The sequence below is a fragment of the Aphis gossypii genome, chromosome X (genome assembly GCF_020184175.1).
Source record: "Aphis gossypii isolate Hap1 chromosome X, ASM2018417v2, whole genome shotgun sequence".
Taxonomy (NCBI): Eukaryota; Metazoa; Arthropoda; class Insecta; order Hemiptera; family Aphididae; genus Aphis; species Aphis gossypii.
Window position 1 is genome coordinate 15,028,192 of NC_065533.1, and position 58,867 is coordinate 15,087,058.

Here is a 58,867-nt window from a genome sequence, read left to right on the forward strand (position 1 = left end):
TTATTAACGATACAGTGGCTACGAGATTGTTTCGTTGATTTCGCAGTTCGAACCATTCGTTCGTTTATCGAAATCGTATCCTTGATCGTTTATAAACGTTCAATTATAATACGAAATATTATAACTAGGAATGAATATAGTTTTTTAATTATGTAAATATTAAATGTATTTATTGAATCGTAATCTATCACTATATTATATTATGACAAACATTGCATACAGGACATAGGTTTATGCAGGAATGGTGAAATAATGTTTTTCTTTTAAATTGTATTTAATTTGTATGCTTGCATTCATTTATGTTATTATTTGTATGTTGCAAATAAAGTAATATGTCTACTCATCTATAATAAGACATTATTTTATAGTCTTTAGGGCATTACATTCTAGTTCATGATCCTACTTATAATAATATCGTATAGTTAAAGCCGTTAAAGGTGAGCGAGTTAATAAAAATATATTAAGTAGAGCGACTATAAGGCGGGGGCCGCGGCAGAACCCCGGGGAACCTCAACTCAAAATTTCAAAATTTAGAAAAAATATATTTTACAATAATAATATGCCCTACCAACCGTATTACAAGAAACATCCAAATACTAGAAATATCTTTTGTAGTGTCAGTATGGCAGTGCAGCTACTACAGCTATTTATTATTATAAATGTATAACTGCGAGAACGTGAGGTACCTAGTTTTATGGCCTGCTGTTGAATAATAATATAATTATACACATTTATGTATAATTCTAGTATGCCACTGATATAAAAACTCTGTATATCGATTTTGCTGCTGTGGGTTTCGATTAAAAAAAAGGAACCACGTTTGAACGCTTTAACCGCAGGCCACATATAATCGAAAAAACACGACAATCCGTCGAATAAAAAACTGTTGAGTACAATGGTGTACTGTGTACTTGAAGGATTTTACAATAATTTGATTCGTTTAAATCATCAATTTTTCAGAGTTCTAGATATATATTTAGAATTTTAATTCTACTAGGCTCACAAAAATTTAACATAAAACGTATAATAAAATATAAATATGTAATAAATTATTACAGTTATTAATAATAAGTTATTAGATTCTGTAATGATGAGCAATTTTATTATCAATATATGTTATTTTTTGTGTATGTGTTTCTCGGCATCACTTTTAAACTTTAGAAGTAGGTACCTAATGAAAATGTTATCTTTAACTTTGAGGTTAGTTTAAACTAAAAAAATTGGATTTAGTTGACATTTTTAAGGGGAGGGGACTTAAAAATAATAGAATTCATAGTACTTTCAAAAAAAAAAAAATAATAATAATAAAATAAGAGAAAATAAAACTTTCAAGCGAAACCAATATCCAACAAAATTGATTTGGATTTTTGTTGTAATACTTCAAAAGTTAATAACTGTAAAAATGTGAACTTTTCATCAAATATAATACATGTATATTAGTATTTTTTTATGTACGTAATTTAATTATGAAATTATAAATCTATACAATTTTAAAATGTAGTACAATATTTCTCGTGAATATTTTTTTTTCGGATATTCGAACCACATACACTTTTTATGAGTAATTGTAATTGAAATTTGTATATGCAACTGTATGTTCAAATTTCAAGCGTATAGGTATTAACAATTTGTTCTCTGAACGATTATCATTAATTTGTTATTATTTAAAAATATTAGTTATAAAAAATTGAACATTTTCCCTGTTATTTAAATTATGATTTTCTGTATACAGAACAATTTTAAAAATATTTAAATAAATTCTAGCTATTTAGACCACGAATTTATTCTCTCTATTTTACGGTACGCTGTTAATAACTAGAGCTTAAGTTTTAAACTGTATACTCCTTTTTTGTGTGAGGTAAAAATCAAATGTTTATACATAAATTTGTTTTATGTCATTCTGATTCCAAATAAATCATTCTTTTTTTTTTTTCGTTGCATTTTAATATGTTTACTGTATGTTATAATAATAATAAAAATTGAGTTTAATTAATAAAAAATGTAAAAATACCTAAAAATTTTATAATATGACAGTATATGTTCAGTTTTCAATTTAACTGCTAAAATGAAGCATGCACCGATTACTTCAGTGGATGTAAAGCGTTCATTTTCAATGTATATATACATTTTGTTTGATAATAATCGGTTTTACAACTGAAAATCTAGCTAAATATATGGTCGTTAATTATTTTTATAATTAATTTTTTTTTTTTGTTCAATTTTATTCCTAGTATAAGTTATTTTTTTATCGTGCTTTTTTTTAAAAAATGAATAAGATTTTTTGTTATTTATTATGTTTTAAAATCTGAACCATATTTATTACAAATAGGTTCTAATATTATACAAAATTATATTACTACTTTACAATAGTAGCAAAATAAATGGCGAGTTACGCTGTTACACTAAAACTATGTAAACTTACGTATGCTCTTTACTGACAAAACGTCGGTGTAAAGGTAATAGGTAATGCACATTGCAGTAATAACGTCAGCTCAATTGTTAGCCAACAGGACCAGTTCTACATATATGCATCGAAGCCCAATTTATCGCGATCAAACAATAATAATTCACACTCACTACACACATGTATGAAAAAATGTGCGTAACAACTGTGTGTAATAACCTGATTTCGGTGGTTCGACGATAATATGATAACTATTTCGATAAGATATCGCCCTGGAGGCACACGTCTCGACGCCGGGGTCGCGCAATTCTGAATAATATCATGACTATCTATACGTACTCGGCCCCACCCACCAAACACCCCTCGACCATGGACAATGAGGGCCAAGCCAGACGAACTGCTAGTATATAAACCCGACTACCAGCACCAGAACTTTACATTCAGTCAAAACGTTCAGTGACTTCAACGCACTCAACAACCAAAAAAAACCTTATTTATTCGCCATGGCAATCCAAGTAAGTACACACGTTACTATAATTATTTTTTCCTTTATCAACCTACAACCTTAAATCTAAAAACAAATATTTTTTCGCACATAGAACAATAATATAATTATATTAAAATATTGGAATAAATCCATTACGATATAGATACAGCGGTTTAGATCATTCAACATTTTCGCAACATGTCCTTTTAAAGTTTAGATTATTATATTACATGATTTCTATTAATTGCATTAAATTACAATCATTTCGCATTTCAACGGGTTTCAAATCGTATTCGAGTTTTATTTTAATTCATTCGTTGAATGGAAATTCTGCCTATGGTAATAATATTTATCACCCCAAACAAACACGAAATTATTTAATAATTAACAAATCTACAAGGATATAGGTAACGACCCGACTTGCAATTCTGAGAAGCTAACGCACATTGGCAGGTTACAATCGTTCAAATAAAAATCGTTTATTATCGTACACCTAACAGAATGATAGCTATAGCCAATTTAGATTATAGTCACGTCAGTCATATCGGACATTCCGTTGCACTTAATAATAATTACGATCCGGTCGACGACACGCGTAGGCTCTGAGAAAGTATAATATTATATAATATAGTTCATCTAATTACATTGTAGGTCGGAAGTCGTCGAATCCATATAACGACCTTGATTCTACTAAAGCAATAAGACTTCGTTACTGCAGCCACAGCGTTGAATTAATTGTACCATATATACCCACGCAGTACGCGCTAACTATAAAAAGCCTCGTTTTTCCGTTTTTTCATTTACACAGTTAACACTAAAAAATCTCGATAGACCCCCCCCGTATAGGATGGAGTATAAACTGATGCTGTGATTCAATATTAAACCTAAACATCGTCAATACTGTCCGAATGAACTAAAATAAACTATATATATATAAGACATGAGTACCTACACGTCCTGCAATGATACGCATACGAGGCACATAGCTTATAAAACCACAAATTTTATAGTAACTTATACCTTGATCATTACTTTATTGTTCTATTTTTTCATTTCAGACCGTCGCCGTCTTCGCCTGCGTGCTCGCCGCCGCATTCGCCGCCCCTCCAGCATACCCGGCTCCGGCTGCTTACCCAGCACCAGCCGCCGCCTACCCAGCACCCGCCTACTCGGCACCCGCTTACTCGGCACCCAAGTCTTACGCCCCAGAACCAGCCTACGCCCCAGCCCCATACAACTTCGAATACAGCGTCCACGATGACGCCACATACGACATCAAGAGCCAATCCGAATACAGCGACGGTAACGGATACGTCAAAGGATCCTACAGCCTGGTCGAACCCGATGGTACCAAGAGAATCGTCGAATACACCGCTGACGACTACAACGGTTTCGTCGCCGAAGTGAAGAAAGAAGGCACACCGTCTTACAGCTCCGCCCCGGCCTACAAGCCCGCTTACAAGGCCCCAGCCTACCCAGCTGCCCCAGCCTACCCATCGGCCCCGGCTTACCCATCAGCCGCCCCAGCCTACAAGCCAGCTTACTCCGCACCGGCTTACTCCGCCCCGGCTTACTCCGCACCGGCTTACACCACACCAGCTTACCCAGCTGCCCCAGCCTACCCAGCTGCCCCAGCCTACCCCGCTGCCCCAGCTTACGGATACTCCACCCCCGCCCCAGCCTACAAATCGTACGCTGCCCCAGCATACAAACAATACTAATTTATTATGAATATTAGAAATAAATAATTTATTGTATTTTTGTGTAAATAAAATTTCAAATTGTCAAACACCAAAATATGTTTAAAAACTGTTTTTATTTTTTATTTGGAATATTTTACTTGATCATGTTGGATTATTCGGTGTCTTAGACACATTTAAATTAGATTCACTGATAAAATATATATCTGGACCTGAGTGAAGTGAAACCACATACACGATAGCGTTGGCTATACAGTATACACTATACAGTGATTGCTAACGCAGTGTATGCTATATACTATGGTGTATCAGAATACTTGAAAAGATTATTTTCTTTTATTGTATTCTAATAAAAAGTTTAACGTTGGTGCCCACTGAGATTCGAAGTGGATTCGTCAGCAGGTATCGATGAAATTGCACTATATAAGAGTTAGTGTAAAAAATTGATTGCAACACCTCAAAAATCATCGTCTTTATATCCCTCGGAATAAGCGTCTGTGTAGAAAGAGCCGCTCACCTGGTGTGGGTATAAAGTTGATGTGATAGCCATAGGTATAAGTAAAAGAAAATGCGTCATTCTAATTATAAGCCCAGGTGAAAGAAAACCACTCTACAGTCATCTATTACATTAATTGAGTTATAGGTGCGGTTTGTTCGCTTTTGACTCACCGTGAGTTTCGAGTCTAATATAGCCTCGGACTGTGGTTATTGATATATTATTATTTATTATATAATATAATATAAGTACAGGTAAGTATATCAGATATATGGTCATTAATCGTTTTATTTAAAATAAAAATATATATTTAGTTTCATGGAGTACGTAAGTTAATAAAGTATTCTATTTTTCAATCGAACAGCAATTATTCACTACGCTACCAGACAAAATTAATAATAAACGGCTAACATCTATCACTAGAAAATTAGATATTAATACCTACGAACATATAATTAAAGTGACATTGACATACATATTATAAATATTTCATCATAGTGAACAGCATTTCAATATTAATTATCAGAGCCTACTACGCGTCATTCTGTAGTCAATATAATTAATAAATTAGTGTAACCCACATAACCGTACAGTCATACCTAAAAAAGTTAACGTTTTCTTATTATTTACTATGATAGAAAAAGAAATAAACGTTTTTCATCTGTAAATCATTATACTCATGTCTAGTTAAAAATATAATTGAATTGCAATAATAACGGTGTACCAAAAATAAATATTATGAAACTGCAGTTTAGGTACATGCCGCTCCGTCTATCCAACATGTCTGTTTATGGTACATTTTTTTATAGTTACCCTAATCTGAAATATCTTTATTGAAAGGACGACGCTGAATTGCACGATTTTTTCATCGTTTCATATTAATAGTAATTGTCATTATGACAATAAAGCTGTAAGCAATATTAATTTAACTACCAACATACCCTTATACATTAAAGTACATTTGTATGGCACAAATAGTTTCAAATTTAATTTTAATTTTTTAAAATATGATATAAAATACAATAAAATTATACAAATTATAAATTTCAAATATTATCTACATTAACGTCAAAAATAGCTGACATAAATAAATATAGGTAATGCTTTATATATTATTAATTAAATAATTAATACAATCTACATACTATCGTTCTGCAGTTCATAAAGTAATAAATTAATAAAACAATTGTATCTAAAACAAAAACAAAAAACTTTAAGTAAGTATTAATAAAAATAAATAAATACAATATAGGTAAATTCAATAATTTCGATATATTATATAAACATACATATTATATAAAAATATTAAATAGGTTATTAAATTATGATTTTATACATAGTAAAATATATAGTATATAATATGTAAACTATCTGAATAAAAAATATTACTAAATGAAAAAAAAATCGATGAATTAGAAGTTTGATTTTATTCATCCAAATAGGTAACTTAACTTAATTTATATAAATATAATGAAAATTATCTAACGAAATGAAGTATTATTAACAATTGTAAATACACATAGAGTCAACGGATAGAATCTGGACTTTTTTTAATAGACTTAATCGCTGGAGTCGCCTACTTGGTGCTTACCTATGTAATTAAATTTACTTTATATAAAGTTATTTTTAATTACCTATTACTTATATTATAGATACCTATATTATATAATAATATAGATTGTTGTATTTTTTGTAAATAAAACTATCACTTATGCAAATTGTTTTTATTCCAATTTGAATTATAAAAATATGACGTAATGTAGAGTTGAGTAAACAGTTAAGTTGTGCCATACCTGAACTCGAAAGAGAGCAAGAAGTCAAAATCATTCACATCTCTAAATCATTTCTGATTGTAAAATAACTACCTATTATTACATTCAACTTATTATCATATTAGTTTATATACTAAGCACCTTCAGATGTAATCATATTTACTTTTATATTTTTCAAAATATAATCAAACTTCTCTCATTGCACTTATTTAAATAACTTTAGTTAGCTTGAAGTTTGTTTACTTATACTTTATGTTTAAAATTAAATTTAGACAGTCAATTTTAGTTTGTGTCAGTTATGATTCACAGCCGATTTTTTATTTATTTTTTTATAAACAAAAGTACCTACTTCTAATACTAAGCTATCATTGATCTTTAAAAAAAAAATTTAAACTACATATAATTTTAAAAAAATGATTCCGCCGACACCGTCTACTACTTAAAATTTCATAATTTAAATATATCTTAAATTATCTTTCTTAACTATGACTTATTGTCTTTGATTTCTTAACTTAATTATAATTTTTAATTATTAAAAGTTTGTTTTGGATATTAAATAGTACATTTATGCTATTTTTAAAATATCAAAAAAATATTATTTTGTACGTTTGTATTTAAAAACAATAAAGAATTTAAAAAATATATATATAACCTATATATTTGATAAGTAATTAAATAGATTAATATAACAAACAAGAAGAAAACATTAAATAATATCGAAGTTATTAATACAAATTAAGATTTTGATAAGAATTTAAACCTACTTAAAAATGTTTATTTTTTTTATTTCTGTGTATATTATATTATATGTAATAATAGGTACAACGTACTACACTACAATAATAAAGCTCTAACTGAAATTGAACACTAGAAATAAGATACTCTAAATAAGATTTCATATGAAAATGTACAGTAACTTTATGATCATATTATGTGATTATTTAGATATTTTTTATTTTATGAATTATGATAATTTTGAAAGTAACCACTAACTATAGTAATGTAAATTCTAACATACCGGTTACCAAAATAATATAATTATATAATCTAATAAGGGAGAAAACAAAATGCAATGTCACATTGCTTAATAAAACTACAAGAAAAAGAAGATTATTTTATTATTTTGTGATATTTCAACGACTCGTACATCAATATTTCTTATGACTTATAAAATAATTATTAAATAAAATTGTTTCTTGACCAATGTTTTATTAATAGATTACTTACTTAGATAGAGAAAAAATTGCTTGACGTAGAAATACATATCCAATAATCACAAGCTTTAATTATGCAATATCTTCCTGGCATCTCAGTACATGATAGATATTATCAGAAAAATGAATTTCAATCTAAGAATTATGAGCATTGCATAAAGTGCATAAATTAGTGACAGTAACCGTTCATGCCATCAATTTATTCTAAAAATATCTACAGTACAATTCTGCTATAATTACTTTCTCATTTTCATTTTGTAACAACAAATTTGAACTTAAACAATATGCTTTTAACTAACATTATTATTATGTTTAATTCAATATTCTATATAAATTAAATGTATGTATAATTATGAATATTGAGAAAAATTATTTCATGAAATAATAACTATTTTATATTTTAGACATGACAAATTGAAATTGACAATAAAATTAAGATATATTTCAAACTAATTATTTTTATTATTAATAACTTTGATGAAAACATATTATTTAATAATAGTAATATTAAATTTTAAAAACGGTTTATCACGAAGGTGGTCTAATTAGTTATTATACCCTGACTAAGAAATACATCCAAGTACATCTGAAATGTTATGTTTTTCTTACTTCATAACATATCTTTAATCTGACCTAAAACAACAACTACCTACTTGTATCATGTTGTAGATCTGTTAATGTATTTTTGAAAACTTGCTTCTAATTATTATGAATATTGTAATGAAATTCACATCATAATAATATTCTTGGAAGTTCCCAAGGTTCATGATAAAAGTGTAGTACCTATAATATTTTAAACTATTTAGTAAGTGTAATATTTTAAGAATTTAATAATAATTCCTAAACTTGAGAAAATCTCTTGTTTCTAAAAATATACCTAATATGAAATATATTTGTATTTATATTATAATAAGAAAAAAATATACTCTCTATAGTCTATATTGCTAAATCTTATTATAATATGAATTTGTAAGGTTTAGTACGTAACAAATTATCAAACTGCAAATATAACTACTGAGAGTTACAATATAACTGTATTAGAATTAAAATTGTTAAATTAAATTAAAAATTGTTATTTTACCAACATTTATTCTTTGATTGTAATAATAAATATTTTTAATCTTTAACTGATTCAGACTCATTTATAGATCACAATTTAACCAGGGAACACAGATCAAAAACATGGTCTCCATTATTTAGAATAATAATAAGTTATACAATATAATATTGTCGTAATAATTTGCAATGTTTGTATTAATACGTGATAATGTAACATAAATTAAGTTCAGGTTGAATATTAATTTTTTGGATCAAACTGATGACTAAAATACTAAAATTTAAAATATATTATGACAGTTTATTACAATAATTTTTTTTTTAAATAATTAATTATTTAAGATTTGCAAGACTAGGTACCAAAAATCAAATTATAGGAATGAATAGTATAGAGCAGTAGTTCTTGACCGGTGTTACTTAATATAAGTGTTCCGACAAAATTTTTAAACCAATAGAAAAAATTTTATTTAGTATTTCTATTTTCATTTTCTTAACATTTTGACATTTAAAACAAAACACAATGATATAAGTAAGACGTTTTACTGACATATTTGCAAACTGTTTTATGTTATACATTTGTTGTTTAATATATTAAACGATTAATAATTAATAAAATTACTGTTTTATTTTACGGCTGTGTTCCGTAAAAACCTCATAAAATGTTAAGTGTTCCGTCATTCGAAAAAGATTAAGAACCACTGGTATAGAGTATAGACTATAGAATCATGTTTTCATTATGTCCAGTAATTAAATAATAACTTTAAGTCTAAATTAAGTACAATCCTTAATATTTTCTCATTATTATGTGCATTTAATACATACTTAATGTGGTTAAAACACTAATTTACTGAACATTCTCCAGTGAGAAGTAACAGCTGAATAACATATTTATGTTTATTGACTCGACAACTTTGCTACCTACTCACAACTGCGTTCGAAACGTAATTTATTTAAATGAGATTAAACCTATATGGCTACCTATATCGTTATATCGTTAGACGTCGATAAACGAGATGATATCGTCAATTAGATATTAATATTGTAAATACGTTAGTACCTAGTTAGAAGTTACTTCGTAATTTTTAGCAAAACATAGACGTCCAGAGACGTTGAATGTCGAAATATTCGAAATAATAACTATATGCAATAACAATATAATATAATAATAAATAATATTCGATTTTTAATAATACCAGTTATTGATATCTACGATTTCATATTACTATGTTACTAACTGCATTATAGTGCACGCCACGATATGCATAATAATGATCATTATCACCAGTGCAGTAGGTAACGAAAATATCCATATTATGATGCTGTAGTGTAAACATATTGTATTATCTTCAAAATTGCAATAATATGACTGCAGTAAATTATGATGGTGTCGCGAAAGAAATTATATTGATGTACATGGTTTATTATGTTATGATAATTTGATAGATAATACACGAATACGTCATACATATGATATTTTGTCATTTTTTGACATGTACTGCATATTTCTGTATTTTACCATTTTTTATTGCATATATACGTTTTTTAAAACACAATATGTAATATTTTGCTAATTTTAGTTAAAATAACGTAAGATTTACAGTTATATTTTTAGTTTGTGTAATATGACGAAGTCGTTTTCTTTTTTCTTTCGAAAATCTAAAATAAACATTCGTACCTAGTACAAATGTACAATGTAATGCGAATGCTTTTGGTATGTTTAGTCACATAATTTATTTAATACAAATATTTTTAATATTAATTTTTCAAATACGTTCAAATAACTTCAAAAAATAAAATATAAAAAATAATATCATTTTATGTAAACACCTATATAAAATATAATGTAAATAAAATACTTTTTAATCGATTTATTTTTGTATATTTTTTAATTTAAAGGGCATATTCCTACAAAATAAGAGCATAAATGCATATTTTTGAGTGCATATTCCTTAGGTTTTTAGAGCATATAAATCCGGGCCCTAATTATTACTATATGCAAATATTTCTGATTTAATAAAAAAAAAAGTATTATTCGACAGGGGTCTACTATTGTTTAATATCCGTTGTGGGCCCGGGGCCATGGCCCCCTCTGGCCCCCCTTAATCCGGGCTTGTATCTACAGCAAATAAAAACTTTTTTAAACCATAAATTCCAAATGTCCAGTATAATATTAATTTAAGAAATATGTATTGTAAATCACCTAAGTATAAATAATTTTGTTATTTATTTTAAATTTGTATTTAAAATATTTCTTAACTATGAATATTAGCCGAAAAATTGGTATTGCGTTGGATACATTCTTCTTCTTTTTCAAATGACAATGAAAAAACGTTTGCTGAGATTTAAAAAGTAATGAAAGTCAATGTTTCAACTGTTTCAAACTTTATAACCGCTGTTGTACAAATGTACAATCACATTACAATATTAAACATGGGCGACTTTCCATTAATATAAATACCGGTGTGGATCAATCGTCAGATACACGATACACCTGTGTGGTGTGATATCACTGTCCAAGTGGAGTGTAAATGAATTAATCAGATGGAAAATGCTATTAAATGCATAATAATATAAAGATAAACTATCTATTTTAAGTTGTGCTTATAATCCAAATGGTACACGTCATTCGTACGTAATATTGATTATTGGCTACGAACACGGACGACTCAAGCGTACTGGACTCGGCTCCTAGGACAAACATTTTGCAAATTGTTCGCTCCAGCGTTGAGTCCTATACTCCTATCTATATTATTCAGATCACAGTATCCAAACGGTGGTGTGTTTAAAAGTATAGTATAGATAGGATAACAAAACTTTCAACACCTCTGGCCATTAAAACTATTATTGATATTATATAAATAAGCAACAACTTAATCATTTCGAATATTACGATAACCAAAACTAAATTGTTCATAAAAAAAAATACACCTCTAGCAATATACTCACGGGTACCTATATTAAAGATTAGGTACAAATAAAAAAAAAAACCATACGCCATGTACAACACATATTTCTGTACTATACCTCTACACACTTGTAATTTTATAGTGTGATGTGTAAATTCTTATACAAGAACAATTTCAAATTATATAGGTAGCATAGTTTATTGCTTATTACTTATTAGCGTACCCGCGTTCTCACTTTATTCATTTTTAAAACTGGCAACTTAAACTGTGGTTAAAATTTGTTAACTTTTTTCTACTTGATTATATAATATAAAATCAACGATTTTAAATTAAAAAACAACTTCAATATAAATATAATATTTATGTCACGATATTTTATATGAACTTTAAAATAACAGAGCAATGAAAAATAAAAAGCCACAGAAAAAAATTCCACAATGAAATATGTTTTAATCATACATAACTGGTGCTATTTCTTAATTCTTATGTATAGGAAATCATCATTTCCCAATTTCTCAAAAGTACCTTTTAGGTAACTTCTCTATACAATTTGTTTCGAACTCGGCTGTCGTGGCTACTGGCTACCACCCAGTTTACCACAGTATAAAACTGGTTTCGACGGGTAAACCGATATCTGTATATAGTGTATACAGTATGGTCACGTAGGTATACAATAAACCCACCTATGAGTATCGCGAATAAGCCGAGTAAAAGTACCCATTTGGTGTTTCGCAACGCACTATACCTATATCCGTTATTGGCGTTATTATTTATTTCAAATATCGTTGTGTTTTATTAGCATTGCTTTATAATCGTTGATAAGTATCCATTAATAAATAATAATATCGACGACATTAGTCGTCTGAACCGAATCATTTGTCAGTCTGACATTTTGACTATAGATATCTATTAAAAAATAAAATGAAGGACGCGTGAACCGTTTTGGTCATTTTGGCATTTTCAATAGAGCACAACATATTTTGGATAGTTATTGTTATCGCAATAATTGCTGTACAATATTTTGGGTACTTGAGGATCGTGCAAATGTGCCACCCGCCACAGTAGCAGGAAACGTGACTGAATAATTCTTTCCACTATTATAGATAATAAGATAAATAGACAATTATTTTTAATGACTTTCTTAGCATATTGTCGTAGACACAATTAATTGATAAAATAATTGTTATTAACAAACATTACATACATTTTTCAATGTCAAACTCCAATCACAACCAAATAATGTTCTAGTTTCACGTCTATATACATTCTACACGATAAACCAGTCTCTTGTTTAAAACGGTTGTTGCGTAAATATCTCCACCAACATAAACCATTAATGAAATAATTAAATTACTTTATAAATCTTTGGATCTAAAAAAGAAGGATACATTTTGATAAAATTTCATTATAAAAATCATAGCAAAGTTAATATAGTATAATATGCATTATACAATATTATACCTACTATATAGGTTTATTAGGATTTATTGGCTACAAACTAATTAAGATTGCTACCTCAAAAAATTATTAAAAACATAATATCTAAATTTAGGAGTATAACAGTACTGATTATTGCGAGTATTAAATTTTGATAAAAATTAACAAACTTCCAAAAATGCAAAAAATAAATAAATAAACATATAAGTACATTTTATACTTATGAAATTATTATAGATACTTGTAGTATACACTAAAAAAATAAATTATATAAAATCAATACTTAAGCAAGGATCTACCTCAAGTACATAATGAAAAATAGTATACATTTATGATTATCGTCTACGGGATTTATTTTAGAAATTATTGTTGTTGTTTTGTTTTATTTTTTATTTTTTATTTTATTTTTTGTTTTTTTTAATTCAATAAAAATGTTTAAAACTTTAAAATGCTTTTAATGGAAAATTGTTAATACTGAACAGTGTTATTTGCGTTAAATAAACAAATATTCAAATAGATCAATTTGAATGTTTTAAAGTAAATTAGAACGATAGAAACTATAATTATAAATTATAATTATGGTTTCTGTCTTATAATTATATAATCACAGTTACTTATTGATATTTTGATACACCTATATTTATGTATTATATAATATTATAATACCTTCTATAAAATATATTCCAAAACTGATAAATTTTTTAGATAAATTCTGATTAAATACCAACTATTTTTAAATTTCTTAAACCAAATAATATATAATGATTTAAAGTAAAAAGTTTTTTTTAATTTAAATTGCATCAAAAATGTTTCATGACTATTTTTAAGAACTGTGATCTTTAAATTACAATGACATTTATATAGAATTACGACTATATTATTTATGGATTTAATTGGATATATCGTCATGTATCCATCATGTACTGATATATATATATTTATGATGATCAGGCAATAAGCTTAGATTTATTTTAAGTACGTTTCGTTAATTTTATGAATTCGAATGCAAGGTTACGGGTAGGTATCAGTAATACGCCCCGCTATGCTTCTATATCGTTGTGAATGGTCGCTTACCACCAGACATCGAGTCATAGCCGGCGGCTGTAAACTCTACGCTCGGATAAGCGTATATATAAAGCAGATCGCCGTCGACAAACTTTACACTCAGTCAACGTTCAGTGAATCAAACACACTCAACAACCAAAAAAATAACTTATTTATTTACCATGGCAATCCAAGTAAGTGTATTCAACGCTCTTGTATATTACTCTTACGTATATAATAAGTTATATTATTTTTTTTAAATTATTATAATATGTACGTTTTATCGTTCGATAATAAAAACCAATCGTTTCGAAACTTTTTAAACTTTATCGAGCTTATAACGCGTCAAATGATATGCCTATAAATACAACTTTAGTTTTAACACATTGTTATTGGTTCTATTTTACATTTTATCTACCGTATTTTATATTTTACTTTTTAATATCATTCAAAAATTTGATGTACAATTTTTTTAGTGAATACTTTTAATTTAAATAATGCAGTTCACGACAAATAACGTTTCTTTTCATTTTCGATACTGTTCATGTTTAATTTAAAATACCAAAGCATACGGTCACTAATGTCATGTTCATAGGACATTTAAGTACGAGTCTTATAATACGATTAACCCGTTCTCGAATAATCATTCATGTAAGTCAATACGGAATAAGGATTTTTGAAAAACCCAGTCATGAATACATTTGTTCGGTGGATAATGGCAATAGAATTCAGCCCTTCGGGTCGAGTGCTCGATGCTTATAAATTACAGGGCGGTTGCCGATCTACGAGAAAGCGTTTCAATTAATTAACGTGATAGTCATTTTATCGTTAGATAATATAATATAATAGAACGTCATCTAACCTTGTCCTCTAAATTGTGTAACTATAACAATATTAAATCGATTTTTCATAACTACAGATAAGGTTAAAATAATAATAATATCGCGTTATACATCAATCATTGTTCTTGGACTGGTTCTAGGAGATGGTATATATATTATACCACAGTAAGTACACTATAAAATCGACCATTGCCGGTGCGTTGATTTGATAAGACCAAAAAAAATATGTACGCAATATTTTAACAGAACCAGATAATAATAAACCTAAGAATAATATCTAAGAATGTGACACGGCGTCACTTGAAATTATCTAATAATGTCATAATATCATTAACTTGTGCCATTCTCCTGTTGCAGACCGTCGCCGTCTTCGCCTGCGTGCTCGCCGCCGCATTCGCCGCCCCTCCAGCATACCCGGCTCCGGCTGCTTACCCAGCACCAGCCGCCGCCTACCCAGCACCCGCCTACTCGGCACCCGCTTACTCGGCACCCAAGTCTTACGCCCCAGAACCAGCCTACGCCCCAGCCCCATACAACTTCGAATACAGCGTCCACGATGACGCCACATACGACATCAAGAGCCAATCCGAATACAGCGACGGTAACGGATACGTCAAAGGATCCTACAGCCTGGTCGAACCCGATGGTACCAAGAGAATCGTCGAATACACCGCTGACGACTACAACGGTTTCGTCGCCGAAGTGAAGAAAGAAGGCACACCGTCTTACAGCTCCGCCCCGGCCTACAAGCCCGCTTACAAGGCCCCAGCCTACCCAGCTGCCCCAGCCTACCCATCGGCCCCGGCTTACCCATCAGCCGCCCCAGCCTACAAGCCAGCTTACTCCGCACCGGCTTACTCCGCCCCGGCTTACTCCGCACCGGCTTACACCACACCAGCTTACCCAGCTGCCCCAGCCTACCCAGCTGCCCCAGCCTACCCCGCTGCCCCAGCTTACGGATACTCCACCCCCGCCCCAGCCTACAAATCGTACGCTGCCCCAGCATACAAACAATACTAATTTATTATGAATATTAGAAATAAATAATTTATTGTATTTTTGTGTAAATAAAATTTCAAATTGTCAATACGATGTTTTGTTTTTTTTTCTTTTTTTTGGTTAGTCTCGCCATCATAATATTGATATGTGAAATCTGAATTTTTGGTCTTTAAACTATATTTTATGAATTTAAAATTTAAGTTTTTAGATTTTCGTGAACTATAGTAAAAATGGATGTAATAGCTGATAATCTAATAACATTGTCTATATCACGGTCGTAACAACATATGCACGTTAAAGCATTATAGAATTATTATTACATTATCGCCAGTTTTTTTATAGACTTACAATCACAATACATTAACAACATTAGATATGTACAGTGTACACTGACTAAATTATGTATTGCATTTTTTTTTTTGTTTATGCACATTGACAAGATTGGTACCAGTTCTAGTAAAAATAAAAAAAAGTTGAATAGAAATTATACTAGAATAATATTGCTTTTGATATTTCACATCAATATATCAAAGATATACACTTATCTCGCACTATATTCAGATGTATATTTTGATTCTATTTTAAATTCTGAGCGCAGTAAAAAATATATTGATTTAACAATGACATGCGTTTTTCGAAAAGGTAGGTTACATTGAAACTTGAAATGTAGCCTATTTCACAGTATTTAATTTTTTTAATTCATTTATACATACATATATATAATATATAATATACATATTATTTTAAACGAATGTTAATTATGTTTTAAAAACCATCTATGATGTGGATTCTGAATAGCTGTTATCATTTATTTTTTCTATTTAATAGCCTTAAAAGTATCTACGTTAATTTAACGGATTATTGTCGGTAATACTCAGTAGCTGGATGCCTTTCCAAGAGAATGAACTTCACATTATTTTTATGGTGTATTATGATAATTTATAAGACAAATAAATTCCAATATCATCATAAATATATGGTGCGTATTATTGTGGTACCTACTACTTATATAAATGGTATTGATGTCGATCAAATAAGGAGTAAAGTTTAGGCAATTAAATGTACATATGATTTTCACACGCGTGAACCGTGCATGAATTTAAATGTGTAAATTGACATTAATGTTAGTTAGTTAGCTATAATATTACACTTATAGTTTGTTATCGGCGGCTCATAGTCCGTTATTGTGTATTTGTATGAGTGACTTTGTATATAATAAATATTTATTAGTCCGTACTTAATTGTTCCATAAAATTTCTATAGATTTCTATAGATAATGTTATTATTATTAACAATCGGAAATCACAGTTAGCTACTCGTTATCTCTGTCTTTCCACAACCAAGAAATTAGTAGAAGTAGTAGTAGTAGTAATAGTAAGAAGAAATTCATTAAAACTTCTATTTTTATAATTGAGTTTTGAAAATTTAATATAAGATTCCTTATAAGTATTTAATACTGAAAATATAAAATAGACATATAAAGGCAATTTTTTTTCATAAAAAAATTCAGTTCAAATTTCGACTAAATGACTTATTTAAATATTAAAGGATAAATAATGATGTTAATTATTTTGTCATAATTTAAAAACATTATTCGTGGATCTTAAAACTTTTATTTATATTATTATAAATTTTACTATACACAATGACTTTTTTAATTGTTTTTAACTGTTTATATAAATAACCATATTAATGACTGAAAATTGGTGAAATTTTATATAATTGTTATTTATTACAAGAAACTGTACCTAGGTTTAACTTAAAATTTTAAAACAGATGACCATTTTTTAATCTTTTAATATGCTAATTGTCATGTATTACTATCACGTACTAGTTACATAAATTTATATCGTTATTCGTTATCATATGAAATTATACGATAAACGGCTATTATAATTAATTTTAACTGATAAATGGGTACCTACAACGCTGTATCGTCAATTCAAGTTATTTTATATAATATGCTAAATTATTGATATACGTAATACTGGTGATGTGCCACATGCCGTGATACTAACGTACGCATGGTAAGGAAATTTATGCACACGCATACGCAAAAGTCAGTGATCGAATCACAATTTAGATTTTAGATGAAATGTTTATATAAAAAAAACTCTCATCCTTTATAAAATAATCGGATTTCGTTAATTTTTATTTAATTTAAATGATAAGAATTTATTGCAGATCGATTCAAAACCTGAATTAGTATTTTACTTTGAACAGTGTTGGAAAAATACGTTTCAAAATAATAAATTTACATAATTTAAATGCATATTAATTCAGCTTCAATAATATTAATTTTGAAAAATCGGCCTCTGATCTGACCTCAAAAATAGTATCTTCTTTTAAATAAAAGAATAAATTATCAAATCCGACTATTCTACAGAAATTGTTCAGAGAATTTTTCATGTAAGTCATGTTTTTATATGAAAAATAATACAATAATACAATAATCAAGGCTAGGATTCTTATGCAATAAAAAATTGTAAAATATGCATTTTAATTTTTAAAAGATACACACCCAAATATGGTTATAAAAATATATTTATTTCAAGAAATACATCAGTGATTAGCTGATTGTCATATAATATTTACCTATAATTGAGATTAAAAATTAAAAATTATTCATTTATTTTTTGAGTTAATTAATTATTATTTTAGTAATACAATTTGTAATTCTCAATCAATAGTAGAAATATGTGTTTTATATCCTACGACCACATATATTTTAAATTTTCAAATGTAAATGATCGGGCTAATGTACATATAGTATATTTGACAGTAAGATTGTATTTATAACAATAAAATTTATGTTTGACCAAAAAACCAATTTATATATTTTGATCAGTTTAGTTATTATCGACTTAAATACAATAAATTCTATCATACTAAATATGCAAAAATATGCATTAAGTTCAATATAATAATATTCAAAATCATGCAAAATAAAAATAGTACTATTTTCATCACAATAATATTATAAATCACTCAGCGAATATTACTCACTTAAATTCTATTTGAACGTAGCAAAAAAAAACATGCTATTGCATGTAAATCCTAGCCCTGATAATAATATTGCTCTTAGAGTCGCGAGAAAGTATAACGCCTGTTAAACTCAAGCATAGGCCACACAACTTGTCGACACTTCACAGCAGTTGTGTATAATTTAGCCATATTAGTGGCGTCAGGAACTAATTTTTTGGGAGCAATAATTGCCCCAAACAATTTTAGTTGGGTGGGTAATTTCTTTAGATCGTAATAATATTTTTGTATTTAAAAATCATAATGTATAAATATTATAAATGTTATTAATATTATAATGTATTGTTTTTAATAGGTATTTAATATATAGAATATAGATATATCGAAAGGTTTTTTTATGGGTGGGTAAATTCAATGTTGTGAAAAAAATGTTCATGACGCCACTGGCCATATAGATTTTTATTTTAAGTTAGCATTTTCATCCAACTGACTAGTTTTTATCAAAATATAACTATAAAACAACTATACAAATATCGAAACTTTTAAACTTTTGCAACCATTGGTTTTAAAATAATGAAATACTTATTTTAAATTAAAAAAAAAAACCGTGGTAACTTTAGTTAGCACCAGTATTATTATCATAAATATATATTATTATCATTATTACCTATTAGTTATTACTATAGGGTTCAGATTTAAAACAATTTTAAAATATCAAAAACATATAGGCATATTCTTTTTATAAATATTAAATTATAATGCTGTTAAATTTAGATGTTTAAATTAAAAATAACGATTCTTGTCATTATTTGTAAGTGATTTTTCCGAATTTCGATGTTTAATTTTACTACACTTAACAAAATATATATTATGTTATTGAGTCTATTTAGTACACACATCATTAATGACATATATCTTGGTTAATTAATAGTGTAATTACTAATTTTCTATAATTAGTGCGATTTATAATTTTGGCATTATTGAAGAGCTTTAACTCAAGGTTATGGCACAGAAACGCCCTTGTTGTGAACGGCCGCGACACCACCACCAGCAGATATGTAGCATACTCATTAGAAACTATCACACCTATTTACCATTCACCGCGTTAGTCGGAGTGGGTGGACATACAAAATCGTATATAAAGCGGACGATCGTCTATGGACTTTACACTCAGTCAACGTTCTATCAACACACTCAACAACCAAAAAAAAATTTATTTATTCAACAACATGGCATTCCAAGTAAGTACCTACTTATATATAAATACTTTTTATACTTTTACAGTAGGTAGTTAAAAATTATATTTTTGTTTTGCTGACCAGCTATAAAAATAGCTAGTATCTAGTATGAAATTCTGTACCAATGTCTATTAGTTATTACTCACATCTTTTAACGCTACAGAAATATTGAAATTTGAAGAGCAAATCTATTTTACTAATCGAGTACAATTATTGTCACTATTTGTACACTCCTGTTCAGATTTCATTACGTGATACAATTCGTTTAGAGTAAATTTTGTTTTAAATTAAATTATAAAGATTTAAAAAACTTTATAATATGTATTCTGTACGATACTGAAAAGTAGATATTCTAACATTGATCTAGTTATTTTGTAATTTTATACATAATATAAAAGCATAACTTTAATAGCTCTAAATAGGCACTGACTTCGTTTTAAAAAGTGGATTGTCCCAAGTATTTAGTATACGAGAAAGTTATACAATTATTTATATTAATTATATTTTATTTTATTCAAATATTCAATTACATCCAATTATTCATATTCGCGCGTTAGGTTATAGAATGGTTAGATACCATTGTTAAATACATTGTTTGTATTACAGTCACAGGCATCGAAAGAATTTTGTGACTGTACCTATGTACTACTAATACTATTATATACATAAATATATTTAAATCTATAACCTAATAATTATTATTTTAATAATTTATAATACACTGGTGTACGATATTAAAACATTGATATAGCAATATCGTCGGCAGTGTATTTGTTTGTTGACAATATCGAAATTATGTGTAAATGTAATTTATTTTATCACATCGTCAGGAAAAATTTAATGTCGCCCCTATCTCAGACGACACATTATTACAACGTTATTGTGTCTTTCTCGTTGCAGACCGTCGCCGTCTTCGCCTGCGTGCTCGCCGCCGCATTCGCCGCCCCTCCAGCATACCCGGCTCCGGCTGCTTACCCAGCACCCGCCGCCGCCTACCCAGCACCCGCCTACTCGGCACCCAAGTCTTACGTCCCAGAACCAGCCTACGCCCCAGCCCCATACAACTTCGAATACAGCGTCCACGATGACGCCACATACGACATCAAGAGCCAATCCGAATACAGCGACGGTAACGGATACGTCAAAGGATCCTACAGCCTGGTCGAACCCGATGGCACCAAGAGAATCGTCGAATACACCGCTGACGACTACAACGGTTTCGTCGCCGAAGTGAAGAAAGAAGGCACACCGTCTTACAGCTCCGCCCCGGCCTACAAGCCCGCTTACAAGGCCCCAGCCTACCCAGCTGCCCCAGCCTACCCATCGGCCCCGGCTTACCCATCAGCCGCCCCAGCCTACAAGCCAGCTTACTCCGCACCGGCTTACTCCGCCCCGGCTTACTCCGCACCGGCTTACACCACACCAGCTTACCCAGCTGCCCCAGCCTACCCAGCTGCCCCAGCCTACCCCGCTGCCCCAGCTTACGGATACTCCACCCCCGCCCCAGCCTACAAATCGTACGCTGCCCCAGCATACAAACAATACTAATTTATTATGAATATTAGAAATAAATAATTTATTGTATTTTTGTGTAAATAAAATTTCAAATTGTCAAACACCAAAATATGTTTTAAAACTGTTTTTATTTTTTAATTGGAATATTTTACTTGATCATGTTGGACTATTCGGTGTCTTACATACATATAAATCGGATTCACCGATCTAGAGCCTACGCGATAGCGTTGACTGTAATCTGATCGCTAACACGGCGTGTGCTATATATTATGGTATATCACAATACGTGAAACGGTTATTTTCTTTTATCGGGCTCTAATAAAAAGTTTAACGTTGATGCCCAGTGAGAAGCAGAGTGGATACGTCAGCAGGTATAGACAAAAAACAGTGTATACGAGCTGTTTACGGGCCGAGCATGATCTGTGAGCAGTAGTTTTGACTTTGGAGACCCCTGGTGTAGAGCAGTACCTTTACAGCGTTCAAAAGTCAAAGTTAGTAGATTTACACAATATTGAAAATATCCATACATTTTTATTGAGCTTACAATATATTTATATATATACAATATTCTTACATTATATAATGTATTTTACTTGTACGGTTATAATATACCTATGTGCGGCAGGGTGTTACCAATTTTGGCGTACAAAGATTAAGCATGAAATTGTTTAGAAACTGAGTTCGGAATTGCAATCTCTGCGAACTGCGGAGGCAGATACTAATGCTTACCACCAAGACGTGTCTTTGAATTAAGACACATGCATAAAATATGTACAATATACGTATAAAGTGTTTGCAGTACTACAATGCGCTAAAGGCGTACATTTTGAATAACTTTAGTTAGTTAGAAAATGCATTAACACACGCTTAATTCAAGTATATTTTGTAGTTGGATTTCATTACTTGATAAATTAATGCTAAATTATACGTACCTATATTATATTTATGAATATAATTATGTTTATACTATATATTATATATACATATACGATATACAGGTATATATTATGTTTTTGTACACTAATAAATGCAATTGTTATTAAACATTTATTTTTTTATCAATATTGGTAAAGAAAGGTTTAGAAGTTTAAGTTTTAACCCTTTCTCATTGAACATAATACATTTTACAGTATAATAATCCATAAAAAAAGCCTTAAACACTTAAAAAAAACTTAATTTTGTTTTATAAATTAATAATGATTTATATAATATAAATAGTATGAGTGATCAGTAAATACTAAGTAAATACTATAAAACTAATATTTAGATATTTAGGTAGTATTAGCTTAGGTTATTATTAAAAATTAGGTATTATTTAATGTATGATAAATATTTTATGAAGTAAGTATCCAATAATGTATTAAATATAAATCGCATAAGTATCTAATGATATTAAAAATATTACAGCTGCATTTACCCATTTACGTGTATATTTACGCACGATCCATCACAGACGAAAGTATATAATATACGTATATAGTATTAATTATATATTTTTTAATAATAAATAATAATAATAATGTTTTAGATTCTGAACGAAGTGATGAATTGGTTGTAATTCAAAAACTAATCACTGAAAATACTTGAAATTTTCACCAAATGTTAATGTCAGTAGTATCTGTATATAGTTAAATTTTCAAAAAATTTTGACTTTTTTTGAGTTATTTATAGACCACTGAAATTTTCGATTTTTTTGAGAAATTTTTTTTAAAATGTCGATAAAAAATTTTTGGATGACCAAAAAGTTTTGAAAATTTAATACAAGGTTCCTTATAAGTTCTTTTTATTGTAGCTAAAAAAAATTAAAAATCGTTAGTCACAATTTTTTTTTATAAGAGTTTATACTTTATAGTTCAAATTTTTACGAAATCTGTCGAAAACGTGAAAATTTGCAAGTAATTTTGAAGTTGAAAAATCATAAAATCTTTTTCTTTTATAACTAAGTTTTGAAAATTTGGTACAAGGTTCTCCATACATTTTTCTTCAAATATCTGTAAAAAAAACTCTACCGGATTCAGACAAAAAATTTTTATGAGTGTTTGAAATTTAAATTTTTACAAAACCGCGTTAAATAACGGTTTAGCCTCAAACGATTTTTGATATTTGTTATAATTCAAAAAGTATAAGTCGTAGATACTTGAAAATTTTACCAGTTATTTAGATTGGCATTTTATTTACTTGATTTAATTTTCAAAATATTTTGAGTTTTTTTGAGCTATTTATAAACAACTGAAATTTTCAATTTTTCTTGAAAAACTTTTTTGAAGGGTCGATAAAATTTTTTTGGCCCTATCAAAATACTTGAAAATTTTATACAAAGTTCCTCATATGTTATTCTTATAGTGATTAAAAAACTATAAGAATACATAGGCACAATTTTTTTTTATAAGAGTTTATACTTTATAGTTCAAATTTTTACGAAATCTGTCGAAAACGTGAAAATTTGCAAGTAATTTTGAAGTTGAAAAATCATAAAATCTTTTTCTTTTATAACTAAGTTTTGAAAATTTGGTACAAGGTTCTCCATACATTTTTCTTCAAATATCTGTAAAAAAAACTCTACCGGATTCAGACAAAAAATTTTTATGAGTGTTTGAAATTTAAATTTTTACAAAACCGCGTTAAATAACGGTTTAGCCTCAAACGATTTTTGATATTTGTTATAATTCAAAAAGTATAAGTCGTAGATACTTGAAAATTTTACCAGTTATTTAGATTGGCATTTTATTTACTTGATTTAATTTTCAAAATATTTTGAGTTTTTTTGAGCTATTTATAAACAACTGAAATTTTCAATTTTTCTTGAAAAACTTTTTTGAAGGGTCGATAAAATTTTTTTGGCCCTATCAAAATACTTGAAAATTTTATACAAAGTTCCTCATATGTTATTCTTATAGTGATTAAAAAACTATAAGAATACATAGGCACAATTTTTTTTTATTAGCATTTGAAGTTCAAATTTTGACGAAAATTCGTTAAAATTATGAATATTTGCAAATTATTTTGTAGGTATAATTCATAAAAATGTTTGTATAGGTAGCTAAGAGTTGAAAATTTAATACAAGATTTTTCATAAGTTTAGCTTACAATAATTATAAAAGAACTTAAATTTTGCTGTATTCAGGCCATTAAAACATAAACCACCTTTTTCACCAACAACTGGAAATTATATCCTAGGCTGACAAATCATCTTCGTTCAGAATCGTTTTTCTTATACAATGATAACTATCATTGAATTCAAATTTAACACTCCTATAATATATAATAATGATCCATACGGCACCTAATGTACAGCAGAACTGTACCCACTTGCCCGCTTTTTTTTTTTAATTTTTTATATATTTATTATTATTATATATTATATATAATAATAATATACTAATTATTATTTTTTTATCGTTCTCGAATAAACACAGTAGTCGGCCGGTCGCCAACTACTACAGTAGTGGCCAGTGGCCGTGATTAAAACATCGCGGTGCTTGAGGATCGCAAAAACACCTAACAGCGCGTTCTCTCAGCCGTTGTATAGGTGCGTTTCACTTTTAGTGTGGCGTCCTCTTTACAGCGAGTTTCACGATGCTAGTTTATATAATATTTCACAAGTCTGTGATAGGGCCCTTTCAAGTGCCCCGGTTGGCAATAGAACCAAACATCCGCCTGCACCGGTGGTTGGCACTGCAGTTGTGCAGTTCAGCGGAAATGAACGGTCAGTCGACGGGGCTTCGTCGTGGTCAAAGCTGCGCCAATCGATCAACTCGCAGGCACGCGTGTCGGTCGCACTGTCACGTCGAAAAATCAATAATTGAGGCGAGCGTTGTTGTTATTATTGTTATTTGCAGTAACGCGCGCGATATGGAGCACACGTCTTGACGAAATAATCGTTGCCTTTAATATTCTCTATAATCGTGTACGTGTGTGTTATAGCGTGTATTTAATACTGTGTTCAACATTCAATACGACTTGATAGATGGGCACTGAAATAATACGATAACGAAAATCGCTACAAGGATTGTGTGTGTCGTAAATTGTAAATCGTGAAATTAAAATCAAGCCGTTTAAATGCACCGTTCTCATTTCTACTGTATACACGCAGTTGTACTAGTTGTATGTAAGTTAAGTATAATTACCTAATGTGTGATCAGCTTATAGGTCGTCTACATTATATAAGTTATAATATTATTATCTACATTTTTATTCTAGTATACACGATTTATGTTGTTCACTAAAAAGGTACACTTTCAGAAAACATTCAACACATAATGACCGGACTCCGATGCTTTCATGAATAAACACCGATGTTTTTAAGAATTAAAAGTTGATATTGTTCGATTGAATCAAATGATTAGCTGGATACTGGGTTTGTATTTGTTTCATTTTTAAATAACTTAAATAGTTATCAGTAATTATATTATTTAGAATGTCTTGTGTTATTATTTATTTATTTATTATTATAGGTTAAGTAGGAAATGGTAATCTAAAATTTTGGTTTTGCTCCAATATTTATTTATTTATAAAGCCGGATTCCCACAGCCAGTTCACTTGGTCAATATTTGGTGCTGGTAGTTACACTTGCCATTCCGTTGGATCGCCATACTTGTACAATTATTTGTCACTGGTAATGTTCCCGAGGATTGTCGATAAATGTGACGCAAGTCAAAAGAATAGCGACCAATATTACTTGAATTACTTGTCAAGTCTACTAGTCGTGTGAACACCGTTATAGTGCACTGGTAAAATGTACAATTATTGGCGTATTTGGCTAGTACACCTGTCGTGGAAATCCGGCTTAAGTAAAAAATAATATAACATAATTTTATTAAAAATATATTGTGTAGATTACACTTAACAGAGTTCAAGATAGGGAAAGCCACTGGAAATATTTATTTTGTCACAAGTAACACTATACATGATTGGCTATAGTTAATATATATAATTACTATGCAATTAAAAACCTAAAACATCCAAAATTTCTTATCAATATTCATAAAATTTTTGTTTATAGATTAAGTAAAATCTGTAGTTTTATATGCTATCTTTATGACTTCGTCTTCACTTTTCAACACATAATTTTTAAATATAGTTGACTTACAAAAAATAATTAATGTTTAAATAATTTTGATTGATTTCAGAAAATAAAATTGTTATTATGATTTGATGTAATTTTTGACTTGTATTTTATATTTTTTAGTCTAAACTTAAAAATGATTGTTAAAATCTGTATAGCTAATATTTCATTTAATGGAGTTTAAGAATGAGTAAATCCAATTGTATTTAATTTTTCATGGTTAATACAATTCTGAATTAGCAAGTTTATCATTATTATAAGTACAATAAAAAAGAGATGGTATAATACATAATAATAATGTGTTGTATATGTTTAAAACAAATTTAAAAATTGGCTTTTTATAACAACAGCAACAACAACAACAAAAAAATCATGAATATTCAATGTATAAAATAATAATAACAACAATATACTCGTACTATAACATATAGTCTATTATCATTCTTAGTCATTATAATTTGAATTAGCTAGTTGGCCTTTCTATTCTAAATTTAAAGAAAAGGAAGAAAAACAAAACATTTTAGGAATCTAGACATCGAAGGTTGCTTATTTTTTTCTTTCAATATAGGCTCAGTGGTGAAATTCAGTTTAGTTTCAAATAATTTTACTAAATAATTGATTAGAGACGTTGATAAATGATAAATAAATGTATTATTAGTTTTTACTAAAAATATTGTTTAAACATTTAATGAAGTCCAGTACCTAGGTTAGTAAAGGTCATTGTTTGAACACCATTTATAAAAATTAACAAAATTAAGTTGTAGATCTTTACAATCAGTTATAGAATAAATTATTTTGGATGTTTGATGCATATGCCATTTTCATTTATGATTTGTAATAACTTATAATACCAATGGCTATAATTAGTTTTAAATATTTAATTAGTATTAATAAAGCAATAAAAATAAAACATTGACACTGTGAAACTAATAAAATGTAATAATAATAAAAAAAATACTTTTTTTTATAGGTATTTATATTTACCTATTTAAATCACATAACAATATTATGAAAACTAAGAAAAAACAAAGTATATAATTTTTGGCTTAAAGCTACAATAGTTAAAAAATTATACTTTCAATCAAAAGGAATTATAATATTGCCATATTTTATATTTTATTGTTTAAAACTTTTAACATTTTTAGTTAGTTTTTTGTATTATTGAATATTAAAAATTAAACAGTATTTATTAATATATATAGATTATAGGTATTTACTGTAAAATCAAGAAACTACATTTAATGGATAAGTGTTGCCGATCAATGTCTGATTTTACACATTCAGATTTCATTTTTGGGATATTACCAGATTTTGGCCATTTTGAAATATACATTTTATCACAAATAGTAAGCTAACTTTCTGGTAAAACTGAGAATTTATTTTCAAATTCAAAATATCCAATAATCCACTAAGCAATAATAATAATTATACAGTGTACAGCGGGGTTTTTGTAATTACCTATATAATCATATGCAAAATACTAAATTTAAAAAATTAAATTATTTGTTACAGATGGAGTAAGGATGAATAAAGAGCACTTACTAAAGTTTAGAATCTAAACTGTCATATGGTCATTAAAAGTTGTCAGGGAAAAAGGTATTTTTCACTGTTAAAAGTTGTGCAAAATAAATAATAAGGTAAGTTAATAAGGTTAAAAGTCAATTTAGCCAAGTGTGAAACGTATGTGAGAATGTATTGATTTTGTGTTTGTTATTAGATTTTTTTCTGATGGTGCTATCTAAAGATCGACAATCAGGAAAAGTACTTAACACAAAGTCAAAAGCAAGATCACCTGGTAAAGTGTTCTCCAGATATTACAGATTGAATGGAATATAACCTATATTTGAGTCTGCAATATGATGAGTTTAACTAATGATATCATCTATAAAATAGCTAGGTAAGTAGGTAGTTAAAATAATAATTTATAGAAATAAATATATCTATAAATATCTTGGTGATCGCCACTATACAAAGGTTGAGAACCGCTGAACTAGAAGAGTCGCCGAAGAGGAAGCTTGTGAAATATTCGCTGCAGAAAAAATTTTCCAAGGTATTCGAAGATGACGACGACAAGTCTGAGAGGTTCTCAGGTAATTAATCAGCCGACATTTCGGAAGTGGGAGTTACATCCGATAGATACCGACTCATGAAATCTAGTATCATCGGATGTTACATCTATTTCTTGAATATCACTGTCACATGAATGCTATTAAGGGTGCTGCAAGGGTCAAACCAGCTGCATGGAATACTTGTTTACATATTTATATTTTATTAAATATAGTTAAGTAACAATGATCACTTTATGACATACTAGCCTCTGTATAACAAAGTAGGTATTCTAACTATACGAAAACATTTAGATAAATATAATTAAATTATATTCCATATTTTGTTTTTTGTTTAAAACTTTTAACATTTTTAGTTACTTGTCATCTTTATTTTATTTTATTTTGTTTTATTGAATAAGTATTAAAAATTAAAGAGTATATATTTATATATATAAGTATTTAGTATTTACTGTAAAATCGAGAAACTACATTTCATGGATAAGAAGTGCATGTCAATGTCTGATTTTGCACATTCAGATAAATCGGTTCAATAGTTCTAGCTCTACGTTGATTCCACCCTTCATTTATAATATATAAAGATTTAAGTACACACATACACACAAACACAAACAATTATAATACACACATCTACAATTCATTTGATCAACTATCATTCTTTGCACTGCGATATTAACATTGGCCGAAAACTGACAATTATTTACACATACTATAAAAAATATTCTTTCTTTGTTTTCTATCTTACATATTAAATATTTGTATTCTATTATTACTTAAGTATAATATTGAATGGTTCTACGTTGCATGTGTCTAAGTTAGAAAGAGTAAAAACCTGGAGTTAAATATCTGGACGGAAATAGCTGGATTTTAATAAATTAAATCCTTAAAATTTTGAGCTGTACGAAACTGGACTATAAAAATTTGGGATTGAACCATCATCCTTTGATTATTGTAGATAGTTTAATTGTGATCTTAACTGCCATTCTCAAAGGCTATTGGTTCTGTCCTAATTGTGTAATAGACGATATAAGTTTATTTTATTTTATAAGTACACTTATGTATTATATAGCAGGGATGGCCATGCTAACATAGTTGTGTTCACGGGCCACATATAAAAATACAATTATTCCGTGAGCCAAAATGTTTATGAATTAATTTTATATAATTTGATAATTTTTAATAAACGATTACCAAAAAATTTAAATTTATAATAATAGTAAGTATATTTAAATTTTATAAATAAGATGCTAGCATTGCTAGCTACAACTGACAATAATGATAGTAAGCCTCTTTATATAGCGTTTAATGTTATGTTTATATTTTCTTACGGAGTAAAAATAAATTATTAAAATTTATGTAATTTGTAGTATTATCATAAATTTATAAATAATATTAATAATTTAATATCTATATTAAATTTGTTTTGTAAATTGATATGTATTTTATCATATAAAATATAATATATATTTTGAAAATGTATTAAGTTAATTGCTACACCAGTATTTTTATGTTAAAACGTTTAGTTTTGGTACTAAAACACTCAATATTAATTTCAGTTTTGGAACTACTAATAAATGTAATGATACCACTGATAGTTTATATGTGGACATAGAATGAATGTTTTTGGCATGAACAGTGCTATGTCGCATGTTCTAGAGTTAACTATACCAGTAGTCTGCTCGTTTTAGCTCCAAAATGCAGTACCAAAACTATAGTTTATATTTTAAAAATAAATTAATTCATTCTTTTTCAGAAAACTATTTACAAAATGTTTATTCAAATTATTTAAAATTATTTTTATAATACTCAATCAATTTGTAAATAATCTTGTTATTTGGTTCAATAAGCTTCCAAGGGAATTGATAGAAACCATTGAATTATTGTATTATTATTTATTATACACACGTTTGTTTACCATTTTGGTGTGAGGACTAAAGTCTGCCAACACCAGAACTTCAGCTTTGAATGTCGACTTCATATGTGACACTGAGCTTCCACGTACGTCATCTCTACCAATCATAGAGTGTAAGGCATCTCGTCGTTTCCTTTTCGAGTTCACAAAACAACAAAAAAAAATTAGATAATTGATAAATACGGTTCTTTCCAATTAATATAATATTTATTGGTTAATAATTAAACGATTATTATTTAATACCTAACTAAATATCCTTAATATTCCTTCGGCATATACCATACTTTTTATAACTAATCATTACTTGATGACTTGATAAACACTTAAATATATATTTGGTCCAACAACCATATTCTTAAAATATACCTTTATTGCACCGTACATTATTGCATCATCATTTTTTAAGAGAGCATTAAACTATTTAAATTGTACATTACTCTTATGCTATTATGTAATATCACTCAATGTAGTTTTGATTGGAAAGTAATGATTTTTTGGTTATCGTTTATATAAACAAAATGAAGCACAAGGAGGTTATACTTAATAACATAGCCTAACTTAAATTTATCCAAAAATGTAGATTTGGGTTATTATGGTTTACCTAACAATTTAGAAATACCAGAATAAATTCTTCAATGTATTATTCAAACTTGAACATACTTAAGAGTAACTAGCACGGTCTTTGAAGATAGGATCGGGACATTTTGCAATTTAACAACTTTAGTCAATTCGATCGCTTAGAAAGGACATTTTAGTTGAGTTTTTTCCCGCTATTTTATTGGGCGTTTCAATCTGAACTTTATTGAGGTAATGTATAAAATTTTAAATATTTAAGCGGCAAACGAAAATTAAATATCACATTAAATAATTATTATCGTATTAAATATTATGTACCAAGCGTACTCAGCCCCAATTTTTCATTGAATGATGAAATCAAAAACTACTTATATGAGTTTTCATAGTTAAATCAAAAAAAAAAAAAAATTCAGAAAAATTATAAAATGTATAATTTACAAACATAATTTGAATAAAGTAATATTATACTAAGGTTAAATTATACTCTAAAAATAATTGTATCAGTTTTAATTGTTTGGTATGAAAATTGCATGATTTATTAACAAAGTTATATGTATGGCCACCCCTGCTATATAATATATGTAAGTACATATTAAATATAAAAAACTCACCAATTTTGTTTTTAAGATGTGTTGTTTGTTTTTTTTGTCTGTTATACAAATAGGACAGAACCAATAGCCTTTGAGAGCTGCATTTAAGGTCATTATTAAACTAACTACAGTACTCAAAGGCAGATGGTTCAATCCCAAATTATTATAGTCCAATTTAGTACAGTCCAGATTTTTCATGATTTCAAAATTTCAGTTAATTTCTGTCCAGATATTAAATTCCAGGTGTTTAAAGTGTCCTCAATTAAAAGCATGCACTGCAGAACCATTCCACAGGACACTAAAATAAGAAAAGCATACAATTAAAAATATATATGGATTTGGCTGTTAGAGTTCGTCAAATAGTAGTTCCACAAGCACACACGGATATTTTAGAACAATTTGAAGTACCTAGTTATAAATTATGTATCATACAATAGAATAGAACATAATGTTTTAATAATATTACGACTTACATATGTATTTTAGGTAGATATTGAAGAACCATATGACAGCATTGAGGAGCATAGTGGACAATATGTAACTGGTTATGTAACTGTTTTTCTGAAAAACTTCTTCAGTTATTAGGCTCACATGATATAGATACAATGAATTGGACAAAATGCATGTCTAAATGAAGCTTGAAAATTCTAGCAAATAATTTATTCAGAACTGTAAAAATATTGAAAAAACATTTTAAAGAAATTCATAAAGCAAATTTATGCAATGAACCAAACATTTTTAAAAAATTAACAAATATTGTAAAATTATTTATTTCACATTTCATTAAGGTAAACTGTAATAGCACATATTACATATTCATCATTTTTGAGAAGAGCATTTAAACTATTTAAATTGTGCATTACTCTTATGATATTATGTGATATCACTCATTTTAGTTTTGAATGGAAAGTAACGATTTTTTGTTATCGTGTATATGAACAAAATCAAACACAAGAAGATTATACATAACAACATAACCTAATCATAATTTGTCCAAAAATTTAGATATGCGATATTACAGTTTACATTTAATAAAATTTCAGAAAAATTATATTATGTATAATTTACAGTTGAAAAGGGGTGTTTTCATTAGAAAAATAGAAGTTTCTATCTCTATAGAACACTCCTTGAATAAATAAGATATTTCAAGAATTTAAAAATACGATTTTAAAATAAATTCAAAAATTCCAAATTTTGAATTACTGCTTTATTGAAGAAAAAACGGCATGATCATACTTGGCGAATCGCCCTGTATGTTTAAGAATATAAAACCATAAATAGATCAGTTGTAATTTATATGCATATATTGAAATAGAAATTATATTAATACTTCCTAAATAGTAAATTTATAATCTTGTTTTCACAAACATATTTGTTAGTGGTTAGTATAATATCATATTGTTGTAATTGTAGATGTTTTAAGAATTGTTTCTTTCAAATTAAATATATCCAACTTATTTTGTTTTATTGATTGCAATAAAAATTCAAAATTACCTGTGTTTAGTTGTTCCAAAAATTATGTACCTAAAGCCAATGGGAAATTCATTTTGGGATTCATTTAAAAATTAATTTTGTTATTTATGAAAATCATTTTGATTCTGATGATATAGAACGACAAGTGATTAAAAAAGATCATAATCAAAATGTTTTATTTTAAAGTTGGGAATTTGTGGATATAGTTGAACATGACTATGCCAAAGCAGAAATCATTGATTGTTTAATATATTATTTAACAGGTAGGTAACATTATATAAAAATACCACTGAGTATATTATATATTAATTGTGAGGATAAACAGTAAGAATATATTTTTTTAATATTTTTATTTATTAGCTTTCTACAATAATTTTGTATAGGTTACCTAACCTACTTCAACAATTATGAAAACTATTGATTTATTATACATAAAATAATAACATACCTACTTAAAAATTGTATCTACATCAAATATTTATAAATTTTTTTACAAATAGTATTAGTACTACATTACTATACTCACTATTTGCATTGGTTAAATTTAATGTAAGTCTATGATTCAAATGATATTTCAGGTTATTTATGTAAACAATTGATGTATTATACATAACACTTAAGTTTGTAAGACATAATTTATACCTCATCAAAGACATTCACAACAAATTCAAGCAGCTTTAATTAATCTAAAATCCACGGACGATTAATACATCCAAGTATAACTTTTTACTATATATTCAAAAATATTGTAACTCACCTTATGTTTTTTATTAGATTTTAGAAGAGATATTGAGTGAACACAAATCAAGTTTACCATGTTCTAAACATGCCACAGATATAATTTCTTTTGTAGATATAAATTACATACATATCAGAATAAGACAGGTTTCCCAACAAGTAAATCATAAAAATAAAAAATTGAATCACAATAAAAAAAAATTACTAAGTTATATTCAACATAGGTAGTACATAGAAGGTATCCAACCTATATTGTAAGTCTGTAAATACTATAATTATAAAATATGTAATATGGTTACCTAATTATTAAAATAAATCATTAAAATCAATTTATTTATTTATTTATTAACTTATAGTTAATTATTAATTGGTGTCTTGGTGACCAGGTTTTATTTTTGAATTTGTAACATTCTTGCCACCCTGCAGTCATGCCATTACTCAATAAGCGATGCTAAGTAAGTTGGTAAATAGTAAAATTCAGAGAGTTGGAACAGAGGTGCTATGAAAATAACGGATTAAATAAATACTAAAATGTCCTTTGTAAGCGAACACAATGATAAATAAAGAGTCGACCTTATCTTCTAAAACCGTGCTAAATAGCCTCAACAGAAAAATTATAGACAAACAGTTAAAGCAAGAAATAAAAAAAAAGAAGAAAAAATTTACAACATAATTATAATAATTTGTATTAATAATAAATTAAAATTACCAACCTTTTGAACTTTCACTCGAATATTTCGATTCATGCACACACAGCGCACACTTGCGCACAGCTAATGTAATTAATCTTATTAGTGTTCTTAGTCATTCTATACTTAAGCTCTTTAGCAGAATTTTGCAAACTGTTGACGTCTAAGTAGACTATTTTATCAATTGTCACGCGAGAGCAAATACGAACTGGAACACAGCGATTAGCAAATGAAGCCATGACCGGTAAAGCGATAAATGGAAATTCTAATAGTTTCATGAATGGTAATAAATGTATTGATAAAAAGCAAGCCGGCAGCAATTTCCTGCGTATCACAAAGTTGCTGACATACCTTTTTATTTTGTCATGAAAAAGATCCAAATCGCTAATAATTATAATACGTAATAACTGATTTTAAATAACACGTTCAACAGTCGACGGCTTCTCCACATCATAAACATTTCCCTAGTCACCGGTGACTACTGCCCAGTAAGGCAGTACACGTTGTTAAAAAACACACTTTGACACTTCATACTTTGACAGATCATAATATTTGGACTGGCGAATGGCGATGAGATAACGTATTGAAAATTATTGTAGGCGATCAGATACTGTCTCAATAATCTTTGAATGTTATGGTTTTGTTTATTTTTTAGAGTCGCCATTTATTTAAAATAATAGTATTTATCCGTCATTATCATTATCAGTTATCAGTTTATCATTATACCGTATGGTCGTCCAAACATAGATGACGTATTATATTAAAGATAAATTTAAATAATTTATATTGTTTATGTCTATGTTTATTATGAGTTAAATAATAATATATGCGCTGCCCAAAAGAGGATAATATTGATAATAATTATTAATTAATATTAAGTACTTTAATGGATAAAATTTACAATTCAAGTTAAAATCATTTTTTAGATTTTGACTTAATGGTTTATTAATGCGTTAAATATTTTTTAAAAATGTATCTAAAAAAAAGAAATTATGATGTACAATAGTACCTATGTTTAATAACGCATATCATAATACATAATGATATAACACATTAAGGGCCGGTTTTTCAATTGACTTTAACTGGCAGTTAGTAGAATTTAACTGCCGGTTAAATGTATGTCTCAGTTAAACTGTTTATCAAACCTGGATTAAGCTAACTGAAAGGCTTAACTAGCAGTTAAGCTAATCGCTAATATTTCCTGCAGTTAAACCATTAACTGCAGGTAACACTACATATAGGTAAATAGTTGTTTTTCTGATAAAAAAAAATCAGACTACAAAATATATGTAAATTTGAAATTTTCTACTCTCGTTATTTTTTTTATACTCGTAGTTTATACTCACCAATCACCACGGAACTCATCATGGACCATTCTATACTCTTTGAAGATGACGATAATGAACTTAACGAGTACGTAAACTATGTTCGAAGACCTTATACTATAAGATGTAGGATCGATCATTTTAATAAATGGGATGATTACGATTTTAAAGTCCGATTTCGATTATCTAAAGAGACGGTTATTGAAGTTTTAAATAGGTATTATAAAACATTCCATTTCATCAAACTCGGATAGGTGTGTTATTATTTATATTTATATTATACCCGATTGCAAGTATATGTTTAGCCACGAAATAAGGTATTATTCGTGGGCTAAGCATAATATATTTATTTAACAATGATTTATAATTTTGAACAGGAATCATGCTGTAACTCCGGCTCAAAAACTATTATTAACTTTACGGTTTTATGCCACGGGGAGCTATTTAATTAGTGCAGGTGACTGTATTGGAGTTAGCAAATCATCAGCATGCCTCATAGTTCGAGATGTAAGCCTGACTATAGCTAACCTTCGTAAAGAATATGTTCGAATGCCAGATAATGATTTTGAAATTAGGCAGTTACAAAAAGATTTTTATAAAACAGCGAAATTTCTATTAGTTATTAGGGCTATAGATTGCACCCATGTGAAAATTCAAAGTCCTGGTAAGTTGTGATGAATATTATACTCGTATGTAGGTATAATAATGTAGTTACCTATTATAATAATATAATGGTTGATTTGGATTTGTGATTATTTAAACATCTACACTAAAAAAAATGGCATATCAAATGTTAAAACATATTATATAATTTTTAACAATCCAAATAAACTAGTTTTAATTTTTATAAATAAACATGTTAAAAAAAAAAAAAATGAATCATTTATTTAAGGTGGCCCAAATGCTGAGTATTTTCGTAATCGAAAGGGGTGGTTCTCATTCAATGTCCAAACAGTGGTATCTTCAAAACTAAAAATTATGGACATAGTTGTACGCTGGTCTGGTTCAACCCACGATTCAACTATATTCTCCAACTCAAAAATATACCAAGACTTACATTTTACAAAGAAATGGGGCAATAGTTTAATTGTTGCAGACTATGGGTATGCCAATACAGATCATGTTGTGACCCCATTTCTTAATCCACAGCTTGGGCCAGAAAATGTTTACAATGAATCACAGATAAGAACTAGAAATCTAGTAGAGCGCACATATGGTGTTTGGAAACGTCGCTTTCCTATATTGTCCCTTGGACTGAGATTCCAAGCACATAAGATGCAATCAGTTATTATTGCATGTTCAGTTCTTCATAACATAGCAATTGACAAAAATGATCAAATACCATATGATAATTCAGTAATCCAATTACCAGAAGATGTTTTACAGAATATACCTATAATTCAAAATAATCAGACTAATGCTAGATCTCGATTATTGAATGAGTATTTTTCACAACTGTAACTTTAAGGTATTATAATAACAGTAATAATATACGATTAAGATAAAATAATAAATAACTATTTATATTCATTAAAAACTTATACTAATAAACTAATCATTATTTAAATTTGATAACAAAAAAATAAATCAATAGTAGCTAATAAAAAAAATTGAAAGATACTATATTTTTTAATACATAATTAAATAACAAAAAAATTAAAACTAAAAATAATAAAAAAGTTTGTTTACATCTTAATTATATATTATATATTTATGAAACTAACTATTTAATAATAAACTTTATTATTTAACCTATTATTTGTTATTATTAACAAATGTAAAATAATTAAAATGTAATATTACAAAAATATAATTTAAGATTAAAAAACAATGTTTTAAGTTTATTCATATATATTATTATATTTTCATTTAGAAGAATTGGCATATTCATTTTGAATAATTAACATACGTAGCTAATGTTCTGCTTTCATATGTTTAATCTTCAAATCATGGATTTCTTTTGATAGCAAAAGTTCTTGTCTCACTAATTCCTCATGCAATGCAACTTAACTTTTTTTTTCTTCTGTTAGTTCTACTATTTTTTGACTAGCCGATGAGTAACATATTTTTTATTTTTCAATGAAGGATCTGGTAATAATGGGAATAAACAGAAAAATGAGACAGGAAAAGAGGTAAGAAATATAAAATAGACTTGAGTGAATCACTGTTCAGAATGTAAAATAAGGAGGAATTTAGGTTGTGGCGGATTTGAGGGAGGCATTGAAATGAAATTTGGACTTTTTTTTAATTGATTATTTACAATGGACAAATATTGAACAATGGATTATAATATGATCCCCTTTAATTAGCTTCAGATCAAACACTGCACAAAAGTAAGTGGTTAGTGAATTGTGTACGTAAGGTATTAAGGTATAAAAACTTAGTGTTGTATTTATAGTTAATGCATAAGATTAAGTATTGCTTAACATATTTATGATAATTTAAAAGTAATGAAATAATAACAAAAGCAATGCTTAAGGTAGGTCTCGACCAACTTTAATTTAAATAATACATTTTCTTTTCTTAAGCCAAAGTCTCGTTTATGAATCTCATTTGAGTCAAACACATAAAAGTATAAACATTACATTCATTTTTAAAATTTAGAAAAAATATAATATAACTCATTGAATAAAATGATAATATTCAAGTTATAAAAAAATAAAATCTGATTATTAATTTTTAGTAAGTGTACAAATATGACTCTTTTATTAACAATTTGCTAATTTAAGATAAACGATATCATTTCTAACACATTTATTTCTACCCATTAAATTCATTTTAAAATTTAGAAAAAAAATGATATATCTCATTGAATAAAATGATAATATTATATTAATAAAAAAATACAAACTAATTTTTAGTTTTTAATTGTTAATATGTGTTCGAGGACCACACAGACACTATGCACCCACTCATCCAGCTAATCACTATAATAATTATAATATTGCCTATATCCAACCCCTTGAAAACGGTATGCTTTCTACATTCTTAGTTCTAAATATGTGTGTTAATATGACTATTTTGTTAACAATTTGCTAATTTAAGGCATAAGATTTCTTTTCTAACAAATGAATGTATACCCAATAGATTCATTTTTAAATTTAGTAAAAATATGATATAAATCATTAAATAAAATTATAATATTTAATTTATAAAAAGTTAAATTTGATTTTTAGTTTTTACTACGTGTGTGAATATGAAAATTTTGTTAATAATTTGCTAATTTAAGACATAAGATTTCATTTCTAACAATTGAAAGTATACCCAATAGATTCATTGAAAAATTTAGAAAAAATATGAAATAACTCATTAAATAAAATGATAATATGTAGTTAATAAAAAAATAAAAACTAAATTTTAGTTTTTATTTGTAATATGTGTTGGATGACCACACACACACTATGCACTCCTCATCCAGCTAATCACTATAATAATTATAATATTGCCTATATCCAACCCCTTGAAAATGGTATGCTTTCTACATTCTTAGTTCTAAATATGAGTGTTAATATGACTATTTTGTTAACAATTTGCTAATTTAAGACACAAGGTTTCGTTTCTAACACATGTATTTATACCCACAAAATTCATTTTAAAATTTAGAAAAAATATAATATAATTCATTGAATAAAATGATAATATTTAATTTATAAAAAAATAAAAACTAAATTATAAATTTTTAATTATTTACATGTGTGTAAATATGACTATTTTATTAAATATTTGCTAATTTAAGGCATAAGATTTCATTTCTAACAAATGAAAGTGTACAAAATACATTCACTGTAAAATTTAGAAAAAATATGATATAAGTTATTGAATAAAAATAAAATATTCAAATTTTTAAAAAATTACATCTAATTTTTAGTTTTTAGTACATGTGTGAATATGACTATTTTATTAAATATTTGCTAATTTAAGGCATAAGATTTCATTTCTAACAATATGAAAGTATACAAATACTATTGTAAAATTTAGTAAAAATATTATATAAATCATGAATAAAATGGAAATTTAATTCATAATAAAACTAATCTTATTTTTGGTTTTTGTAAGGATGTAAATATGACTCTTTTATTAAATATTTGCTAATTTAAGGCATAAGATTTCATTTCTAACAAATGAAAGTATAGAAAATACATTCATTGTAAAATTTAGAAAAAATATGATATAAATCATTGACTAAAATGATAATATTTAATTTATAAAAAATTTTAATTTGATTTTTAGTTTTTACTACGTGTGTGAATATGGAAATTTGTTAATAATTTGCTAATTTAAGACATAAGATTTCACTTGTAACAAATGAAAGTGTACAAAATACATTCATTGTAAAATTTAGAAAAAATATGATATAAATCATTGAATAAAATGAAAATATTCAAATTTTTAAAAAATTACATCTAATTTTTAGTTTTTAGTACATGTGTGAATATGACTATATTATTAAATATTTGCTATTTTAAGGCATAAGATTTCTTTTCTAACACATGAAGATAAGTATAACCGTTAGATTCATATTAAAATTTAGAAAAAATATAATATAATTCATTGAATAAAATGATAATATTTAATTTATAAAAAATAAAAACTAAATTATAAATTTTTAATTATTTACATGTGTGTAATATGACTATTTTATTAAATATTTGCTAATTAAGACATAAGATTTCATTTCTAACAAATGAAAGTATAGAAAATACATTCATTGTAAAATTTAGTAAAATATGATATAAATCATTGAATAAAATGGTAATATTTAATTCATAATAAAACTAAATCTTATTTTTGGTTTTTGTAAGGATGTAAATATGACTCTTTTATTAAATATTTGCTAATTTAAGACATAAGATTTCATTTCTAACAATTGAAATTATACCCAATAGATTCATTGTAAAATTTAGAAAAAATATGATATAAATCATTGAATAAAATGAAAATATTCAAATTTTTAAAAAATTACATCTAATTTTTAGTTTTTAGTACATGTGTGAATATGACTATATTATTAAATATTTGCTATTTTAAGGCATAAGATTTCTTTTCTAACACATGAAAGTATAACCGTTAGATTCATATTAAAATTTAGAAAAAATATAATATAACTCATTAATAAAATGATAATATTTAGTTATAAAAAAATAAAACTAATTATACATTTTTAATTATTTACATGTGTGTAAATATTACTATTTTATTAAATATTTGCTAATTTAATTCATAAGATTTCATTTCTAACAAATGAAAGTATACCCAATAGAATCATTGTAAAATTTAGTAAAAATATGATATAAATCATTGAATAAAATGAAAATATTCAATTTTTAAAAAATTACATCTAATTTTTAGTTTTTAGTACATGTGTGAATATGACTATTTTATTAAATATTTGCTAATTTAAGACATAAGATTTCATTTCTAACAAATGAAAGTATAGAAAATACATTCATTGTAAAATTTAGTAAAAATATTATATAAATCATTGAATAAAATGGTAATATTTAATTCGTAATAAACTAAATCTTATTTTTGGTTTTTGTAAGGATGTAATATGACTCTTTTATTAAATATTTGCTAATTTAAGACATAAGATTTCATTTCTAACAATTGAAATTATACCCAATAGATTCATTGTAAAATTTAGAAAAAATATGATATAAATTAATGAATAAAATGAAAATATTCAAATTTAAAAAATTACATCTAATTATAGTTTTTAGTACATGTGTGAATATGACTATTTTATTAAATATTGCTAATTTAAGGCATAAGATTTCATTTCTAACAAATGAAAGTATAGAAAATACATTCATTGTAAAATTTAGAAAAAATATATAAATCATTGACTAAAATGATAATATTTAATTTATAAAAAATTTTAATTTGATTTTTAGTTTTTACTACGTGTGTGAATATGGAAATTTTGTTAATAATTTTGCTATTTAAGACATAAGATTTCACTTGTAACAATGAAAGTGTACCACAAATACATTCATTGTAAAATTTAGAAAAAATATGATATAAATCATTGAATAAAATGAAAATATTCAAATTTTTAAAAAATTACAATCTAATTTTTAGTTTTTAGTACAGTGTGAATATGACTATATTATTAAATATTTGCTATTTTAAGGCATAAGATTTCTTTTCTAACACATGAAAGTATACACCGTTATTCATATTAAAATTTAGAAAAAATATAATATAATTCATTGAATAAAATGATAATATTTAATTTATAAAAAAATAAAAACTAAATTATAAATTTTTAATTATTTACATGTGTGTAAATATGACTATTTTATTAAATATTTGCTAATTTAAGGCATAAGATTTCATTTCTAACAAATGAAAGTGTACAAAATACATTCACTGTAAAATTTAGAAAAAATATGATATAAGTTATTGAATAAAATTAAAATATTCAAATTTTTAAAAAATTACATCTAATTTTTAGTTTTAAGTACATGTGTGAATATGACTATTTTATTAAATATTTGCTAATTTAAGGCATAAGATTTCATTTCTAACAAATGAAAGTATACAAAATACATTCATTGTAAAATTTAGTAAAAATATTATATAAATCATTGAATAAAATGGTAATATTTAATTCATAATAAAACTAAATCTTATTTTTGGTTTTTGTAAGGATGTAAATATGACTCTTTTATTAAATATTTGCTAATTTAAGACATAAGATTTCATTTCTAACAAAATTGAAATATACCCAATAGATTCATTGTAAAATTTAGAAAAAATATGATATAAATCATTGATAAAAAATGATAATATTTATTTATAAAAAATTTTAATTGATTTTTAGTTTTTACTACGTGTGTGAATATGAAAATTTGTTAATAATTTGCTAATTTAAGATAAGATTTCTTTTCTAACACATGATAGTAAACCGTTAAATTCATTGTAAAATTTAGTAAAAATATGATATAAATCATTGAATAAAATGAAAATATTCAAATTTTTAAAAAATTACATCTAATTTTTAGTTTTTAGTACATGTGTGAATATGACTATTTTATTAAATATTTGCTAATTTAAGACATAAGATTTCATTCTAACAAATGAAAGTATAGAAAATACATTCATTGTAAAATTAGAAAAAATATGATATAATCATTGAATAAAATGGTAATATTTAATTCATATAAAAACTAAATCTTATTTTTGGTTTTTGTAAGGATGTAAATATGACTCTTTTATTAAATATTTGCTAATTTAAGACATAAGATTTCATTTCTAACAATTGAAATTATACCCAATAGATTCATTGTAAAATTTAGAAAAATATGATATAAATTAATGAATAAAATGAAAATATTCAAATTTTTAAAAAAATTAATCTAATTTATAGTTTTTAGTACATGTGTGAATATGACTATTTTATTAAATATTTGCTAATTTAAGGCATAAGATTTCATTCTAACAAATGAAAGTATAGAAAATACATTCATTGTAAAATTTAGTAAAAATATGATAAATCATTGAATAAAATGGTAATATTTAATCATAATAAAACTAAATCTTATTTTGGTTTTTGTAAGGATGAAATATGACTCTTTTATTAAATATTTGCTAATTTAAGACATAGATTTCATTTCTAACAATTGAAATTATACCCAATAGATTCATTGTAAAATTAGAAAAAATATGATATAAATCATTGAATAAAATGAAAATATTCAAATTTTTAAAAAATTACATCTAATTTTTAGTTTTTAGTACATGTGTGAATATGACTATATTATTAAATATTTGCTATTTTAAGGCATAATTTCTTTTCTAACACATGAAAGTATAACCGTTAGATTCATATTAAAATTTAGAAAATATATATAACTCATTAAATAAAATGATAATATTTAGTTTATAAAAAAAAAAAAACTAAATTATACATTTTTAATTATTTACATGTGTGTAAATATTACTATTTTATTAAATATTTGCTAATTTAATTCATAAGATTTCATTTCTAACAAATGAAAGTATACCCAATAGAATCATTGTAAAATTTAGTAAAAATATGATATAAATCATTGAATAAAATGAAAATATTCAAATTTTTAAAAAATTACATCTAATTTTTAGTTTTTAGTACATGTGTGAATATGACTATTTTATTAAATATTTGCTAATTTAAGACATAGATTTCATTTCTAACAAATAAAGTATAGAAAATACATTCATTGTAAAATTTAGTAAAAATATGATATAAATCATTGAATAAAATGGTAATATTTAATTCGTAATAAAACTAATCTTATTTTTGGTTTTTGTAAGGATGTAATATGACTCTTTTATTAAATATTTGCTAATTTAAGACATAAGATTTCATTTCTAACAATTGAAATTATACCCAATAGATTCATTGTAAAATTTAGAAAAAATATGATATAAATTAATGAATAAAATGAAAATATTCAAATTTTTAAAAAATTACATCTAATTTATAGTTTTTAGTACATGTGTGAATATGACTATTTTATTAAATATTTGCTAATTAAGGCATAAGATTTCATTTCTAACAATGAAAGTATAGTAAATACATTCATTGTAAAATTTAGAAAAAATATGATATAAATCATTGACTAAAATGATAATATTTAATTTATAAAAAATTTTAATTTGATTTTTAGTTTTTACTACGTGTGTGAATATGGAAATTTTGTTAATAATTTGCTAATTTAAGACATAAGATTTCACTTCTAACAAATGAAAGTGTACAAAATACATTCATTGTAAAATTTAGAAAAAATATGATATAAATCATTGAATAAAATGAAAATATTCAATTTTTAAAAAATTACATCTAATTTTTAGTTTTTAGTACATGTGTGAATATGACTATATTATTAAATATTTGCTATTTTAAGGCATAAGATTTCTTTTCTAACACATGGAAGTATACCGTTAGATTCATATTAAAATTAGAAAAAATATAATATAACTCATTAAATAAAATGATAATATTTAGTTTATAAAAAAATAAAAACTAAATTATACATTTTTAATTATTTACATGTGTGTAAATATTACTATTTTATTAAATATTTGCTAATTTATTCATAAGATTTCATTTCTAACAAATGAAAGTATACCCAATAGAATCATTGTAAAATTTAGTAAAAATATGATATAATCATTGAATAAAATGAAAATATTCAAATTTTTAAAAAATTACATCTAATTTTTAGTTTTTAGTACATGTGTGAATATGACTATTTTATTAATATTTGCTAATTTAAGACATAAGATTTCATTTCTAACAAATGAAAGTATAGAAAATACATTCATTGTAAAATTTAGTAAAAATATTATATAAATCATTGAATAAAATGGTAATATTTAATTCGTAATAAAACTAAATCTTATTTTTGGTTTTTGTAAGGATGTAAATATGACTCTTTTATTAAATATTTGCTAATTTAAGACATAAGATTTCATTTCTAACAATTGAAATTATACCCAATAGATTCATTGTAAAATTTAGAAAAAATATGATATAAATTAATGAATAAAATGAAAATATTCAATTTTTAAAAAATTACATCTAATTTATAGTTTTTAGTACATGTGTGAATATGACTATTTTATTAAATATTTGCTAATTAAGGCATAAGATTTCATTTCTAACAAATGAAAGTATAGTAAATACATTCATTGTAAAATTTAGAAAAAATATGATATAAATCATTGACTAAAATGATAATATTTAATTTATAAAAAATTTTAATTTGATTTTTAGTTTTTACTACGTGTGTGAATATGGAAATTTTGTTAATAATTTGCTAATTTAAGACATAAGATTTCATTTCTAACAAATGAAAGTGTACAAAATACATTCATTGTAAAATTTAGAAAAAATATGATATAAATCATTGAATAAAATGAAAATATTCAATTTTTAAAAAATTACATCTAATTTTTAGTTTTTAGTACATGTGTGAATATGACTATTTTATTAAATATTTGCTATTTTAAGGCATAAGATTTCTTTTCTAACACATGAAAGTATAACCGTTAGATTCATATTAAAATTTAGAAAAAATATAATATAATTCATTGAATAAAATGATAATATTTAATTTATAAAAAAATAAAAACTAAATTATAAATTTTTAATTATTTACATGTGTGTAAATATGACTATTTTATTAAATATTTGCTAATTTAAGGCATAAGATTTCATTTCTAACAAATGAAAGTGTACAAAATACATTCACTGTAAAATTTAGAAAAAATATGATATAAGTTATTGAATAAAATTAAAATATTCAAATTTTTAAAAAATTACATCTAATTTTTAGTTTTAAGTACATGTGTGAATATGACTATTTTATTAAATATTTGCTAATTTAAGGCATAAGATTTCATTTCTAACAAATGAAAGTATACAAAATACATTCATTGTAAAATTTAGTAAAAATATTATATAAATCATTGAATAAAATGGTAATATTTAATTCGTAATAAAACTAAATCTTATTTTTGGTTTTTGTAAGGATGTAAATATGACTCTTTTATTAAATATTTGCTAATTTAAGACATAAGATTTCATTTCTAACAATTGAAATTATACCCAATAGATTCATTGTAAAATTTAGAAAAAATATGATATAAATCATTGAATAAAATGATAATATTTAATTTATAAAAAATTTTAATTTGATTTTTAGTTTTTACTACGTGTGTGAATATGAAAATTTTGTTAATAATTTGCTAATTTAAGACATAAGATTTCTTTTCTAACACATGATAGTATACCTTAAATTCATTGTAAAATTTAGTAAAATATGATATAAATCATTGAATAAAATGAAAATATTCAAATTTTTAAAAAATTACATCTAATTTTTAGTTTTTAGTACATGTGTGAATATGACTATTTTATTAAATATTTGCTAATTTAGACATAAGATTTCATTTCTAACAAATGAAAGTATAAAATACATTCATTGTAAAATTTAGAAAAAATATGATATAAATCATTGAATAAAATGGTAATATTTAATTCATAATAAAACTAAATCTTATTTTTGGTTTTTGTAAGGATGTAAATATGACTCTTTTTAAATATTTGCTAATTTAAGACATAAGATTTCATTTCTAACAATTGAAATTATACCCATAGATTCATTGTAAAATTTAGAAAAAATATGATATAAATTAATGAATAAAATGAAAATATTCAAATTTTTAAAAAATTACATCTAATTATAGTTTTTAGTACATGTGTGAATATGACTATTTTATTAAATATTTGCTATTTAAGGCATAAGATTTCATTTCTAACAAATGAAAGTATAGAAAATACATTCATTGTAAAATTTAGAAAAAATATGATATAAATCATTGACTAAAATGATAATATTTAATTTATAAAAAATTTTAATTTGATTTTTAGTTTTTACTACTGTGTGAATATGAAATTTTGTTAATAATTTGCTAATTTAAGACATAAGATTTCACTTGTAACAAATGAAAGTGTACAAAATACATTCATTGTAAAATTTAGAAAAAATATGATATAAATCATTGAATAAAATGAAAATATTCAAATTTTTAAAAAATTACATCTAATTTTTAGTTTTTAGTAGTCATGTGTGAATATGACTATATTATTAAATATTTGCTATTTAAGGCATAAGATTTCTTTTCTAACACATGAAAGTATAACCGTTAGATTCATATTAAAATTTAGAAAAATATAATATAATTCATTGAATAAAATGATAATATTTAATTTATAAAAAAATAAAAACTAATTATAAATTTTTAATTATTTACATGTGTGTAAATATGACTATTTTATTAAATATTTGCTAATTTAAGGCATAAGATTTCATTTCTAACAAATGAAAGTGTACAAAATACATTCACTGTAAAATTTAGAAAAAATATGATATAAGTTATTGAATAAAATTAAAATATTCAAATTTTTAAAAAATTACATCTAATTTTTAGTTTTAAGTACATGTGTGAATATGACTATTTTATTAAATATTTGCTAATTTAAGGCATAAGATTTCATTTCTAACAAATGAAAGTATACAAAATACATTCATTGTAAAATTTAGTAAAATATTATATAAATCATTGAATAAAATGGTAATATTTAATTCATAATAAAACTAAATCTTATTTTTGGTTTTTGTAAGGATGTAAATATGACTCTTTTATTAAATATTTGCTAATTTAAGACATAAGATTTCATTTCTAACAATTGAAATTATACCCAATAGATTCATTGTAAAATTTAGAAAAATATGATATAATCATTGAATAAAATGATAATATATTTAATTTATAAAAAATTTTAATTTGATTTTTAGTTTTTACTACGTGTGTGAATATGAAAATTTTGTTAATAATTTGCTAATTTAAGACATAAATTTCTTTTCTAACACATGATAGTATAACCGTTAAATTCATTGTAAATTTAGTAAAATATGATATAATCATTGAATAAAATGAAAATATTCAATTTTTAAAAAATTACATCTAATTTTTAGTTTTTAGTACATGTGTGAATATGACTATTTTATTAAATATTTGCTAATTTAAGACATAAGATTTCATTTCTAACAATGAAAGTATAGAAAATACATTCATTGTAAAATTTAGAAAAATATGATATAAATCATTGAATAAAATGGTATATTTAATTCATAATAAAACTAAATCTTATTTTTGGTTTTTGTAAGGATGTAAATATGACTCTTTTATTAAATATTTGCTAATTTAAGACATAATTTCATTTCTAACAATGAAATTATACCCAATAGATTCATTGTAAAATTAGAAAAAATATGATATAATCATTGACTAAAATGATAATATTTAATTTATAAAAAATTTTAATTTGATTTTTAGTTTTTACTACGTGTGTGAATATGGAAATTTTGTTAATAATTTGCTAATTTAAGACATAAGATTTCACTTGTAACAAATGAAAGTGTACAAAATACATTCATTGTAAAATTTAGAAAAAATATGATATAAATCATTGAATAAAATGAAAATATTCAAATTTTTAAAAAATTACATCTAATTTTTAGTTTTTAGTACATGTGTGAATATGACTATATTATTAAATATTTGCTATTTTAAGGCATAAGATTTCTTTTCTAACACATGAAAGTATAACCGTTAGATTCATATTAAAATTTAGAAAAATATAATATAACTCATTAAATAAAATGATAATATTTAGTTTATAAAAAAATAAAAACTAATTTATACATTTTTAATTATTTACATGTGTGTAAATATTACTATTTTATTAAATATTTGCTAATTTAATTCATAAGATTTCATTTCTAACAAATGAAAGTATACCCAATAGAATCATTGTAAAATTTAGTAAAAATATGATATAAATCATTGAATAAAATGATAATATTTAATTTATAACAAAGTTAAATTTGATTTTTAGTTTTTAGTACATGTGTAAATATGACTATTTTGTTAATAATTTGCTCTTTTCTAACACATGATAGTATAACCGTTAGATTCATTGTAAAATTTAGTAAAAATGATATAAATCATTGAATAAGATGAAAATATTCAAATTTTTAAAAATTACATCTAACTTTTAGTTTTAGAACATGTGAATATGACTATTTTATTAAATATTTGCTAATTTAAGGCTAAGATTTCATTTCTAACAAATTAATGTATACCCAATAGATTCATTGTAAATTTAGTAAAAATATGATATAAATCATTGAATAAATGATAATATTTATTTATAAAAAAGTTAAATTTGATTTTTAGTTTTTAGTACATGTGTGAATATGACTATATTATTAAATATTTGCTAATTTAAGGCATAAGATTTCTTTTCTAACACATGAAAGTATACCCGTTAGATTCATTGTAAAATTTAGTAAAAATATGATATAAATCATTGAATAAAAAATGAAATATTCAAATTTTTAAAAAATTACATCTAATTTTTAGTTTTTAGTACATGTGTGAATATGACTCTTTTATTAAATATTTGCTAATTTAAGGCATAGATTTCATTTCTAACAAATGAAAGTATAGAAAATACATTCATTGTAAAATTTAGAAAAAATATGATATAAATCATTGAATAAAATGATAATATTTAATTTATAAAAAATTTTAATTTGATTTTTAGTTTTTACTACGTGTGTGTAATATGAAAATTTTGTTAAATTTGCTAATTTAAGACATAAGATTTCATTTCTAACAATTGAAAGTATACCCAATAGATTCATTTTTAATTTAGTAAAAATATGATATAAATCATTGAATAAAATGATAATATATTTAGTTATAAAAAAATAAAAACTAATTTTTAGTTTTTATTTGTAATATGTGTTGGATGACCACACAGACACTATGCACTCCTCATCCAGCTAATCACTATAATAATTATAATATTGCCTATATCCAAATCCACCCCTTGAAAATGGTATCTTTCTACATTCTTAGTTCTAAATATGAGTGTTAATATGACTTTTTGTTAACAATTTGCTAATTTAAGACACAAGGTTTTGTTTCTAACACATGTATTTATACCCACTAAATTCATTTTAAAATTTAGAAAAAATAAAATATAATTCATTGAATAAAATGATAATATTTAATTTATAAAAAAATAAAAACTAAATTATAATTTTTTATTTACATGTGTGTAAATATGACTATTTTATTAAATATTTGCTAATTTAAGGCATAAGATTTCATTTCTAACAAATGAAAGTGTACAAAATACATTCACTGTAAATTTAGAAAAAATATGATATAAATCATTGAATAAAATGATAATATTTAATTTATAAAAAATTTTAATTGATTTTTAGTTTTTACTACGTGTGTGAATATGAAAATTTTGTTAATAATTTGCTAATTTAAGACATAAGATTTCTTTTCTAACACATGATAGTATAACCCTTTAAATTCATTGTAAATTTAGTAAAAATATGATATAAATCATTGAATAAAATGAAAATATTCAAATTTTTAAAAAATACATCTAATTTTTAGTTTTTAGTACATGTGTGAATATGACTATTTTATTAAATATTTGCTAATTTAAGACATAAGATTTCATTTCTAACAAATGAAAGTATAGAAAATACATTCATTGTAAAATTTAGAAAAAAATGATATAAATCATTGAATAAAATGGTAATATTTAATTCATAATAAAACTAATCTTATTTTTGTTTTTGTAAGGATGTAAATATGACTCTTTTATTAAATATTTGCTAATTTAAGACATAAGATTTCATTTCTAACAATTGAAATTATACCCAATAGATTCATTGTAAAATTTAGAAAAAATATGATATAAATCATTGACTAAAATGATAATATTTAATTTATAAAAAATTTTAATTTGATTTTTAGTTTTTACTACGTGTGTGAATATGGAAATTTTGTTAATAATTTGCTAACTTAAGACATAAGATTTCACTTGTAACAAATGAAAGTGTACAAAATACATTCATTGTAAAATTTAGAAAAAATATGATATAAATCATTGAATAAAATGATAATATTTAGTTAATAAAAAAATAAAAACTAATTTTTAGTTTTTATTTGTAATATGTGTTGGATGACCACACAGACACTATGCACTCCTCATCCAGGTAATCACTAAAATAATTATAATATTGCCTATATCCAACCCCTTGAAAATGGTATGCTTTCTACATTCTTAGTTCTAAATATGTATGTTAATATGACTATTTTGTTAACAATTTGCTAATTTAAGACACAAGGTTTCGTTTCTAACACATGTATTTATACCCATTAAATTCATTTTAAAATTTAGAAAATATAATATAATTCAATGAATAAAATTATAATATTTAATTCATAAAAAATAAAATAAATTATAAATTTTAATGATTTACATGTGTGTAAATATGACTATTTATTAAATATTTGCTTCTTTAAGGCATAAGATTTCATTTCTAACAAATGAAAGTGTACAAAATACATTCATTGTAAAGTTTAGAAAAAATATGATATAAATCATTGAATAAAATGAAAATATTCAATTTTTAAAAAATTTCATCTAATTTTTAGTTTTTAGTACATGTGTGAATATGACTATATTATTAAATATTTGTTAATTTAAGGCATAAGATTTCATTTCTAACAAATGAAAGTGTACAAAATACATTCATTGTAAAATTTAGGAAAATATGATATAATTATTGAATAAAATGAAAATATTCAATTTTTAAAAAATTACATCTAATTTTTAGTTTTTAGTACACGTGTAAATATACTATTTTATTAAATATTTGCTAGTTTAAGGCATAAGATTTCATTTCTAACATTGAAAGTGTACCCAAAAGATTCATTGTAAAATTTAGTAAAATATGATATAAATCATTAATAAAATAATAATATTTAATTTATAAAAAGTGAAATTTGATTGTTAGTTTTTTACTACATGTGTGAATATGAAAATTTTGTTAATAATTTGTTAATTTAAGACATAATTTCATTTCTAACAAATGAAAGTATACAAAATACATTCATTGTAAAATTTAGAAAAAATATGATATAAGTTATTGAATAAAATGAAATATTCAAATTTTTAAAAAATTACATCTAATTTTTAGTTTTTAGTACACGTGTAAATATTACTATTTTATTAAATATTTGCTAGTTTAAGGCATAAGATTTCATTTCTAACAATGAAAGTGTACCCAAAAGATTCATTGTAAAATTTAGTAAAAATATGATATAAATCATTGAATAAAATGATAATATTTAGTTAATAAAAAAATAAAAACCAATTTTTAGTTTTTATTTGTAATATGTGTTGGATGACCACACAGACACTATGCACTCCTCATCCAGGTAATCACTAAATTAATTATAATATTGCCTATATCCAACCCCTTGAAAATGGTATGCTTTCTACATTCTTAGTTCTAAATATGTATGTTAATATGACTATTTTGTTAACAATTTGCTAATTTAAGGCATAAGATTTCATTTCTAACAAATGAAAGTGTACAAAATACATTCATTGTAAAGTTTAGAAAAAAATGATATAAATCATTGAATAAAATGAAAATATTCAAATTTTTAAAAAATTTCATCTAATTTTTAGTTTTAGTACATGTGTAAATATGACTATTTTATAAAATATTTGCTAATTTAAGTCATAAGATTTCATTTCTAACAAATGAAAGTACAAAATACATTCATTGTAAAATTTAGAAAAAATATGAATATACCTCAGTGAATTAGATGATAATATTTATTTATAAAAAAGTTAATTTGATTTTTAGTTTTTACTATTGTGTGAATATGAAAATTTTGTTAAAAATTTTCTCTTTCTAACACATGATAGTATAACCGTTAGATTCATTGTAAAATTTAGTAAAAATATGATATAAATCATTGAATAAAATGAAAATATTCAAATTTTTAAAAAATTACATCTAATTTTTAGTTTTTAGTACATGTGTAAATATGACTACTTTATTAAATATTTGCTAATTTAAGGCATAAGATTTCATTTCTAACAAATGAATGTATACCCAATAGATTCATTGTAAAATTTAGAAAAAAAATGATATAAATCATTAAATAAAATGATAATATTTAATTCATAAAAAAATTAAATCTTATTTTTGGCTTTTGTAAGGATGTAAATATGACTCTTTTATTAAATATTTGCTAATTTAAGACATAAGATTTCAATTCTAACAATTGGAAGTGTACAAAATACATTCATTGTAAAGTTTAGAAAAAATATGATATAAATCATTGAATAAAATGAAAATATTCAAATTTTTAAAAAATTTCATCTAATTTTTAGTTTTTAGTACATGTGTGAATATGACTAATTATTAAATATTTGTTAATTTAAGGCATAAGATTTCATTTCTAACAAATGAAAGTGTACAAAATACATTCATTGTAAAATTAGGAAAAATATGATATAAGTTATTGAATAAAATGAAAATATTCAAATTTTAAAAAATTACATCTAATTTTTAGTTTTTAGTACATGTGTAAATATGACTATTTTATTAAATATTTGCTAATTTAAGGCATAAGATTTCATTTCTAACAACTGAAAGTATACCCAATAGATTCATTGTAAAATTTAGAAAAAATATGATATAAATCATTAAATAAAATGATAATATTTAATTTATAAAAAAGTGAAATTTGATTTTTAGTTTTTACTACATGTGTGAATATGAAAATTTAGTTAATAATTTGCTAATTTAAGACATAAGATTTCAATTCTAACAATTGGAAGTGTACAAAATACATTCATTGTAAAGTTTAGAAAAATATGATAAATCATTGAATAAAATGAAAATATTCAAATTTTTAAAAAATTTCATCTAATTTTTAGTTTTTAGTACATGTGTGAATATGACTATATTATTAAATATTTGTTAATTTAAGGCATAAGATTTCATTTCTAACAAATGAAAGTGTACAAAATACATTCATTGTAAAATTTAGGAAAAATATGATATAAGTTATTGAATAAAATGAAAATATTCAAATTTTTAAAAAATTACATCTAATTTTTAGTTTTTAGTACATGTGTAAATATGACTATTTTATTAAATATTTGCTAATTTAAGGCATAAGATTTCATTTCTAACAACTGAAAGTATACCCAATAGATTCATTGTAAAATTTAGAAAAAATATGATATAAATCATTAAATAAAATGATAATATTTAATTTATAAAAAAGTGAATTTGATTTTTAGTTTTTACTACATGTGTGAATATGAAAATTTAGTTAATAATTGCTAATTTAAGACATACGATTTCATTTCTAACAAATGAAAGTATACAAAAACATTCATTGTAAAGTTTAGAAAAAATATGATATAAATCATTGAATAAAATGAAAATATTCAAATTTTTAAAAAATTTCATCTAATTTTTAGTTTTTAGTACATGTGTGAATATGACTATATTATTAAATATTGTTAATTTAAGGCATAAGATTTCATTTCTAACAAATGAAAGTGTACAAAATACATTCATTGTAAAATTTAGGAAAAATATGATATAAGTTATTGAATAAAATGAAAATATTCAAATTTTTAAAAAATTACATCTAATTTTTAGTTTTTAGTACATGTGTAAATATGACTATTTTATTAAATATTTGCTAATTTAAGGCATAAGATTTCATTTCTAACAACTGAAAGTATACCCAATAGATTCATTGTAAAATTTAGAAAAAATATGATATAAATTATTGAATAAAATGAAAATATTCAAATTTTTAAAAAAATACATCTAATTTTTAGTTTTTAGTACACGTGTAAATATGACTATTTTATTAAATATTGCTAGTTTAAGGCATAAGATTTCATTTCTAATAATTGAATGTATACCCAATAGATTCATTGTAAAATTTAGAAAAAAAATGATATAAATCATTAAATAAAATTATAATACTTAATTCATAAAAAAATAAAAACTAAATTATAAATTTTTAATGATTTACATGTGTGTAAATATGACTATTTTATTAAATATTTGCTTCTTTAAGGCATAAGATTTCATTTCTAACAAATGAAAGTGTACAAAATACATTCATTGTAAAGTTTAGAAAAAATATGATATAAATCATTGAATAAAATGAAAATATTCAAATTTTTAAAAAATTTCATCTAATTTTTAGTTTTTAGTACATGTGTGAATATGACTATATTATTAAATATTTGTTAATTTAAGGCATAAGATTTCATTTCTAACAAATGAAAGTGTACAAAATACATTCATTGTAAAATTTAGGAAAAATATGATATAAGTTATTGAATAAAATGAAAATATTCAAATTTTAAAAAATTCATCTAATTTTTAGTTTTTAGTACATGTGTGAATATGACTATATTATTAAATATTTGCTAGTTTAAGGCATAAGATTTCATTTCTAATAATTGAAAGTGTACCCAAAAGATTCATTGTAAAATTTAGTAAAAATATGATATAAATCATTAAATAAAATGATAATATTTAATTTATAAAAAAGTGAAATTTGATTTTTAGTTTTTACTTCATGTGTGAATATGAAAATTTAGTTAATAATTTGCTAATTTAAGACATAAGATTTCATTTCTAACAAATGAAAGTATACAAAATACATTCATTGTAAAATTTAGAAAAAATATGATATAAACCATTGAATAAAATGAAAATATTCAAATTTTTAAAAAATTACATCTAATTTTTAGTTTTTAGTACATGTGTGAATATGACTATTTTATTAAATATTTGATAATTTAAGGCTAAGATTTCATTTCTAATAAATGAATGTATACCCAATAGATTCATTGTAAAAAATTTAGAAAAAATATGATATAAATTATTGAATAAAATGAAAATATTCAAATTTTTAAAAAATTACATCTAATTTTTAGTTTTTAGTACACGTGTAAATATGACTATTTTATTAAATATTTGCTAGTTTAAGGCATAAGATTTCATTTCTAACAAATGAAAATATACCCAATAGATTCATTGTAAAATTTAGTAAAAATATGATATAAATCATTGAATAAAATGATAATATTTAATTTATATAAAAGTTAAATTTGATTTTTAGTTTTTACTATGTGTGTGAATATGAAAATTTTGTTAATAATTTGCTATTTTAAGACATAAGATTTCTTTTCTAACACATGATAGTATAACCGTTAGATTCATTGTAAAATTTAGTAAAAATATGATATAAATCATTGAATAAAATGGTAATATTTAATTCATAATACAACTAAATCTTATTTTTGGTTTTTGTAAGGATGTAAATATGACTCTTTTATTAAATATTTGCTAATTTAAGGCATAAGATTTCATTTCTAACAAATGAAAGTATACAAAATACATTCATTGTAAAATTTAGAAAAAATATGATATAAACCATTGAATAAAATGAAAATATTCAAATTTTTAAAAAATTACATCTAATTTTTAGTTTTTAGTACATGTGTGAATATGACTATTTTATTAAATATTTGCTAATTTAAGGCATAAGATTTCATTTCTAGCAAATGAATGTATACCCAATAGATTCATTTTTAAATTGAGTAAAAATATGATATAATTCATTGAATAAAATGATAATTTTTAGTTTATAAAAAATAAAACTTAATTATACATTTTTAATTATTTATGTGTGCAAATATGACTATTTTATTAAATATTTGATAATTTAATTCATAAGATTTCATTTCTAACAAATGAAAGTATACCCAATAGATTCATTTTTAAATTTAGAAAAAATATGATATAAGTTATTGAATAAAATGAAAATATTCAAATTTTTAAAAAATTACATCTAATTTTTAGTTTTTAGTACATAAGTAAATATGACTATTTTATTAAATATTTGCTAATTTAAGGCATAAGATTTCATTTCTAACAACTGAAAGTATACCCAATAGATTCATTGTAAAATTTAGAAAAAATATGATATAAATTATTGAATAAAAAGAAAATATTCAAATTTTTATAAAATTACATCTAAGTTTTAGTTTTTAGTACACGTGTAAATATGACTATTTTATTAAATATTTGCTAATTTAAGGCATAAGATTTCATTTCTAACACATGATAGTATAACCATTAGATTCATTGTAAAATTTAGTAAAAATATGATATAAATTATTGAATAAAATGAAAATATTAAATTTATACACTATGCACTCCTCATCCAGCTAATCACTATAATAATTATAATATTGCCTATATCCAACCCCTTGAAAATGGTATGCTTTCTACATTCTTAGTTCTAAATATGTGTTTTAATATGACTATTTTGTTAACAATTTGCTAATTTAAGACACAAGGTTTCGTTTCTAACACATGTATTTATACCCAATAGATTCATTTTTAAATTGAGTAAAAATATGATATAATTCATTGAATAAAATGATAATATTTAATTTATAAAAAAGTTAAATTTGATTTTTAGTTTTTAGTACATGTGTAAATATGACTATTTTATTAAATATTTGCTAATTTAAGGTATAAGATTTCATTTCTAACAACTGAAAGTATACCCAATAGATTCATTGTAAAATTTAGAAAAAATATGATATAAATTATTGAATAAAAAGAAAATATTCAAATTTTTATAAAATTACATCTAAGTTTTAGTTTTTAGTACACGTGTAAATATGACTATTTTATTAAATATTTGCTAATTTAAGGCATAAGATTTCATTTCTAACAAATGAATGTATACCCAATAGATTCATTTTTAAATTGAGTAAAAATATGATATAAATCATTCAATAAAATGATAATATTAATTTATAAAAAAGTTAAATTT

General features: G+C 24.6%; 2 protein-coding genes and 1 long non-coding RNA gene across 4 annotated transcripts; 2 read left to right on the plus strand and 1 right to left on the minus strand.

The window, feature by feature from the left end:
* The first annotated feature begins 2,757 nt into the window (after positions 1-2,757).
* Positions 2,758-22,201, plus strand: LOC114125418 (adhesive plaque matrix protein-like). Its single transcript, XM_050207067.1, has 4 exons — positions 2,758-2,919; positions 15,716-16,377; positions 20,484-20,580; positions 21,478-22,201. Exons 1-4 carry the CDS (start codon positions 2,908-2,910, stop codon positions 22,123-22,125), a joined length of 1,419 nt encoding a protein of 472 aa, XP_050063024.1. The 5' UTR covers positions 2,758-2,907; the 3' UTR covers positions 22,126-22,201.
* Positions 22,202-30,980: 8,779 nt separating this feature from the next.
* LOC114125420 (uncharacterized) lies at positions 30,981-35,858 on the minus strand. Of its 2 annotated transcripts, XR_007606325.1 has the most exons (5): positions 35,553-35,858; positions 35,226-35,409; positions 32,775-32,970; positions 32,323-32,599; positions 30,981-31,268 (listed from the first exon to the last, which is right to left on the minus strand). It is a non-coding gene; the product is annotated as an uncharacterized LOC114125420 (long non-coding RNA). The 2 variants fall into 2 exon arrangements; XR_003592517.2 differs by having other exon boundaries at positions 35,226-35,858.
* Positions 35,859-36,895: 1,037 nt separating this feature from the next.
* On the plus strand, positions 36,896-37,987 carry LOC126552375 (putative nuclease HARBI1; the record flags this gene model as incomplete). The annotated part of the gene is made up of 2 exons (XM_050207068.1): positions 36,896-37,190; positions 37,419-37,987. Coding segments are annotated over 2 exons (864 nt in total), but the record flags the coding sequence as incomplete, so codon positions are not given.
* Positions 37,988-58,867: the final 20,880 nt, after the last annotated feature.

Bases quoted from the DNA above. Each gene is read 5' to 3' on its own strand.
- LOC114125418 (XM_050207067.1), top strand. The intron at 16,378-20,483 runs ATTTATTATGAA...TCGTATATAAAG, and splicing joins CCAGCATACAAACAATACTA to CGGACGATCGTCTATGGACT. The intron at 20,581-21,477 runs GTAAGTACCTAC...TTCTCGTTGCAG, and splicing joins TCAACAACATGGCATTCCAA to ACCGTCGCCGTCTTCGCCTG.